We start from the raw sequence: 72,089 nt of genomic DNA on the forward strand, positions 1-72,089 counted from the left end.
ACCTGGATTGGAGTTAAATTTCACAACCCTCGTCCCGTAGGAACTACGTTTCTGGGTAACCCTTCGGTTGCCGCAGGTGGCTTGGTAACGACGGGATGCTCTGGTAACGGCATGCCGTAAAGTGGTTGAGCTCCCGATGTTTACCCCATCCCTTCAGCAGGAACAGGTGATTTATTAGCAATCATTCTTCTTGATATTTCGCTTTGGCCGTCCTCTGCTTCGGTTCTTTGGTTTGCTTAAGACGGCTTTTGAGATCTTCCTCGTGTAACTGCTGATCGTGAGTTTATTGGTACATCGCTTGGTTTATGCATACCTTCGGCTTTTGTTATCCTGCGGTCACAGAAAAAACGACAATATCTGCTACTTGGGTGCCTTCGTTAAAAGTAGCAATTAATGCTCTGACACAGAAGATAGCTAAGCAGCTTTTTCAGAAAAAGAACTGAAATGACGTTTTGAAAGACGGGTATTAAATTTTAAGACACCCTTGGGAGAAACAACCTTAAACGTTGAAAACCAATTAGAAAAGGGGTGTCAGATCTCCCAAAAAACAAGGTTATTAAATGTTTAGAAGATTTTTTTTCCTTAAAATCTCACTAAGATTCCTCTGTCAGTCAGAGGTTCTCTAAAAGATGCTTTGTTGGAAAATGTTGTTTTAGTACAAAACAAAGGTTTTAACGTTTTGTGAGTACGTTTTTGTGAAATTTTTTGTAGATCTGTTAGATTGCTGGTCTTTGGAGGTTATGAACTCGAAAGATCTTGCAATAATAATGAACCTATCACTAAAAAGTGAGATTCATCGCTTGTTGAACTCAGATCTCTTCGTTAAAGAAGATGTGCAAGTAAAATAAATTACGAAATATAAAGAACCCAAGCTGGTGAGCAAAACTTTTCTAGCGCCAAACTGTGACTACTCGTTTTCCCGTAGTCTACGTAATGTATACAACTCAGAGAATCAGATTCTAAGTAGTATCGATACCTCTGTTGAACTGATAATGCTAAGTAGTAAAAGATATCCAATATCACAATAATAACGAAGAGCACAAAATAAAATGTAAAAGCTTCTAAGTTATCATGAGACACAAGAGATTACGTGGTTCGACTTTTGTCTACATCCACGGGGTAAAGAGTGATTGTTTTGTATTAAGTTATGGTGGTTATAAAGATCTTAAATGCTTACCAAAGTAATATAGAGAACTCAAGTTGAAGTAAATACTTAAGTTCTAAACATTAAAGAGGTATAAGCTTAAGACTAGATCTTCTCTCCTAGATATTAAATGCCTTTAGTTTGTTGGTGAGGCTTGGTATTTATAGCCCCTTCTGCTCCAGGTATATCTTTGCTGCCTCTGGGTCCATCGTTCGTTGATATACCTTTCGTACAAATGGTACCTTCGTTCACCGTATGCTTTATCCAGTCGAACCCTGCCACCTCAGCTGACCCACGTTCCTTTGGGAACTTCCCAACCATAGTATAGGTTGTACCTTTGTTCGCCGCCAGCCTTTGCCAATCGGGTTCTGCCACATCGTCTCTCTCCACGTGCCTTGACTATGCGTGTAGATAAGAGACTTGTGCATTTAATGTTGATTAGATATGTCATCTACCTTTGTCCCTTCGCCAGCTTCCTCCTTGTAGACTAGGCTTTTACTCTTCTCATATCTGCCGTCGAGGCATCCTTTCTTGGGATGAGATAAAGTAGATCTGCGAAGGTATCCTCCGTCACTTTTATTTCTCTGCGTAGCGAGGGCTATACAGTTATCTTGTATATGGCCACTAAGATCGTGACACGTGCTCCGCAGAATATTGGTATTCACAGCTAGTGTCTGTAGCGGCTTAATACAGCGTGTGTTCAATTTGGACTAGGTCCCGGGATTTTTCTGCATTTGCGGTTTCCTCGTTAACAAAATTCTGGTGTTTGTGTTATTTCTTTTCCGAATTATATTTTGTTATATAATTTAAATATCACAGGTTGTGCGTTAAGATCAATCAATTAGAATATCCAACCTTTGGTTGTTGATTTACATTGATTGACACTTGAACATTGGTCTTTGGTACCGTTCAAGTTATTTCACATAATAATCAGGCTCACGGATTTCTATCTGTTCGATTTGATGATTACATTGTGAAATAGAGATATTAGAACTCTTTGATATACTTTTTTAAGATTGAGTCTAGTTGATTCTCTTGAAAGTCTATTGGAGTTAGTCCATACATATTGCTAATCGAAATATTGGGTGTGGTTGTTATACCTCGCTTTTTCAATTGGTGTCAGAGCAGGCAAACACGTTCAAGACCTTACAAGTCTGTGTTTGTAGCGATCTGACTCAATGGACAAGAGTACTATCTCTGATAAACGCGTCACCAGAAACAAAAGTTTTGTCTCTGATAAACGCGTCAAATATAGACGAACCTTGTGTTCAAACTAGACATACAAGCTCCGACATGTGTTAATTACCCTTCAAAAGAGTCTATCTCTCTTAATGAACGGGAAACAGCTGAAGAGAGTGATTTGATTCTAAATCTTCTTAGAATCCAAGCTGATAGATTTAATCGGTTGAAATATCATGTCGATGTTCTCCTTGGTGTAGTAAGGGACTGCAATTTCAAAGAAAATACTGAAGATCACTCTTCACGTATATCTCTTGAGGCAAGCCTCAAGAAGGGTGCTTTGGATATTGAACATCGCTTGAGTAAACTCTCTATTCAAGGATGCTCTAAGCAGTCCAATATACCAACTACTTCTGCTACATATGAAAATGTTCCAACTCCAGAAGTAAAATCTGAATCCCCTTCATTCCGAAAAGATGTGTTAGTCTCCTCTAATCAAGGATGTTCTACATCACATGGAAGGAAGAAATCTCCTAACGAGATTGTTAAGACTGTACTATCTAATCACTCATCTGATCAGAAAGTGTGTCTCTTTTGTGAGGCAAAAGGTTTTGTTAAACAAAACGAAATCTCTAGGTTTAATAAAAATTCCTTTGTTCAACTTAAACACACCTTAAATTTAATTCTCAAAGGTGTAACTGACGTTCGTATGTCTAAACCTACTGGTTTTCGTACTTACCCTGTGTATGATACCAGGAAAGTCAGTTCAATGAGTTCCTCAAATGTTCAGAAGCAGAACATATATCTTAACAAAAACCGTCTGAGAAAAGATCAGGAGTTTTCCTTATTCAAAAAGGGAGATAATGATTCAGTTGATGTGAACAAAGTCTCAAAAGAAAAGTGCAAAGATGATGATAACCTAAAGAAGTTATGTAAAAGTTGTAAAGAAACTGTCAACATGTTGTCAACATTATCCAGGCAAAATTCTTCAGGTAAAAATCGATTCTATGAGTCATGTTTTGGTAACAATAAATTTTATGACAACTTTTCACATCATAACGGTTTTTCTCCAAAGTCTCGAGGGAAGAAAGATAATCAAAAATAATTTTTATTTAATGAGCTAAAGGCTCATACTTGTGTTAATTAATCACAAGGTTGAAATCTCACTCACAAAATCCTGGTTGAGTGAAAATTGATGAGGTATACTTATTGACGAAGTGTTTCTGTTCATCTAGCTAATCTCTTATAGTTCTTAGATGGATTGACAGTTATCACTTCTAAATGAATATTGTCTGATTATTCCTTCTTTGTCTAGTAATTTTATTTTCGCCTTTGGCCTTCTAAAGCTAATATGTATGGACCCTCTCAAGCAACAAGGTATTGTGAAAACCTTCTTTAAATACCCTTTTGGGATTTTGAGGACCCTCCTTCTTACGGGTACATGTACGGTTTTGGGGCTCTCTCACAAACCTATCTTGTAAACCCTAAGTCATTCCGAACTTGCTTATATACCCTTCATATTAAGTTGAATTATCTCACTCTAGGCTTCCTATTATCAATTGCTTCTTCTTCTTGCTCTTGGGATTTACCTGAAGACTTCGTTGATAATGCGGTATATTTCAAATTCGATGAAAAGAAGGGAACCTTTGTTGAAGTTGAAGGATCTTTTCCTCAATCTCCTGATTCCTACTCAGATATTGAGGAGGTTGAAGAGATTTTGGCTGAAGTAGTTCTTGACTTCCTCAAAAACTTTGAGGATGCAAAGCAACAACTTGTTGATTCAATGAAGTGACTTGATATGGTAAGAATTGAGTTGAAAAAGGTACATTCTGACCTTGTTCTCATGAAAACTCATGTTAAAGAACTTCTCAATGATAATATCCACTCCGGAGATGTTGTGGATGTTATTAATCACAAGCTCAAAGATCTCAAGACTCATGAGGATAGTGAACCGGCTATTTGACTTCAGTTCGTGTTCGGTTTTGGCATAGGAGTTTGTTTTTGCTTTAGATTGTTGATTCTATTTTTTTTATTTGCCTAGTAAATCTTCTATTTTCTTGTTTTGTTTAGAAGAATAACTAGAGTTTGGAATAACCATTATTGTGATTACACATAGCTATGTCCAACGTTTTCATCTTCATGTTTTAGGTTTATTTGTTTAAACTCTAAAATTGTTTGGAAGATAATTTTTGCAGTATTAATCTTTATGGTTTTATATATTTCAATTTGTTATGGGATATGTGTGTTTGCGTCCGTGAACTATGATTGTCCCATACCTTGTCAAAAGTTAAGTCTTTCATATGTCGATATGCATGTATTGATAAAAGAATGAATGAACTTTTGACAATACAAAAGTTAAGCCTATTATGTCATTTTTGATGGAGGATAGGTTAAAATCTTTTGTTTACAAGGATTATGTCTATTGTATGTCATTGTGCGAATAGTGATGGAAAATAGAATGAATCCTTGTGTATTCCGCAGTATTGATCTTCCCTGATCCATATTTTATGTATATACTGCGAGGCTCCGTAAGTTCTCTTATGTCGATCATGAACAATTAAATTCATCACCTTTTTGTGGTTAATTTGGTTGTATATTTCCGATTAGATTAATTACGGGTTTTCTTGTGATAAATCTAGTTGAGTATTTTTGGATTCAAATTCATATTCGTATGTGATTTGTTATGTCCAAAGAAATCCTTATTTTCTTTTGAAATTAAGGTCGCTCTTGTTGTTCTTTCGGGAATGACATTTTATGGGGGAGAGTTCTTGATTGAACTTGTGCTTAATTGCCAAATCCTTGTGGGGAGTGCGGCTGTGGAATATTATAGGGGTTATCTTTTATCTTTATAAACTCCTTGATGAAAGCATTTAGCTTCGGCTATATGATTGCATCTAAATAAGTTGATATGTGTTTTCTTTTGGTCATGAAATGTCTCTTTTAGAAATTTCATTAGGATCCCGTTTTCGTACCTTTGCCAATTTTATTGAAAAAATTGGGGAGAATTATTATGTAGTTCACACTACAAACACATATGGTTTTCGGATCATTATGTAAGGGGGAGTGGTTTCCATGTGAGATGGAGTATTGACTAAGGGGGAGTGATATATATCACCATAGTATTATTGTCGAAGTTGTGATACAATTGAAATCTGATGATGTATAATAATACTATGACACTGTATAACATTGATTGACAATTCTTTTTTCTCATTGTTATAGCTACGGATTTTCAACAACGATGATGCAAAACTTACAACCTTTGGGATCATTGGAATACTTGGAAGTGACGAAGATTTCGAGTAATGTTGAAGATTAGGCATGTGGAATAGGAGCTACAAAATTTTATTTATTTATTTTTGTATTCCATATATATTGATAGTTTTGTCACTAAATTTGACAAAGGGGGAGATTGTTAGAGCACTGCTCGGTCGAACTCGCATGCGTTTCTATCTCAAGCATGTTTGTCAATGTTAGTGATCAAAACTATAAGTCTTGATTTCTAGTCTACTATAACTAAGTCTCGGACTAGGATAGAAAGTGTAGTTGAGCTCAAGAACTCCATGGCAATCATCATACAAGACGAAGAACTACTCAAGGAACTGGTGGAACTTCTGTTAGAGCATCGCTCGGTCGACCTCGCATGCGTTGCTATATCAAGCATGTTTTTCCATGTTAGTGATCAAAACTATGAGTCTTGATTTCTAATCTACTATAGCTAAGTCTCGGACTAGGATAGAAAAGTGTAGTTGAGCTCAAGGACTTCATGGAGATTCATCATACAATGACGAAGATCTACTCAAGGAACCGTGGAACTTCATCAACAAAAAGATATGTGGAGACTTGAACTTATCTATCACTCAAAAGTCTATCTATTTTATCTCCTACTTCTTATGAGACAAAAAGTCGTATGCTATATAGACTGGATCATACACATTTGACATTTCGAGCTGAGTATTCACTACTTATCTTTTTCTCGAAATCGTGTGTTGGTAAAGCGTTTCTCTTTGATCAAGTTTATCTTGATCTAGTGACGAATGTCATGAAAAGTTTCAATTACTTTGAGAATTTCTCTGACGTGAAACGGTCTGTGAATAACGGCTATATAACGTCCTCTGAGAATGTCTCAATGATTGGAATGAGAGTTTAGATTACATAAACATGTATTCCTTAATCTGAAGTTTTCGAACTTTGTTGATTGAGAGAAACCGGAGTAATTGGCTTTGCCAAGTTCGCGAACTCAGTGACGGAAGTTCTCTTGCCGAGAATTTCTGCTGGGATTTTCCAAAAACTCGTTTGCATGTTTAGTCCGCGAACTCAGTCCGCGAACCTAGTCTGCGAACTGGCGGAAGTCTCTTTGCCGAGATTTTCTGCTGAGTTTGGAAAACTCTGTCGGTTGCCTTAAGTCCGCGAACTTGTTTGTGAGCTTAAATGGTTATGCTCTAAAGATGTGCTCTGAACATGAAACTTAAATTACTAAGGAATTCTTTATGCAAACCGTGGCTATAAAGTTCATGAGCCGATTCATCGAATCGAATCATCTTTGTTTCAATTGTGTCTTGTGTAGTTACATAAGATCTCATAACAATTGAACAACTCTCTAACTAGTTCATTTGAGTCAATTGAACTAGTTATGGTGAAGAAGAACTAGGTTAATATGAATTGCTCATATGGTTAACCTTTTGGGTTACTATGTTGAACCAACATACACGTACACGTTTGGGCATGGTTTTCACAAACCCAGTAAACGTCTACCCAAATGTGTGTGACAAGATAAGTTTTCGATCTAACGGTTGAGAAATATTAGCTTGAATCTAAATCAGGTTTTCATCAAACGGTGAATATGGATTGCTTTGTAACTAAGGCAAAACCCTGATTTGAAGGATATATAAAGGAGACATATAGCATTGTGCAAAACTAATCCCCACGCGTCTGTGTGATACTAGTGCGCTCGCTAGAGTCGATTCTCCTTTAACCTTTGGTTTTCTTCTCTAAAACCAGGTTAACAACTTAAAGACTTCATTGGGATTGTGAAGCCATACCGATACTACTTTTATCGTAGTTGTGTGATCTGATCTTGCATCTTCAATCGTACGAGTACAATCTTTGATTGGCTTGAGATCGTGAGAGTTCTTCGATAGGCAAGATAAAGAAGTCACAAACATCTTCGTCTCACTGTTTGTGATTCCCCGACAAACCGCTTGTGTAGTCAAGAAGGATTGTTGAGAGGTGATTGATTAATCTAGGTTGTTCTTCGGGAATATTAGACCGGATTATCAATTGGTTCCTGTTCACCTTGATTTTATATCTTAAGACGGAACAAAACCTAGGGTCTTTCTGTGGGAGACAGATTTTATCCTTTGATAGACTTTTTTGTGTGAGACAAATTTGTTTATTATCAAGTCTGCGAATTTGGGTTGCAGCAACTCTTAGTTGTGGGTAAGATCAGCTAAAGGAATCAAGTGCGCAGTATCCGGCTGGGATCAGAGGCGTAGGAGTACAACTGTACCTTGAATTAGTGGGAGACTGATTGGGGTTCAATTATAGTTCAGTGTGAAGTTAGCTTGTAATAGGCTAGTGTCTTTAGCGGCTTAATACAGTGTCTATTCAATCTGGACTAGGTCCCGGGTTTTTTCTGCATTTGCGGTTTCCTCGTTAACAAAACTTCTGGTGTCTGTGTTATTTCTTTTCCGCATTATATTTTATATGATTGAAATAATACAGGTTGTGCGTTAAAAATCATCAATTGGAAATCCAACTTTGGTTGTTGATTGATATTGATTGATCCTTGGATATTTTTCATTAGTACCGTCCAAGTTATTCCTTGTGTTTGATTAAAGACTCGCTATTGTTTTAGCTTGAGTAAATCAAAACAAGTGAGAGATATTGACTCCTTGAGATACTTTAATCTAGATTGAGTCTGACTGTCTAGTTGATTCTCTAGCAAAGTATTTCAAAGTTTTTCCATACAGATTGCTAATCGAATTATTGGGTGGTGTTGTTAGACCCCCGTTTTTTCAACTTCATTGACTAAAACGTATGTGGAGACTTGAACTTATCTATCACTCAAAAGTCTATCTACTCTATCTCCTATCTTGAGACAAAAGTCATTTTGCTATATAGACTTTGATTATACATATTTCCTATTTCGAGCCGAGTTTATCTCGCCTATCTATTTCTCGAAATATGTGTTGGTAAGATTTCGCTTTAGCCAAGTTCATCTTTACCTAGTGACGAAAGTAATGTTATGTTTCAATCACTTTGAAAATGGCTTTGACGAAAAATGGTTTGTGAATAACAACTATATAACGTCCTCTAAGAATGTTTCAATGATTGAAATGAGAGTTTAGATTATATAACCAATGATGGATATAGGCATTGTGTGGAAACACATATATGTATAAGTCCTTATTCCTTGAACCAAAGTATGCGTACTTTGTTGATCAAGAAAACCGGAACAAGAGCTGTGAACTCAGTTTGCGAACTCAGTCTGTGAACCCAGTCCAGCGAACTGGCGGAGGTTCTCATCCCGAGAATATCTGCTGGAGTTTGTGAACTCCTTCCGGGAACTTAAGTCCGCGAACTAAGTCCGCGTACTTAAATTGGTTATATCTAAAGACGATTTTTTGTGAACTTATATTTATATTAACTAAGGAATGCAATTTGCAAACCTTGACTATAAAGTTCATGAATCGATTCGAGTGTATCAAATCGTTTTTGCTTCAATTGTGTCTTGTATACTTCTGTAAGATTTATACAATTGAACAACTCTCTAACTAGTTCATTTGAGACATTTGAACTAGTTATGGTGAAGAAGAATATGGTTTATATGAAAGTGCTCATATAGCTAACCATTTGGTTAACTATTGTTGAACCAACAAATGTACATGTTTGGGTACAGTTACACAAACCTAAAATCGTGCATTTCATTTGTGTGTAACAAGCTAAGTTTTCGATCCAACGATTTAAAGATATTAGATTGAATATAATCAGGTTTTCATCTAACGGTGAATATTGAATGTTTTGTTACTAAGCTAACGTTGATTGCAAACCCTGATTTGAAAGACTATATAAGGGAGAACTCTAACAACTGGGAAACCTAATCCCCACACCTCCTGTGTGATACTAGTTGTATTATCTAGAGTCGATTCTCCTTTAACCTTAGGTTTCTTCTCGAGACCCTGTAGGTTAACGACTTGAAGACTTCATTTGGATTGTGAAGCCAGACCGATACTACTTTATTGTAGTTGTGTGATCTGATCTTGATGATTCAATCGTGTTGAATACATTCGTAACGATTGGATTGAGATTAATATCTCCGATAGGCAAGATATAAAAGTAGTCACAAACATCTTCGTCTCATCGTTTGTGATTCCACAGATCTTCTTTCGCCGCGTCGATTAAGATTATTGTGAGGTGATTGATAATACTGAGTTGTTCTTCGGGAATATAAGTCTGGTTTATCAATTGGTTACTGTTCACCTTGATTTATCAAAAGACGGAACAAAACTTGTAGGTATTTATGTGGGAGACAAATTTATCTATTATCGTAGACTTTTCTATGTGATACAGATTTGTTTATTAAAGTCTTTGACTTTGGGTGGTAGCAACTCTTAGTTGTGGGTGAGATCAGCTAAGGGAATCAAGTGCGCAGTATCCTGCTGGCATCAGAGACGTAAGGAGCGCAACTGTACCTTGGATCAGTGTGAGATTGATTGGTGTTCAACTAAAGTCCATACGAAGTTAGTTTGTAGTAGGCTAGTGTCTGTAGCGGCTTAATACAATGTGTGTTCAATCTGGAGTAGGTCCCGGGGTTTTTCTGCATTTGCATTTTCCTCTTAACAAAATTCTGGTGTCTGTGTTATTTCTTTTCCGCATTATATTTTGTTATATAATTGAAATATCACAGTTTGTGCGTGAAGATCAATCAATAAGAATATCTAACCTTTGGTTGTTGATTTACATTGATTGACACTTAAACATTGGTCTTTGGTACCGTTCAAGTTATTTCACATAATAATCAGGCTCACGGATTTCTATCTGTTCGATTTGCTGATTACATTGTGAAATAGAGATATTAGAACTCTTTGATATACTTTATTAAGATTGAGTCTAGTTGATTCTCTTGAAAGTCTATTGGAATTAGTCCATACAGATTGCTAATCGAAATATTGGGTGTGGTTGTTATACCCCTGCTTTTTCAATATAAGCATGTAAGAAGTTTCCGTTGAATTACAAAAAAGAATATGCACCAGCGTATTTACCGGTATGAGCTTTATGATCCAAACGTTTAGCCTAAGAACAATGGTTAAGTTATCCATGAGACAAGAATCAATTATGGAGTGCAATAAATGTTAAAAACTAAATCAGTTTGTGACCTGTTCAAACCAGTTTATGCAGAAACTATAGGCTCGTAGTTCAAGAAATATAAGTTTGCGAACTGTCCGAATCAGTTCGTGTACTCAAGTTACAAAAACTGACCAAAACCTCTTAAAATCAACCAATTATCCTACTAACCTAATCAGTTCGTGTACTTGAGGATTGAAAAGTGTACAAGAATATCTCAAAATCAAATAGTTCGCCAACTGATCAGATATGTTCGTGTGCGTGAGCTAATATGAGATTTATTCATCAAGTATACTATCAATAAGCTCAAAATTCGTTTACTGACCAATCAGTTCATGAACATGAATATAACTTGATGTCCTTTATGAACTTCTTACACAATTAAAATATGTTGAACAATTCTCAACATATTATTCAATAAGTTTTTTAGAATTTCAATTGCTTGAAATATAATTTCATATTTCTCAATTACTAGTCTGACCTCAAAATTTCTTCTTTACAGTTATCATCATAATATTTAAGTCATACGACATTCTCTTAGTAGATAAAATGGTAAAAAAATATATGAGTAAATAGGATAATCAGTCTTTACATACCTAATTTTTTGATGAAGTTTTCATAGATATCTCTGTTGTTCTCGGGTCTTCAATCTTCAAGGCCAATTGGTGAATTATGATACTTAATTACGTGCTTTATTCCTAGTCCGAGACTTAGTAGGCTATAAATTAAGAGTTTTGATTAATTAAATTTAAAATCAAAATTTACATACAAAAACTTGCGAGTTTGACCAAGTTTGATGCCTAACAGTACCCGCAGCTGAAGAGTCAATGTTGATCCTGAAAACCATTTTTTTTGTACACATTGTAGCAGTGTTTAAGATACATTTATCACTCATGTGTCCGAAGCTTTTGCGGTGAGAGCAAGAGGTGAGTTTTCATGGATAATCAACCTCACATCGTACTTTTTATCATCGGTTTTAAACGGTAGCTTAGCCGGATATGTGCAATTAACTTCACTATCCACATAAACCCTGCCAATTATCATTCTAGTTTAGTTGGAATATCACGGCGTGCTACATTTACCTATAAGATTTGAGAAAAACTAGTTGCATTCCAAAGATGTAATAAGACGTCTTTGAGAATCATCCAAACATGTGCATAACTAATTAATCCACTATGTCATGAAAAATCGATAAATATGAACAACTTTAACTACAGATTAGGCCAAATTCGTATCTTCCGGTTTTAACTACAATAAGAAGGTTATTTATTTCTTACTTGCCGATTTGGGTAGTTTTAGTTAAAAACCTTTCACTTGGGTACAACAATACTAGTTATCAAATAATGAGAGTTTTAATGATGTCATAGAGTATAATTGGGGTGTAGGATTAAAAAGACCAAACAAGTATTTCACGGCAGTGAGGAGCGAGGATCAGGACCTCGTTTCAGTGGAGCGAGGATCTGAACCTCGCTGAAACCAGTAAAGCGAAGATCTGATTCTCCCTTTTCACTTTTTTCTGGTGAGGATATCTAAATCCTCTCCAACGTCCCCTGCTTTCGATTAGAGAGAAACAAGATAAGAGATTAAACCATGATTTTCTGTCTCAATCATCCCATTCTCCTAAAGAGTGCATTCCTTTTTTCCTCTTTGATGACATTTTGTTACGAAAAGCTAGAAAACACAATTGGCCCTCTTGTTTTATAACTGCTAGGCTAACATTCTCTCAACTTTTTCAATCTTTTTCCAGATCCTCTAATAAACTTAACTGCCTCTCGTATCCTAGAAATTGATTCATTATACAAATCCATACCATCTTTAACGACTAAGGCAAGGATATGTGGTGCACATCTAATATGCATGTGCTCTCCTCCTAAAATTGCTGCCTTCCAACCCACAACTCTCTTGGACAAATAAGCAACTGTTTCATTGTTAGAATTAATATTATCAACAGTCATAGTGAATACCCTTTCAACCCCCCACTGTAAAAGACAAGATGCAACTGTTTTACCCAATTCCAGGCCAGTATGATCCGTAACTGGACAGAAATTCAATATCTTCTTCTGTAACACCCAATTTTCATCAATATAATGCCCTGTCAACACCATGTATATCATGTTTGTAACTGAACTCCACGTATTAGTGGTGAGACTGAACCGTCTGCCATACTTTTTAAACTCAGCCTTCAAACTGTGGTATTCACTCAAATACATCTTCATGCAGTCTCTAGCTTCAGTATAACGAGAAGGAACTTCAAACCTAAGTTCTAGTTGATGAAAAAATTCTTGGAAGCCTTCCCGTTGTACAATAATAAAAGGTGATTCACATTTGATGATCATTCTGGTAAGGGATTTTCTGCATGCATCTTGGTCAAACGAGTGAGTCATAACATAATGAGTCTCACCATTATCACTTACTTGAAATGTCAATTGTTGCTGTCCAGGTGGAGTAAATTGATGACACTTTCTTTTCTTTATATGGTTGTTCATGTTTGTTGTTCCATAAGTGTTAGAACCCCCATGAGAACCTCTGCTTACAATGCTTTCACTCAACTTTAGGTGGATTAAGATCAAGACGCTTAGAAAAATATTTCCAGCAATCTGATTCCTTCTTACCAAAAGCTTTAGGAGGCTTTGAAACTTCAACCTGAAATGGTGTAGCTGTCACTATAGTTGTATATAACCTTAGGTTTCTTCTCATGGTTGAAGTATTTCTCATATTTTTCTTCTAAGTGAAAACCATGAAAACAGCCTGTTGAAATTTTATATCCATGAATAGAGCCTGTTTAAACTGTCTGAGACCATGGTGTAGTGTTAAGTGTTCTCGTATTACATGTGAAGTGGGAGGGGGTTTATATTTGGATGTCCCTAGTATAAAGAATAACGTGAAGTTCAATTTTGGACTTTAATCAATAAATAAACAAGAATGGCAAATGGGATCAATTTGTAACTATTGAATGATACCATTTTGTTGTTAGACACTCTCTGGAATTTCTTTGAATGTAGGTGAAGATATAGGTCAAATTGAACGAATTAATCATTTGAATATAACTATATTATGAAACCGACATATTAATCTCTGTTGGTTCAAAATGTTTGGACTTTCTTTGAATTAATAAATGGATTGTCTACTATGGGTCAGGCATAGTGCCATGTAGTACTCGTGATTTGTGAATAAAAATATGATGTGGTTGGAGTTTCTCAGGGGTTTTGTAAATCATGCTTCCCAAGTACATTGTTTTCAGATCATGCTTGTAGTTTGAGTTTCTCAGGGATTGTGTAAATTGTAAATCTTAACCTGGAACTAGGCTTCTGTGTTTCTATTTTATTGGTTCCCATATTTTATGTCTTGTGAGGAATTCTTGTGTGAGAAGTAGGATATGAAAACACCCATGATATCTTTGTGTGACTTCTTCCATTTTTCTGTTCATGTTATTTTTCAGCTCGATGCTGTGATTATAGCAGAGATGAAAGCTGCTAGAGAATTGATTCATGAGAAGAAGAAAAAGGCCATGGAAGAATTATTAAAGCAAGTTGATACCTGGATCATGAATGTTGAGCAACAAGTAAGTAATCTACAAACAAACCATATTGCAATAATTTGGAGTTGTCAAAAATGTAAATTCCGGACTTCGTTTTTAGTTGCTATAAACATCACTTACGTTTGACATTTTCAATTTGTATCTTGGCTTAGTTGAACGACATTGAGCTTACAAGCAACCAAAAGGCCCTCTTGGTGAGATCGCTTTGGATGACGTTCAGAAGTGAAGAAAGGGTCCCTCTCTCAACCTTAGGTTTCTTCTCGAGACCCTGTAGGTTAATGACTTGAAGACTTCATTGGGACTGTGAAGCCAGACCGATACTACTTTATTGTAGTTGTGTGATCTGATCTTGATGATTCAATCGTGTTGAATACATTCGTAACGATTGGATTGAGATTAATATCTCCGATAGGCAAGATATAAAAGTAGTCACAAACATCTTCGTCTCATCGTTTGTGATTCCACAGATCTGCTTTCGTCGCGTCAATTAAGATTATTGTGAGGTTATTGATAATACTGAGTTGTTCTTCGGGAATATAAGTCTGGTTTATTAATTGGTTCCTGTTCACCTTGATTTATCAAAAGACGGAACAAAACTTGTAGGTATTTCTGTGGGAGACAAATTTATCTATTATCGTACTTTTCTGTGTGATACAGATTTGTTTATTAAAGTCTTTGACTTTGGGTGGTAGCAACTCTTAGTTGTGGGTGAGATCATCTAAGGGAATCAAGTGCGTAGTATCCTGCTGGGATCAGAGACGTAAGAAGCGCAACTGTACCTTGGATCAGTGTGAGATTGATTGATGTTCAACTAAAGTCCAGACGAAGTTAGTTTGTAGTAGGCTAGTGTCTGTAGCGGCTTAATACAATGTGTGTTCAATCTGGAGTATGTCCCGGGGTTTTTCTACATTTGCATTTTCCTCTTAACAAAATTCCGGTGTCTGTGTTATTTCTTTTCCGCATTATATTTTGTTATATAATTGAAATATCACAGTTTGTGCGTTAAGATCAATCAATAAGAATATCTAACCTTTGGTTGTTGATTTACATTGATTGACACTTAAACATTGGTCTTTGGTACCGTTCAAGTTATTTCACATAATAATCAGGCTCACGGATTTCTATCTGTTCGATTTGCTGATTACATTGTGAAATAGAGATATTAGAACTCTTTGATATACTTTGCTAAGATTGAGTCTAGTTGATTCTCTTGAAAGTCTATTGGAATTAGTCCATACAGATTGCTAATCGAAATATTGGGTGTGGTTGTTATACCCCCGCTTTTTCAATATAAGCATGTAAGAAGTTTCCGTTGAATTACAAAAAAGAATATGCACCAGCGTATTTACCGGTATGAGCTTTATGCTCCAAACTTTTAGCCTAAGAACAATGGTTAAGTTATCCATGAGACAAGAATCAATTATGGAGTGCAATAAATGTTAAAGACTAAATCAGTTCGTGAACTGTCCAAACCAGTTTATGCAGAAACTATAGGCTCGTAGTTCAAGAAATATAAGTTTGCGAACTGTCCAAATCAGTTCGTGTACTCAAGTTACAAAAACTGACCAAAACCTCTTAAAATCAACCAATTATCCTACTAACCTAATCAGTCCGTGTACTTGAGGATTGAAAAGTGTACAAGAATATCTCAAAATAAACTAGTTCGCCAACTGACCAGATATGTTCGTGTGCGTGAGCTAATATGAGATTTATTCATCAAGTATACTATCAATAAGCTCAAAATTCGCTTACTGACCAATCAGTTCATGAACATGAATATAACTTGAAGTCCTTTATGAACTTCTTACACAATTAAAATATGTTGAACAATTCTCAACATATTATTCAATAAGTTTTTTAGAATTTCAATTGCTTGAAATATAATTTGATATTTCTCAATTACTAGTCTGACCTCAAAATTTCTTCTTTACAGTTATCATCATAATATTTAAGTCATACGACATTCTCTTAGTAGATAAAATGGTAAAAAAATATATGAGTAAATAGGATAATCAGTCTTTACATACCTAATTTGTTGATGAAGTTTTCATAGATATCTCTGTTGTTCTCGGGTCTTCAATCTTCAAGGACAATTGGTGAATTATGATACTTAATTACGTGCTTTATTCCTAGTCCGAGACTTAGTAGGCTATAAATTAAGAGTTTTGATTATTTAAATCTAAAATCAAAATTTACATACAAAAACTTGCGAGTTTGACCAAGTTTGATGCCTAACAGTACCCGCAGCTGAAGAGTCAATGTTGATCCTGAAAACCATTTTTTTTGTACACATTGTAGCAGTGTTTAAGCTACATTTATCACTCATGTGTCCGAAGCTTTTGCGGTGAGAGCAAGAGGTGAGTTTTCATGGATAATCAACCTCACATCGTACTTTTTATCATCGGTTTGAAACTGTAGCTTAGCCGGATATGTGCAATTAACTTCACTATCCACATAAACCCTGCCAATTATCATTCTAGTTTAGTTGGAATATCACGGCGTGCTACATTTACCTAAAAGATTTGAGAAAAACTAGTTGCATTCCAAAGATGTAATAAGACGTCTTTGAGAATCATCCAAACATGTGCATAACTAATTAATCCACTATTTTATGAACAATCGATAAATATGAACAACTTTAACTACAGATTAGGCCAAATTCATATCTTCCGGTTTTAACTACAATAAGAAGGTTATTTATTTTTTACTTGCCGATTTGGGTAGTTTTAGTTAAAAACCTTTCACTTGGGTACAACAATACTAGTTATCAAATAATGAGAGTTTTAATTATGTCATAGAGTATAATTGGGGTGTAGGATTAAAAAGGCCAAACAAGTATTTCACGGCAGTGAGGAGCGAGGATCAGGACCTCGTTTCAGTGGAGCGAGGATCTGAACCTCGCTGAAACCAGTAAAGCGAAGATCTGATTCTCCCTTTTCACTTTTTTCTGGTGAGGATACCTAAATCCTCTCCAACGTCCCCTGCTTTCGATTAGAGAGAAACAAGATAAGAGATTAAACCATGGTTTTGTGTCTCAATCATCCCATTCTCCTAAAGAGTGCATTCCTTTTTTCCTCTTTGATGACATTTTGTTACGAAAAGCTAGAAAACACAATTGGCCCTCTTGTTTATAACTGCTAGGCTAACATTCTCTCAACTTTTTCAATCTTTCTCCAGATCCTCTAATAAACTTAACTGCCTCTCGTATCCTAGAAATTGATTCACTATACAAATCCATACCATATTTAACGACTAAGGCAAGGATATGTGGTGCACATCTAAGATGCATGTGCTCTCCTCCTAAAATTGCTTCCTTCCAACCCACAACTCTCTTGGACAAATAAGCAACTGTTTCATTGTTAGAATTAATATTATCAACAGTCATAGTGAATACCCTTTCAACCCCCCACTGTAAAAGACAAGATGCAACTGTTTTACCCAATTCCAGGCCAGTATGATCCGTAACTGGACAGAAATTCAATATCTTCTTCTGTAACACCCAATTTTCATCAATATAATGCCCTGTCAACACCATGTATCTCATGTTTGTAACTGAACTCCACGTATTAGTGGTGAGACTGAACCGTCTGCCATACTTTTTAAATTCAGCCTTCAAACTGTGGTATTCACTCAAATACATCTTCATGCAGTCTCTAGCTTCAGTATAACGAGAAAGAACTTCAAACCTAGGTTCTAGTTGATGAAAAAAATTCTTGGAAGCCTTCCCGTTGTACAATAATAAAAGGTGATTCACATTTGATGATCATTCTGGTAAGGGATTTTCTGCATGCATCTTGGTCAAACGAGTGAGTCACAACATAATGAGTCTCACCATCATCACTTACTTGAAAGGTCAATTGTTGCTGTCCAGGTGGAGTAAATTGATGACACTTTCTTTTATTTATATGGTTGTTCATTTTTTTTGTTCCATAAGTGTTAGAACCCCCATGAGAACCTCTGCTTACAATGCTTGCACTCAACTTTAGGTGGATTAAGATCAAGATGCTTAGAAAAATATTTCCAACAATCTGATTCCTTCTTACCAGAAGCTTTAGGAGGCTTTGACCTGAAATGGTGTAGCTGTCACTATAGTTGTAGCTATGCTCTCGACGGTTGCAGGGGTAGCTGTACCAATACTATCATCAGGAATGTTAACATGAATAGAAGGTTCCTCAGTACTTGAAGCCATCTACAAAAAAATTGAACACATTAGCAAGGACAACACATTCTAACTCCAAACAAATATAAACAACTACCAATTTATTCTAATTACTTCAGACTAATTGTTGTTACAAGAAAACAAATTCATTTTGTGTTATCCCATTCAAAACGCTAAATAATACAGATTTCAGGTCATCTAGAGAAAAAAATGGTGAGAAAATTAAGATCCTTTCCAAATATTTAGGTAAGCTAGTTCAAGTCGTTGTTACAGCAAAAGGTAAAATAGGAGCACAGTAAGCTGTTGGATTCACTCGAGCTTTCTACAAACGAACCCATGCCATTACAGTTCCTTAATTAGTAATGTCTATGGTGCATTTCTTACACTCCTTCTCACTCCTTTTAGAGATGGTTTATCATATGATTTGACTATTATTAGTTCATATTGATAAGAAATCCAAACCAGCAAATAACTAAAGGATACATCACATTCTCTCATTGGGATAAGGCCAGGTGACTAACAAAATGTAGAGCTAAAACAAAACATTTTCATGAAGTTGGATAGATGATATAAAGACAGAATATCAGTACTATTACACACAAAGACAATGCCAAAAAGCATGTAGAATCACACAAATGTTATTTGTAATTCAAAATTATAACTGACAAATATTACCTGTTTACTGAAGTGGGGGTTTCTTCTTTTTCTCCTATGCTTGTTCAGTGAGTTTTTTTATGAAAGTAACTTAGAACAACAAAAAAAATAAACTAAATCAGGAAAAGATAAACCAAGTCAAAATCCCTAAATTAGAACAATAAAAAATAAAATGAAAATTCCTAATTCTGGATCAGAAACTTACGTTTTACCAGAGTTGCTGGACCAAAATCAAAATCCCAATTTGAATCCTTAGAATAAGCGTTGTAGCATTAATCTTTGGCAGAAACTTACTAAATCTGTCGATGAATAAACTTGTTTGCTTTGAACAGAAACTTACCGACACTACAAAATTAAAATCTGTATTTGAATTCTACAAATATTTGGGTTTTTGATTTGGTTTATCATCGGTGTAGGAATCATGGAAGAGAGACAGAAGGGTTCATCATCGATTTAGGAATCATGGAAGAGAGACAAAAGGGTTATCATCGATTTAGGTTTCTGAGTTTCTCTAGGATAAAAATGTTTATATATAAAACTCAAACTTTCAATATTATCCTTAGTAACTAGTACGACCGTTGCCACGGTGGGAGGGCCGATCGAAGAAGAATCTGATGATGGGGTTTGTCTGTGACTACTTTCGTCCCGTTTCAGAAAAGGTGATACTTTCACCCCGTTTCGGAAAAAGTGATACTTTCGTCCCGTTTCAGAAAAAGTATCACTTTTCTGAAACGGGCGAAAGTATCACTTTTTCCGAAACGGAGCGAAAGTATCACTTTTCCCGAAACGGAGCGAAAGTATCACTTTTCCTGAAACATGATGTGAAAGTATCACTTTTTCTGAAACGGAAAATTAGTCGATCCATAAACCAAAATATGGTTGCATGATGTGTTATGCATCCTTTGTGGTGGTTTGAATTTTCGAGAATTGTGCCTAAAATGAAAGTATCATTTTTCTTGAAACGGATGGAGTACATCGTTCTATTAGTTGCAATGGAAAATTATTTGATGCATAAACCAAAATTTTGCTACATAAAATATTACGTATCATTTGTGGTGGTTTGTATAATGGATATACATTTATTTTCTAAAATTGTGCCTAAAATGATAAATATCTCCGAATTTTTCGTAAAAACTCTAAATTTGATATTGTTGTTTGTACTCATTGTGTAGATTTTTTTATAACCTTTCCAACGAGATAAAATTTGTAAAATTCCAAGGCACGGATTTTTAGATATGTTATATTAAAGTTTGCTTTCCAATTATACCCCTGAAAAGATAGGATACATAAGGAGTTATAGTAATTGGACTAAAAGGAAGGGACATTTTTGGTTTTTCGTCCCTAACCATTTCCAATCTTTTTGTGTCAATTGATGACTTAGATTTTACAAAAAAGTGGCCATATACAGTAAAACTTTCTTAAAATAATACTCGTTAAAATAATAATCTCTCTAAAATAATAAAATTCTTTAGTCTCAATTAGGCTTGCACATGTTAAATTTCTTCTCGCTAAAATAATAAAATAATAATTTTTTTCGGTCCTAAAGCTATTATTTTAAAGAAGTTTTACTGTAAAGGTCCTCCCTCGCTTCGCTCGGTCGGCCCAATTATATTAAATACCCTTACTATCCTACGGTGCGGTTTCATCCGCGGATTTACAAAACCAACCGCAACCAAACCGCTAAACCTTGCGGATTTGAAAGCTCAACCGTGACCGGTCATAGACTCTTACGGATTGGTTTTTACCCGCAATTTTGCGGACAGTTGTGGGTGAAATCCGCAGTTTCGATTTATCAGTACACCCCTATCTAACATGCTTAAAAAAAAAAAAAAAAAAAAAAAAAAAAAGCAAGCCTAACATGAATTTGTGGATGGGCTAAGCATACTTTTTCCTTCAATTACAAGGGTGCAGATGACATTTTACAAGTTTTAGGGGGTACAGCACACCTTTGCCACCCCCTGCTTCGTTTTCTTGACAGATGAATATGGAGAAGTCCCTGGTAGCATTATTGTTTTTCGAATTGATTTCAACGCCCGAATTGACTTGGTGGAGATTTCGTTGACGCTCATCAATCTCGTTAATTCGCTTCAGGTTTGTGTTTCCATTCTCTCTGCTCGCCCAAAACTCTTTCTAGGGCAACAACAATTGAATTGATCGTTGATAGATTTTAAATTGGGAAAACATTTAATAAGATATTAGGTGTTGGTGATTTGATTGATAAGTTAATCTGATTGTTATTCAGGCAGTTTCTGAAACCAATCAGACTAAATCAGGTTGCTGTAGTTTCCGAAATTACCTTCAGCAGCTGTGGATTACTGCCAAGGAGTTTTTCATAGAGATTTGAAGGTAACAAGATTTTGGCTATTCAGCACTGCGTTTATTTTAAGTTTTGGTTATTACTTTGAATCTTCAATTGTTTACTTAATGAAAATTTGCTGTTAGATGCTAGTGGGTATCTTGAAGTCTCGTATTTTGGATTAAGTGCTCTGCCTCAGCAACTTCAAGTGAGTGTCAAACTAAAGGGGAATTGGAAGGATGGGGAATATATTCGTGAAAAAACCGAAAATTACAGATGTTGATAGAGCGATTCTATCTTTAAAAACACAGCGAAGAAAGCTTGGGCAGTATCAACAACAGGTTTTTACTCAGTTTCAGTTATTTTTTGTTTATGCTTTGTTTGATTATAAATTTTGCTGAAACTACGGGTCAGTCATAGTTCCATGTAGTGCTCGTGAATAAAAACATGATGTGTGTGTTTCTGTTTTTTTTCCCCCACTTAAGAGTACATTGTTTGAAATTCGTGATGTAGTTGGAGTTTTCATAGGTTGTTTAAGCTGTAAACCGTAACCTGGAACTAGGCTTATGGACTCTGGAACCAGGATATGGAAACTCCAATGATATCTTTGTGTGACTTCTTCCATCTTTCTGCTTCATGTTATTTCTTTAGCTTGAAGCTGTGATCGAAGCTGAGATGAAAGCTGCTAGAGAATTGATTCGTGAGAAGAAGAAAGACAGGGCCTTACTTGCGTTAAAGAAGAAAAAGACCCAGGAAGAATTATTAAAGCAAGTGGATACCTGGCTCATGAATGTTGAGCAACAAGTAAGTAATTCGTTAACAAAATATATTGCAATATTGCAGAGTTGTCAAAAATGTAAAATCTGGACTTCGTTTTTAAGTTGCTGTATCTTAGATTGGAGTAATATTTTGCTATAAGCAATACATTTGACCTTTTCAATTTGGATCTTGGATTAGTTGAATGATATTGAGCTTACAAGCAAGCAAAAGGCTGTCTTTGAAAGCTTGAAAGCAGGTAATAATGCTATCAAAGCTATACAAGGTGAGATCAATTTGGACGATGTTCAGAAGTTGATGGATGACACTGCTGAAGCGCACGCATACCAAGATGTGAGTTTTATAACGCTAGAATACTTTAAAACAATTATGTATTGCCCAATCTGAAGATGAATGCAATTCCACTCGCACCTTTTTTCCTTTCTCTGCAGGAAATTAATGCGATACTCGGGGAGAAGTTATCTGCTGAAGATGAAGAAGATGTTTTGGCAGAGTTTGATAACTTGGAAACAGAGGTATGTATATTAACTACTGAAAGTTTTAGCTTCACAAGCTTTATTGTTCTTTTACATGTCAGGATCTGATTAGGTGCTGTAACCTGAGTTGTAAAAGTCGTAAGGCGGGTGTCAGGCGGCTGAGTAGCGCCAAGCGCCTGGAGAGACTAGTCGTCGACTAGTCGGGGATTAGTTGGGAAAAAATTAATGCATACATAATATTACCAAGAGATGGAGGGCTAAATAAACCATGTACTAAATAGATATATCATTCAATAATCCTTAAGATTTGCTACTTAGACTCAGTACTACTCAATACTTCTGTTACTCACCGCTCTTAAGTTTCTAAATACCTAAAACAACAACACAACAACAAAACTGTCATAAGTTACGAATTAAAAACTAACACTTAAACAGTCTTATTAGCTTTAGAGTTCGATATCTTCTTCTCGTTCATTGCCATAGTCCACTGTCTCTTCAGCATCACCAACAATTATCCCATCTAATTCAACATCAGCAGCGTTTCTCTTGTGTTGGTAGCAGCCATTTTTTAAAAACTCTAAAGAAGAGAGATGAAGAAGAAGAAGAATAGAGAGAAGACGGGGAGAAGAAGAAGTGCAGCTGAAATTGGAGAAAGAGAAGGACCAGGGAAGATATGATAAACCCTAAGGTTAACTTGGGCTAATTTTCTTAGTGGGCTAATTCAAAAAATCGGTAAAAGTCGGCGCCTATTAATCAAAATATCGGTCAAAATCGGCGCCTAGGCGGTCAAACGCTTAATTCAAAAAATCGGTAAAAAATTAGCCGGCCTTCGGCCGTCAAGCGCCTAGGCTTCGCCTAGTCGCGCCGAGGCGCTGCCTTTTATAACTCAGGCTGTAACCCATTGGTAAGTGACTCTTTGTTGTCTGCTAGCCTAGACCTAATATACCAACAGTTAGGGTTCCTGTACTGGTAGTTATTGTCAACATACGCATTCGCTTCTTGTTAGTTGAAATGATGTTACCGAGCCAGCCTTTTGACAAGACTTGTTTCTTCAAAGTTTAGATGGGATCTAGTTCTGTTATATGCCTAAGCTAGCCTTTTCTAACATTGCATCTGTATTCAGTTTGTGCACTTGATTATAATAATCTGTCTCTGTCACTCAGGATCTACTTTCATCTCTATTTTTGTTTTTCCTATTCTGCAGTTGAAACCTAGAACCTTAATTTTCTTCTAACCTCTTTAAAATAATTTGTTTTCAGCTCGGACTTCAAGATATGCCAGAAGTTCCTGGTCCTTCAGCGACATCTGTGGAGAAACTTAGCGACGATGAGGACCTGGCGCTCCCAGATGTGCCCAAAAAGACCCCTGTCGTGGTTGCAGATGGGGAAGAAGAGGCTTCAGGCAGAGTGTCTACTCGAAGAAAAGGTCTCTCTCTCTCTCTCTCTCTAACACACACACACCCCCGTGCGCGCGCACACAGATACATGTTAGTTGCAAATCGAGAAATTTGACTTTCTGATCTTTAATGCAGTATTGGAGGAACCATTGGCTGCTTAATCAGCACAGACCCAGAGGTGGTTATTGCTGTATAGTAGCTACGAGTATGTGTCTGAAACAGGAGGATGTTTTGTGCTCAGTGAACCATCTCAGCCCCTTCACATTATAATATGCTACATTCTGTGTCCAAAGATTCGAGGCATTTATCCTTCGATAACATATACACCATCTAATTTTAAACCGTGCAATTGTAGATTGAAACTGTGAAACTTGTTACTTATTCATCTTGAACAATATTTGTGTTTTTGTATATTCTTGCCATATAATGCAAAATGCAACGTATGAGTGGATATTCTCTAACATTCAGTTCATATATTGAGAGAAGGTAACCAGGTGACGTATCATCGTAAGATTTGAAACACAGCTTTTGATCTTTTTTCTCCCCTAGTGTCTGAAAAGCTTCCGATCTTAGACCAGGGATACTGTTGAGCTTCTCATTGTAACAGTTGAACGCCTATTTTGGAATGTCTTTCCTAGAATATTATTCAACCTACTGCTAGTTCTTGTTACACCAACTTCACTAGGAGCAACTTTGATGGTATCTAAACTCTCCAGTAGAGAAACTAGGGTTAGCTTCAGGTAGACTCTGCAGAGAAGACCTCTCCAACTTCAAGATCTTTCTGAAATACTAGGACCGGCAGAAAGGGGTGTTTCTGGCATAGATCCCGTTAAATTTTCCTTCAAACTATCACTTCGTTTCTCTGACATGAACTCGTGCATCTTCAAAACCGTTTGTTCCTTTCTTCCTTTAGCACCCTACTTGACAACCCCAACCTTGGACTTTAGCCAACTTTATGTCTTGTCAGGCCTTTTCGGTCGGATGTTATGTCTTCAACGAAATCCAAGTGCTAATCGCCCCTTTTAGCTTTAGCCTATCGACATCTGGACAATGGCATTGAGGTTTCCGTTAACCCCAAATTAACATCCCCCCCCCCCCCCCCCCCCCCTTTTTTTTTTATTTCTCAAACTAAATTTCAGCAACTTCTGTATCATTTCATATCCACCTTATCAAACAGTGAGTTGAGTCTTGCCTTTTATCATTTCAAACTAGTCTGTCTTTCCTTTCTAGATCAAGAAACAAACTCCCAAGTCCCACCTTGCAGTAGTCTAGTTTATTTGGTAAAAGAAGTCTTCATTTTCGGCCTGCTTTTCGTCTAGTTTATTTGATAAAAAGTTATATCTTTATTTTCCAATGTTGCTAATGGGGGGTTCATTGCCCACATTTCCCTCAACCACTCCACGATCCAATGGATTATGTAATCTTCACGGGCTGTGATTTTCCACTGTAACTGCGAACTAGCACTCAAAACAATCATTTCTTGATAGATAATTTAAATTTTGGGGCAGACATAGGTCTTAATTTTCAACACTCAGCGACATCTGTATCTAACAGTGGGTCAATATGTCTGTACTTTCTGCACAAAACAACAGTGAATGCAACTCGTGAAACCACGTACACAAAAAAGAAAAGGTTGGGAGAGAAAGCGCGTTGATGATATGAAGTCTAGTCTATCTTCCTTCCCTCTATAAAAGGAAACATGCAGAGACCGTATGGAATAAGCAGATAGATCAAAGTGAGTAGAAGAAGATCTAAAGATATGGAAGGTGTTGCAAGAAAAGCTAGTAACAAATGGTTGTTGCGGAAGACTCGGAAGAGCAAAAGGAAAAGGAAGAAAAAAATGGTTAACCTGATGATCTTGTTTGTTGGTATGGGAGGATTCCGAAATGTAATCAGGTAACTTAAAGTTTCATCAGGTGTTTTCTATATCTTCAACTTTTCTTCTTCAAAATAATAGTTTTTTGATTTATAATAAACATTTTCTGTACTGCACTTTTTTTTTTTAATAATAAGCTAGGATCTAAACCTTCTCGTATGATTTGGGTATACAAATTCTTTTCACTTAAATTTTAACTTATTTTTTGTTTGTTTTTGAGAAATCTAAGATACATATGTTTTTGTTTTTTAAGTGATCTCCTGATTTCAGTATTTTTATTTTTTGTAGCTAACCTCAATGTGTATTAATTCATTTCTAGTCATCTTGTATTATCTTCAGCACAATCTAATATATGTATTCTTTGTTTTTCGTGAAGGTGTTGCAAGATGACCATGGGTGTTGCCAGATCGATGGAGAGTCTTGCAAGATCGATCGAGAGTCTCGCAAGATCGACCATAGGTGTTGCCAGATCGATGGAGAGTCTTGCAAGATCGATCGGGAGCCTCGCAAGATCGACCATGGGTGTTGCCAGATCGATGGAGAGTCTTGCAAGATCGATCGAGAGTCTCGTAAGATCGACCATAGGTGTTGCAAGATCGATCGGGAGTCTCGCAGGATCGACCATGGGTGTTGCCAGATCGACGGAGAGTCGTGCAAGATCGATCGAGAGTCTGGCAAGATCGATTGAGAGTTTATGGTTTGGGAATGCTCATGCATGTTTAGCGCACAGCGTGGAGATGTGATCAGGTCTAATGAGGCACGATTTAGGAGGCACATAATAACAACAGAACTCAAAACAATCAATATACTGAAGCAGAACTCGAGAAAAATGAAGCATTTTCCTTGAAACAATAAAAAAGAGTAATGGAAATGGTTGTTTGATTCATAGATGTTGTAATATGACAAGAAATGGATGACAGGGTCATATGTAAGCCCCAGTGGCGTTTGAATCATGTATTTGCTTTTCTTTAAACAGCAAAAAGGTAATGAAAATCACTGGTGGAAATTGAAAAGCCAGAAGTTAGTCTGGCGATATAAATTCAAACTGACTTCTAAAAGTGAAAAAGATTAGTTTTTTGTGAACAAAACATGCTTCTGACTTCTGCTTATGGTATCCAAACGCCTCCCGTTCGATCATTTTAGTGTGTTGTTGACATCCAATCCTTGCAAGACTCATATTCATATCGACTTGCAGAAAATACACCAAAAACCTAATCTGGAAAATGAAGCCTCTACCCACCAAGATAAAGGAAGGCTAGCACGACCCAAAAACAGATGTTTGCGATATTGATAGTTAAGAAACTCTAGACAAACACAAAAAAGAATTTATTTGAGAAAATGGTGCAGTGACTGTGAAAGCTGATTGCTCATTGTCCATCTGCTGGCATTCTTTCTCTGGTTGAGTGGTCGGTCGGTTTAATAGTCGCGTTTCTCTTTTTGTATCTTTACCGTACGTGCCATGATTTCTCATGAATGGTGCTAGTAATAATTTTGTATGGTAGCTGGTCTTATGCGAATGCACAATAGATCAATAACGTTCTACTTTAGTCAGACTTATTTTTGTTTACCTTCATTTTCCAATTAACCTTTTGTAAATATTGGTAATTGACCTGTTTGACTTGACTTTTCTAAAATGTGATTCGCTACTTCATATCATGACTGTCTCTAGTACGAACGGCGAAACCACTCGCACCTTTTTTTCCTTGCTCTGCAGGAGGCTAATGCGATACTGGGGGAGAAGTTATCAGCTGAAGATGAAGAAAATGCCTTGTCAGAGTTTGAGGACTTGGAAAACAGAAGTATATGGACAGTATCGCTTTATTTTGTTCCTCTTATCCTAGAACCTTAATTTATTGGTTGATCATGCAGACTGCGAGAAATGAGTAGGTATATCAAATTTGTTGGTTGATCATGCAAACTAGTCCTCTATCTTCCTCTATAAATTGATCCAAATAGTAAAAGAAGATACTCTGCATGAAATGATTGTATTTATGTTTCTTTATCTTCTTTTGGTTCCTTAGCTTATCCAAATAGTAAAAGAAGATCAAGAGACATAAAGACATGGAAGTTGTTGGAAGAAAAGTTAGTGTTAAGCTTAAGTTATTTGGGTTGTTGTTGAAGACTCAAAAGACGAAAAAAAAAAAAGAAAAAAAGTAAGAAAAGAGATGGTTTACGTAATGATTTTAGTAATCGGTATGAGGGGACTTGAAAATGTTAACAGGTAATATAGATTGTCGAGTACTATTGTTTAACCATAACTTATCAAGTAATTTTTCATCATCTTCTCCTTCTTTCTTTTTCGAAATACTTAGTACTACAACGATTCCCTCCATGGAATCAGTAGTACTTTTCCATCAGCACTCTATCCTACACTTGTTGTTGTTGATAGATTACGGAAATGGAAAGATGATAATAACCAGAATTCGTTTGGATTTTGTAGCTATGGTATATGGACTCCTTCAATGCAATTTCCGGCGGAGCACTGCAGCATGCAACAAATGCTAAAGTTCACGAGTATTTTTAGAAATGCCATCTTAAATCAATTTGGTGCCGAAGCTTTGAAGGAAAAACTTGTCACCAAGATCGAAAGGATGTCTCGGGAGTCTCCGGAATCGCGGTGCAGTCAACCCTCTATTAAACTCAAACCTTCTATCTACTTAAATTTTATTTTTCAGAGAGAATTATTCATCTAATATTATGCAGTACATATATGAATAATTTCTAACTTTTGAGAGCAAGAGATTTTGTAAGAGAGAATCATGTTTGCATTTGTTCAGTTGTTTTTTTTACTATTACCCAAGTAAATATTTGAAACACATTAGTGGATACCAAATGCAACGCATTTTTCTTTTTTTTTTTGTCTGCCAAATGATTGTAATATTCTGGTTTATGTTGTGAAAACAAATGATCAAGAACATAGAAAATGGTTGTCTTGCCTGGGCACTGACTACTAACCAGTGGGTTCTGCCTTTATCCATTAAGTTGGGTGCTCCAGCAAATTTGTTTTTATTATACATTGGTTGCAGCTCCTTGGCCTTAATTCACATACAAAAATGAAAAGCTTGGTTCAGAGAGAGAGAGAGATGATTGAAACTAGTAGACTGTGTACTATGGAGAGTATGAAATGAGTAGAAGATAGATCAAAGTAATTAGTTGATGCTGAAGACTCAGAAGATCATAAAGACATGGAAGAAGGTGTTGGAAGCAGAAAAATTAGTAAGAAATCAAAGTTGTTTGGGTTGATGATGAAGACTCAGAAGACCGAAAGGAAAAAGAAGAACAAAAAATGGTTGATCAGCTACTCATCTTAATCAGTTGGTAAAATTCAACAGGTAAGCTAGGTTTTCAAGAACTCTCTTCAGCACAGTCTTCTAATTAGGCCACGTTGCTGGGTTGACATAAACAAGTAGGGATTGGACCTTAGTCTGTCCCACTGGAGAAAGCCTAACATCGCAATCTCGATGTAGTGGAAAACACCAACTCTAAAATGATCGCCGGTAGAAGCTAAACCTGCTATTACACACCCAACTTTAAACGTTGTTGTGAGATCTTAGGTTTATGAGTTTTGCATGAATGATGATGCTAGAAAGATTATTTGCGTCAATTAATGAGGTAATCGAGCTATTAGATTGCATATAGAAGTAGGGATTGAACCACTTAAGTTTGTTTTTATACAATTTTAGAGCAGCGAAAAAAATATGTAAATTGCCAATCTGTTGAGGGATTAATCTAATCAATTGATTTTTAGAAAGGTGAATGTGGGTGAGTTTTGAAAGATTACCAATTTTGGAGGGAATGAATCTGAAGAGTCTGTTTTGCCTCAATTCAAGACTAACAAAGTTAGAGAAAGTTGAAATTATGGATAGAATTTCTATTCCAACATGGGAGTAGAGTAGAAGTTTGGTTAATAAGGTTTGATTTCCATTTCAGAAGAGCATCTATTTCTACAAGTGGTCTAAATAGAGAATATAACAACTTGGCACCTCAAGAAAATATCTGCCTCACAGTCTTCTATTGAGGGTGCGGTTTGGTACTCACGGAGAGCAGAACTCAACATGAGTTGAAGACCAAGTTTGGAAGAAGGAGAAACCTTGGAATGTTTGGATGAAGGTTTCTTGGCCAAAGGTGCCGAATGTTATGACTTATGGCTATTGAACAAGAAGAATGATAAGCATGACATGAAAGAGCAAGATGAAACGCCAGTCATGCGGATTATTAGCCGGTATGAAGAATGATGGTGTTTTAACTTGCATCGATTACTATCTCAACATTTAAGACGCAAAAGCTTCAACATTAAAAATGCTCGTGGATTTTTGGGAATCGTTTCTTTAAGTATTCGCTCACAAGAGCACCTTAGTTTCGTTGAAGTAATTAGGGGAAGAAGATACGAAGATAATGGAGGTGATTGAAATTAAGGAGATAGAAAGCCATGATCTGCCTTTCAACCAGCTGTAGGAGGATGGACCCTGGATACTTGCTTATGAATTGGTCAGGTAATTTTCCTTGAACTTTAAAGCTGGTTGGTAGGTAGCATTTTTGTGAATCAAAATGCTTTTTGACATTGTTTTAGTGAGTACGATGCCGTGACCACTGTTATTCTGTCTTTATATCATCTTTTCAACTTTTGGGTGTATATTTTACTTACTTATTTTAACTTTAGCTATGTTTCGCTAGGGACTTCACCTTATCTGAATGGGAGAGTATGATGTATGCTTTAGTTACTTTTTTCGTTTAGACATGGTAGTGGAATAAGTAAATGCGGGTACAATTGCGTCATATGTAAGCCACAGTGGCATACATTCTGTTATTTTAACTTATTTTTATAGTTAAAAATTGCAACCTAACAATATTGTTCTCTAACAATGCTTATGTTCTAAAGTCCCGTAACAATGCTTTTAATATGCTGCTTTAATTAGCCATACAACTACGAGTCAATGATGTTGAAAGTTACCTGGCAATGTAGAATGTATGCGTATATTGGCTTAGTTTTGATTCAGTGACCTGTGTTGGTATTTTAGGTATGCCATGTAGAATGTTTGGTAGTATATGTCTATTCGATTCCTGCTAGTATTGGAGTTTGTTTAGACCCCCTTGAGACTTCCTCACCTTTTAAAAAGACATAAGATTAGATCTTGTTGTATTGATCCTGTGGTTAGTAAGCTCACAGCTCATCCATGCTGTTATCTTATAGAAGAAACTTTGTTGTTTTATACAGGATGGAAGATCAAGAAAATTGGGAGTGCGGTCAGCACTCTAATTCCTCAGGTACTAGTAAAACATTTTCATTTTTCTTATTGCAGATAACATCAAAGCATTATATTTAGATCTACTTTTTGTTAATACTATACAGAGAGCTAACATGTCTTTCTAAGCAGCTTCTGTTCCGAATGCAAAAACGTTCGAGGTGATACTAGTCTTGCATTTTTTATGGGAGAGACGGAAACTAAGCAAGAACTCAATTGGGATGATGATGGACCTAATGCAGATAATCAAACTTGATATTCTTATGCCGTTGGGGTGTTGCTAAAGCAATCTCGGCGGCTCAACTGGACAGACCGTTGGGATAAGCTATCTCAGGATGACAAGGGACGGCAGTGGGCCATTAAGGTAAATTGGGGTTATCTCATTTTTTATGGATTCGATTTGCATGTAGATGTAGGGATCTTTGCTTTATTTAGATGGATGGGTATGTTTTTAGTTTCGATTTATCCTTTAAATTCTCTATTTGAAAGCAGATTGAATTCTAGTTTTATGGTAAGAAGACCGCTGTATTTAATCTTTTTTGGATATATCTGCCTTGTTACTTTGAGACATATTCGATTGCCATTATTAGAACTGATTTCTAGACTTGTAATGTGCTAAGAAATGGATAACAGGAACCAGTGGCGTTCAACTTGTTATTTATAGTCAAGAGTTGCAACCTCACAATAGCTCTCTAACAATGCGTATGTTATACAGTCCTGTAAGCATGCTTTGAATAAGCTCCTTTAATTTAGCCATATGGATGCAAGTCATTATATAGAAAGTTACCTGGCAATGGCATCTATCGAACTTCTTGAGACTCCCTCACCTTTTAAAACACATCAGGTTAGGTTTTGATGCATTGATCTAGTGGTCAGCATGCTCACTGCTCACCTATCTTAACAATGATGTTATCTTATAAAAGAAACTTTGTTATTTTATGCCGGATGGAAGTCAAGGAAAGAGAGTGAGCAAGATCAACACTCTATTGTTATATACAGTAGCGGGTAGCCACGGCTAAGGCCTTCCTATTAGAGTTTACAAGAGCTTTGATTGATTTAGTTGTTGAAGTTTGGACTACAGAGGCTTCACGGGATACAAAACTTCCATGGTTTGGCTTCATATCAGCCATTACTTGTCCAACTTTGGTCACCTGTGCAGTGGGTTCAGTTTTCATTTCGTAGTTCGACTCAGAAAGAGCCCTGCGAACGAAAGCTTGAGAAATATGCATTTTTCTTTTTTCTCCTTTAGGAATTTTCGAATTTATGTGTTTGTAAAAGAGGAAGAATTTACAAATGATGAAGAATAGAGAAAATTGAGGAATCGCCATTTCTTTAATTTTTTTTGGTTGTTTTGTGTTCCATATGATTTGATTGTGTGACTTATGCAACTGAATGACAAATTTATTGTTTTATCTATTTCAGGATTTGCTCCTACTTGATGAACATTATAAAAAAACTACCTTGTCTATTGCCTGTGGAATATTTAGGAACAAGAAAGCTAAATGGAAAAGACATAACTATATATACCCCACTTTACAAAAAAGCGTCTTGCAGATAAACCCAATGAGTTAACCGACAGGGAGTGGAAGGATCTTGTGAAATTTTGGATTACTTAAGAGCATCTAAATTCATAACTCTGGTATGTTCACCCAGCAATTTTGTTTATTTCATTCACGTGTAATTAATTCGTAAGGTACCTTCTAATAGAAATACCAGTAGAAGCCACCAGAAAGCCAAGCACCCCAATGCAAAGCTGAAACAGTACGTACATACATATGTAGATGTTTACTGTCACTTTTCATTCCTCTAATGGTAGGATCATGGATTATCTGGAAGGAGCGGTGTAACTGTATAAAGGAAGAACAGTTAACCCAATCTCTGCAGCTTCTAGAATTAAGTTTCATCTACATAATTTGCTTATTTCTGCACAGTTAGATAATATCTCCTGACATGTCTATCATTTCAGGTTCAGAAATCTCTACCTGGAAACCACCTATAATAGATGTCAGTAAAATCAATGTGGATGCTTTGTTTATCATAATACTAACCAACTTGGTTATACGAAACTATGCAAGTGATTGCAAAGGGATCAAAGGGTAGGTATGAAGAAGGGTTTGAGCAGGATTCACATAGAAGCAGATGCAGAGCTGGTCGTGAGGACCATTAACGAGTCTTCTTCTCTAGTTAGATGGGAGAATAATTTTCTAATTAAACAGTTGCTTCATTTTTCGTTCTGGGAAGTTTCTTATGTTAGTAGAGCAATGGTGTTGCGGATTGAATATCTAAAGTTGTTGGAAGAGATAAAAAAAACGTTTTAGAACTTATAGATGCAGGACACTTCATTTGTACCAGTATCAATATCATAGCTGTAACTCTGGTCCTTCACTTTTCAAGCAACTGAACATCCTCATGTCCCCTTGACTGGTGCTTTTGAACTCTCAAAGTTATTACTGGTGCTTTTTGACTCAGACTTCCCAGATGAGCTTTAAAGATTATTTTGTAAAAAACTGTCTTCATTTTCTGCAGTTACCTTGGCTGCTCCACATTAAGTGATTGTAAAATTCTAGTTCATGTTGTGAAACTATTGTATAAGAATATGGAAAATTTGCATCAAAAAAATAGAAAAAAAGAACAAGAATATGGAAAATGGTTGTCTTCCTGGTGGGTATATTGTTGGGTTGTCACTCATTTTCAGTCAGATTTTGATTTTTCGAACTCATATAGGTCCAACTTTTCAGAACTCGGCAACTTCTGTAGCATTTCATAATATTCATATCCACCTTATCAAACAGTGACTGCCCTTATCCGCTAGGTAGATGGTAAATACAAAACAGTAAACCCTAAATCCCCAGCCCTAACCCTATGTATAAAAAGAAAAAGCTTGAGAGAGAGAGTGTTTTTGATTCAAGGGAATGCAGTGTATGAAATGAGCAGATATATCAAGAAACATACAGTCTGGGTATGAAGTGAGCAGATAGATCTGGAAACGTACTCTCTTTGTAAAAGATATGGAAGGTGTTCCGAGAAAAATTAGTCACAAATCAAAGTTGTTTTGGTTGTTGACTCGGGTAATACGGAAGAAGAAGAAGAAGGGCAACAAGAATAAGGAAGGAAGAAAGGGCGTAGTTGTTTATGGGCTGATCTTGACATTCGGTACGAGCGGAATCGGAAATGGGGTTTTGAAGATACTTGTACTCCTGTTTGTGCACCTTTAGAAGCTCTTTTTTGGCCCCCTCCCGGCCTCTTGTCATGGAGAGCTTGCAGGACTTGAGAAATAAGATGCATCTAAAACGTAAGTTCAATTCTTACACTGTTGTTCATACTCTGTCTAGCCCTCGTAAAACTAAAACTTTAAAAGAAATGAGTATCGGTTCTTATGTAACAAAGAACAATGACATACAGCTCTGATTGGTTATTATGCTTGTGAACAACTTAAAATGCATGTAAATTGAAACTAAGCGACTGAATTAGAGATTTATACTCATAACTGATTATTTATTTGCTTTTCTTAAACAATAAAAGGGGTTATGGAAATGGTTGTTGATTTCTAGATTTGTAATGTGATTAGAAATGGATGACAGGGTCATATGTAAGCCACGATTGGGTTCAATTTGTTATTTATAGTTAAGAGCTGCAACCTCACAATAGTCTCTAACAATGCATATTTATAAAGTCCTGTAACAATGTTTTGAATAAGCTTCTTTAGTTTAGCCATACTATATGTCATTAATGTACCTGGCAATGACATCTATCAAACTTCTTAATAAGTTAATTTGCTACTGTCTGGCTACAAGTAGATGTGCAAATGTGTTGGACATGACTATTTGGATAACCATATGCATATATTTGCTTAGTTTTTAGATTTAATGACTGATATTTACAGTTTATGTTAGTATATGTTTATTCAATTCCTGGAGTATTGGAGTTTGTTTAGACCCTTTGAGACCCTCACCTTTTAAAAGGTGTCAGATTAGGTTTTGTTGAATCAATCTAGTGGTCAGTTAGCTCGCTGCTCACCTGCCCATTACTCTCCGTCTTCGGTAACCTGAGCAGTAGCTTCAGTTTTCATTTTGTCTTTAATCTCAGAAAGAGCCTTGTGAACGAAGCTTAGGAAATATGCATTTTTCTTTTCTCTACTTTAGGGTTTTTCCATTTCTTCTTTTTGTAAAAAGAGGAAGAATTTACAAATGATGAAGAATAGAGAAAACGAAGAATAACCATTTCTTTCTATTATTTTTGGTTGTTTTATGTTTCATATGATTTGATTGTGTGACTTATGCAACTGAGTGACAAGTTTATTGTTTTATCTATTTCTGGAATTAATCGTACTAGATGAAGGTTATAAAAAAGCTTCCTTGTCTATTGCCAGTGGGATATTCAGGAATAAGAAAATGAACGGGAAGCATATACACCACAAGGTACAAATGAAAAGTGTCTTGCAGATAAACCCAATGCGTTAACTGACAAGGAGGGGGAGAATCTTGTAAAATTTTGGATCACTGGAGAGCATCAAGTAAATTCGCAACTCTATTATGTTCATGGTTGAAGAATAGCCATTTCTTTATGTTATTTTTGGTTGTTTAGTGTTCCATATGATTTGACTGTGCAACTGAATGAAAAGTTTACGTGTTATCTATTTCAGGATTTGCTCGGACTAGATGAACGTTATAAAAAAGCTACTCTATTGCCCGTGGGATATTTAAGAACAAGAAATCTAAATGAAAAAGACATTTCACGATATAAACCCCAAGATACGAATGAAAAGTGTCTTGCAGATAAACCCAGTGCGTTACCCGACATGGAGTGGGAGGATCCTGTGAAATTTTGGATTACTGAAGAGCATCAGGTAAATTCACAACCCTGTTATGTTCACCCAGTAATTTTATTCCTTATATTCATGTCTAACTAATTTTGACTTGTGTATTCTTAAGGTACTTTTCGGTAGCAATATCAAGAGTAGCCACCAAAAATCCAAGCACACAATGGGTAGGAGAAACTTCCCACGATGCAAGGCTGATACAGTACGTACATACATCTGTTGGTGTTTATCCTGCAACTTGGAAGTTACTTGGTTTTTGATTTGACTGTTCATGGTTGAAGTATTTCTCATATTTGTCCGTGTAAAACATTATAAAACCATGTCAAGGATGGGAATACCATATGCTATTAGGCATTGGATAGTGCTACACCATATTTTACGGCTGCAGGCCTGCAAAAATTTATGCGACTTCTTTCTTTCACAATTCACATAAACTTGCATATATGAAACTGCCTACTCAATCTTACTGCTAAGTGCTAACCATGAAAACAGCCTGTTGAAATTTTGTATCCATGAATAGAGCCTGTTTAAACTGTCTGAGACCATGGGGTAGTGTTAAGTGTGTTCGTATTACATGTGAAGTTGGAGGGGGTTTATATTTGGATGTCCCTTGTATAAAGAATAAAACGAAGTTCAATTTTGGATTTCAATCAATACATAAACAAGAATGGCATTATTAAAATGGGATCAATTTGTAACTATTGAATGATACCAGTTTGTTTTAGACACTCTCTGGAATTTCTTTGAATGTAGGTGAAGATATAGGTCAAACTGACGAATTAATCACTTATATAACTATATTGTGAAACTGACATATTAATCTCTGTTGGTTCAAAATGTTTGGATTTTCTTTGAATTAATAGATGGATTGTCTACTATGGGTCAGGCATAGTTTCCTAAGTACATTGTTTGAAGATTGATGGAGCTAAAAAGGTTCCCGTATGCCACCACCAATGCCAAGTGTTGAAGATCACAACATCGGCTTCTTTCCATATATCACCATTGATAATGGTGTCGATCTTTAAAACCCGTTCCGAGTTTTCAACAACTCAATCAACAAGGTATACATTTTTATTATAAAGTATAGAAATTTTATAGTCCTGCCAATATTCAACCAAAATGTCTTAGTTTCTTATCATAATTTACTGAAGTTCACCAGAAATAGGCCTACGCCGTCTACCTAGTTTTCTAGAACACGGTCATATTAATTTATTAGGTTTAGACTCAACCCAACATTGAGCTTAAATGAATAGAAAATCTAACCGTAAAATTGCGGGAGACCGTATTTCGCACTAAGTGCCCAGTATATTTTGCATTCGGGATAGCTGCATGAATCATACAAATCAAAGATTGCCACCGGTTATTACTGATCGAGTCACCAACAGACATGATCTTTTTACCCGTGTATCTCCTCAAGAAGTCCAAGGCATCAAACCTGTATGGTTAAAAACAACTTGAAGTTCTAAAATTAAAATGCTAAATATTGTAATATCATCCATGCTAGAAAATAAATCTACTTCATCCTTACAGAAGAGAATAGGGAAGTTTAATTACTTAGGTGCATCGCATCCGCTTGGGCTCCATCTATACTTGAGATAATATTTGTCAGGTCGACCATTAGCTACACAATGGAAACCGTGATTTATGAATGGACATTTAGAGGAATCGTAAAGAGGATAGGATTCATCATAAACTCAACTCCGTTGTAGTTACAAAAGTTGGAGATAATCTTAATTCCTCTTTCTTGGCCTTTTAGTTTAACCTTTTTTTTTAAAAAAAATAATATTGACGGAGCTAGTAGACATGGAAATATGGTACTCAATATGTTTATGATGCTCTTCATAAGTAATAAATATTCTGTAACAATAACCAACCAGCCTTTATAGTGATTGGTGGTAAATATCACGTTCTTGCTTTGCTTCCACGCGAACGCTGAATTCACGGTGTACTCCTCATAGCTACCTAGTTCCTACTAAAGTTCCACTCTCCCATCTATTAATTGGTCCGCGTGACTCGTTCATGATACCAAAGCTCGTTACTTTTGATGAAAAGTGATTTGCGTTGAACCCATCCATGCATGTGAAATCAAAACTCATGATGACCACGTAAATGTGAACGAGTCCAACCTATGCTCTCTTAGTGGAGTTACTGACTCATCTCCAGGACAATCACGCGGCTCTCAATAATATATCAATTTCATTATTCCAATATATTTTAGGCCAAGTGAAAATGATTAATGAAGTATTCTCAAATGATGAGTCAGGTATCAATTTATCAATTTCATTATTCCAATAATATATCAAATTTCATTATTCCAATAAATAATATATGATGAGTCAGGTATCAAATAATATATCAATAAATTTTAGGGCAAGTGAAAATGGTTATTGAAGTATTCTCAAATGATGAGTCAGGTATCAATTTATCAATTTCATTATTCCAATAATATATCAATTTCATTATTCCAATAAATAATATATGATGAGTCGGGTATCAAATAATATATCAATAAATTTTCGGCCAAGTGAAAATGATTATAATATATCAATTTCATTATTCCAATAAATTTGGGCCAAGTGAAAATGATTATCGAGAGCCGCGTGATTGACCTGGAGATGAGTCAGTAACTCCACTAAGAGAGCATAGGTAGGACTCGTTCATATTTACTTGGTCAGTAACTCCACTAAGAGAGCATAGGAAGGACTCGTTCATATGTACTTGGTCATCATGGGTTTGGATTTCACATGCATGAATGGGTTCAGCTCAAATCACTTTTCATCAAAAGTAACGAGCTTTGGTATCATGAACGAGTCACGCGGACCAATTAATAGATGGAGAGTGGAACTTTAGTACGAACTAGGTAGCTATGAGGAGTGCACTGTGAATTCAGCGTTCGCGTGGAAGCAAAGCAAGAACGTGATATTTACCACCAATCACTATAAAGGCTGGTTGGTTATTGTTACAAAATATTTATCACTCACGACGAGCATCATAAACATATCGAGTACCATATTTCCATGTCTACTAGCTCCATCAATATTATTTAAAAAAAAAAGGTTAAACTAAAAGGCCAAGAAAGAGGAAATTCCAGGGGTTGTGTAAATCATGCTTCCCAAGTACATTGTTTGAAGATCATGCTTGTAGTTAAAGTTTCTCAGGGATTGTGTAAATTGTAAATCTTAACCTGGAACTAGGCTTTTGTGTTTCTATTTTATTGGTTCCCATCTTTTCTAGTTATAAAACAGTCTTGTGAGGAATTCTCGTGTGAGAAGTAGGATATGAGAACACCCATGATATCTTTGTGTGACTTCTTCCATTTTTCTGTTCATGTTACTTTTCAGCTCGATGCTGTGATTATAGAGCACAACATTTTGCTATAAACTTTATGTTTGACATTTTCAATTTGCTGGCTTAGTTGAACGACATTGAGCTTACAAGCAACCAAAAGGCCATCTTTGATAGCTTGAAAGCAGTAAATAACGCTATGAAAGCTGTACTAGGTGAGATCAATTTGGATGATGTTCAGAAGTGAAGAAAAGGTCCCTCTCTCATTTGCTTTGCAAACTGAGAAATCTGATTACGATGCAGTATTGGAGGAACATTTACCTGCTGAATTAATGTATGTTTATGCCATTTAATGCAAAATGGATCACTGTAGAAGTGCCTGGATATTTTCTGACATTTCATGTATTAAGAGAAGGTGATAACCAGTCGGGGTACATTTCACTATATGATTTGAAACAGTTTTTTGTTTGCCACTAGTGGTATACAATCTAAATTCGTAGTGTCTTCATGTATAATAGTCTAAAGCATACATGAGAGTATTACTACTAATATTTTCAATGAAAATGAAATTGTAAATCTTGTGTATTTCATTGCTTGATTTAATATATTAACCTTTTGCACCAAAAAAAAATAAATATACACATTGCTCTGAGATTTCCAATGTTAACGCTCAAAACTCATTTCTTAATCCAATTTCGAGACCAGGTTCTACTTTTCAGAACTCAGTAATCTGTCTCACATTTCATATCCCGGCCAGCTTGTCGAAAAGTGAGGCATGACAGTCCTGCGGCCCACACTATGCCACATGGAGATTGTAAGAATCAGCATTTTGCAAGCCTGGACTTTTGAAAATGAAACCAAATCTGAAGGTGATTAGGGTCTGAATCAGCATCATTTATGATTGAAATTAGAGGTTTCCAAATGAAATCGGCATATAAAGCCTAAAATGTGCAGGGAATGAATATTTAGTGGGTTTCAGAAATTATTACCATCTAGTCAGCCCCTAGAGTGATTCAGATCCTAAAGAAAACTGGCATCCCTTATAACAGCAGCAGCAGGAGGTAGCGTAAAAACCAAAACGACTGATGTTTAACACCAAATCATATCCCATCCCAAGTGACTGCCCTAGCTATATAAATTCATTCTCTGCAAACCCATTTCCTCCATTCACCCGAAAGCGGAGAGAATCAGAGAAACCCTGAAAAAGAATGAGGAATGGTGGCACCATTTCTTTTTTATCAACAGCAACACTAGCAGCATCACCAGTCCGATCTCCAAGATTGCATTCATCACCAATACCATTTCTGTTTGGAGGATTAGCAGCTATGTTTTGTTTAATAGCATTCGCTCTTTTGATCCTCGCTTGTTCTACTTGGAAATTATCTATGTTTTTATGTCATGATAATAACTGTGAAGGATCCACACATCGTGGTGGTGGTGGTGGTGGTGATAAATCAGCGGAAGAAGAAAGCGTTAAAGTAGTGTACGAAGGGCAGATCGGTGTGATCATGGCTGGTGATGTTAAACCTACTTATTTAGCTGTACCTAGATCATTAGGTGAAAAACCAAAGGAAGACGAAGAAGAAAGTGATGTCATTAGGGTGGAATCATCAGCGTGATATGATTTTTTTTTTCCTGTTGTAGAACGGGTTTACTTTTCGTCTTCTACGAATTCATAGTGAATTTTTTTAATATTACTGTATTATTGTTTTTTTTTAATTTGAGCAAAGTGTTTTTGGAAGAAATTTGAAGAGGCCATTAACACAGGAGTTTAGAGGTGGAAGGTCTCTGTATTTAGACATCTACTAGTGATACATACATTCCTATAAAATAGGAGGAGGAGTTTTATTGTGTTGGACTCAATTGATAGGCGCCAGATCATTTTAGCGTGCTGGTGCGGACCTTACTCAGCCAACTTTTGCAGCCATATGAGATGCCAGCCAGGTGAATGCCACATTTAGGCCCGGCCCTCTACAAAGCTCCAACACATGGGACCTAGTAGCTGACACGAGTTTTCACTCCAACATTTGCCAACGCATCATGGCTTTTCGTAGATAAATTTAAGGGTAACTAGATTTGTGCCCGTGCTATGCATCGGGCGTAGTTTTTCTTTTAATTTGGTGTGCATGGGGCGAAGCCCCGCCCGTGGAGATGCATTTTTGATTTGATGTACAATTTCTCCTACGATAAACTGAATAGATCGATACTGTATGAATTAAATTACTTGACCACATGATACGCCAGGCAACTTTTCATACCCCACCTTATCCTCCAGCCATGATAAAGATACACTTCTATTAGCCTTTCTTCGAATTCTGCACGATAAGTCGTTCCCGTGTAAGTCGTTCCCGCGTTCATCATGCGCCATATCAATCGATATAACCTGCGTTATAGTATGGCCAATTAATCAGTTGTACGGTTTAGATAGAATCATAAACTCATGCCTTCAAGTGCTGCTCGATGGCTTACATTGAACAATATTGTAAGAAAGGAGTAGAAACGTCACAAACAACGATAATGCTTTAACGAACTAATATACCTTTGGCATGTTCAATTCTACTCTTGGCGAGTAGAAGACTACAATGAGAACGGGAAAAAAAGGGCAGCATATTCCTAGCATGTCATGAGGTAGTACTCCAAAATTATCTTTTAATGTAGAGTAAACATCAAAAAGTGCAATTTCTTAAGTTTACTCTTGTTTCTTACGGGCATGAAAAAACTTGAACATCTCCACAGTCATACCATCCGGTGGGGTGATCGGCATCTTGCCTTTTGAATCGTATGCCCGCTTCACCATTGATTCGTCAATGCAACCAAAATATTAGGACACATCGACTACCATGATCTTCATAGACGAATGTAGTTTTCACTTTCAGAAGACAAAAGATTGATGACTCAAAATAAAAATCATCATGTTGAATGAAAAGGGTGCGAAAGAATGATGTACCGTTCCAGCTGCTACAACTTCTCCATGGAGCCATGCGTAAAAGTGGATGGTTATGATTGCGTTAACCGATAAAGCTCTAATTACTTCTAAGCAACTCATGAGATTCGGAGAAAACTATAAGTATTTATCTATTTAGCCAAAGCCAATAGTGTTGGATGCCTTTCTTAATAACATAAGCCTAAGTAGGTGCAGTACCAAATGATGGTTCATAATTTACATCCAGCCACATGACACAGGTTAACCGTAAAAGAATAAACTGACCAACCCACAAAAGTAGCAGCATCGATTTCAGTCAAGCATTCCATGAGCATCACTTTTAGAGTTAAATAATGCTTTCATGCATGGTTGTCTGCATTATAGTGATAATATACTCAGTTTCAGTCAAGCAACCTATTTATGAGTATGCAATGTAAATTGACCGTAATCAGCACAAAAAAGAACTGTAATGTCACCGGCACCTTTGCTCCTTGTGCCTGCAGACATAAAAATAGAAAAGAAAAAACATGATCAGACGAAGAGATTACAGAACATGAGAGAAGAAGAGCATATATTTCTTTTCTCCAGGGTTATTATTTTGATGCACAAATTCAATACTGATGAGATAAATGAACGGTAAAAGTTACAGGAAGAGTATTCTTTCATTAGGTTTAGGTTTAGATGGAATTCAAAGTTCCCTGTGGTATATGTAATACCTTAAGGTAGAGCCTTTATCAACATTATATCTCCTTTTTCGGCTAGATTTAGTTTCCTAAGAGCATCCACAGTGGGCGAGTATAACCAAATTTATGGGATGAGATCCTAACACAGTGGGACGGAGTAAAGATCAAATTTGGACCAAAGATCAAATTCCAGACCAAATATGGTCGCGACCAAATCCCAAATTCTAATATAGTCGGGCGTAAACTTAAAGTACGCTTGATGCTGGGCGTAAATTTAAAGTACGCTTGTTAACGGGCGGAGATTTAAATTACGCCCGATGAAATTTTAATTAAATAAAAAAAAAAAAGGAATGAGGCGGACTTTTAAAGTCCGCCTGTTAAAATTTGCAAAGAATGGGGCGGACTTTTAAAGTCCGCCTGATGGAATTTTAATGGGGCGGACTTTTAAAGTCCGCCTGACGAAATTTTAATCATTTACCGTTGCGTCACACCACGGACTAAACCCAAATTTTGGTCTTTTTTTTTTATCTTTGATCTTTGGTTTTGATCGCACCACTGCAGTTGCTCTAACGTAGTCAGGCTTTTGAATTCCAAATTGAGACGTCCTGCATTGTCACGTTAGGAATGGAGCCAAGAAATTCCAAATTGAGACGTCTCCACGGCTTGTATTCCAAACTGAATTCTTTTTTTTTAACCTATTCTTTTTAAACCAATCACAGGTTACCAAATGTCCTCACCAGAATATTCGTTTCACAAAACTCGAAATAGGCTTGTTTCGGCCAATAAGAAGCGAGAGTTGCCTTACCGTTCAATGTGGGAGCTTTATTTGTCTAGACCTTTAAATCTTTAGATATACCGAAGTTTTACACTTCGCTGTCTACTGTGCTCTAATAGCAGGGGGCCCATGCTAAACTCCAGGGGTGCGGGGCCCACTATCTCTATTAGTGCTTTCCGGTTTTGGTTGAGTTGGCTTGAACTTGATAGAATGACACTGTTCCGGATTCTACTAAAGGTTTTGAAACGTGCTTAGTTTGACAGGGTGGTGCCTCGGGACAATCAGCATAGCCTTGAATTGTAAAACAAAAGCTAGGAGTCTAAAATCTAGAAACACATTCTAGATTAGATAAGAAATGACATGTTCGCAAAAAACTTAGAAATATTATCTAGTATGTATTTGGTGATCACACGATTCTAGTATTCGAGATTGAAAAATCATCAACCAAGTAGGCAATAAAACATGGGGCTTTTTTCTCAGTTTACCCTGGTCTACAGTAAAGGTTCTTATGCGCTGCCTCGCAAAATGTAAAACAAAAACCAAAAAACTAGCAGGAACCCCAAACATGTTTGTACTGTATATGAATTCGGAAGCGTCACTAAACGCTCAAGGGATACAAAATTCCGGCAATTAAAAGGTATCCTATTCCGAATCCAAAAAGGTTTCATACACAGTTACAACTTACAACTGCATCCGTTATTTAAGTATACGGCCTCTCAGACTCTCAGTTTCCTAATTGGTTTTCCTTGGTATGCTATATATATTTTCTGGCTTATAAGAAGAATCTGAAATACCACTACACTACCAGAAGTTTTTCCTTGTAGACTCAAGTCAACAACGTTAACAAAGCTTCTTACTACAGGTCCGTATTCTATCGATATTTCATAATGCTTCTCTTTCTGTGTTGATATCAATGATTGTGCTTTGTTAATTTTACAGAATCTTGATCCAGTGAGAATTTAAGTGGACAACAATTCTCTTATTTTTCACAAAGATAATCTTAGAATTTTGATTGTGTCACGTAGCGAGAGTTTGAGTTAGCATGTTATAAGGTGCAATGACTATATTTTCACTAATTTTTTTGTATGCTTTTAGATGGATGTGGATAGTGAAAACATTAATTATATTACTGACAATGAGGATGAGGACGCTGAGGATTCCGAATTAAGCAGCGCTGAAGAAGATGAGGACAAGGAGGATTCTGAATCAAGCAGCACTGAAAACTATGCGGCTTATGAGGATGGTACTGATGATGGATACATAGACGATGAGATATACACTGTTACCACTTTAAATATTATGTTTTAGTAAGCGTCTGAAATTTCTCTTTTTTTAACCATGCCAACAGCAATATATCAGTATTTCAATGAAATCAAAGCAAGGATTTTGAGAATTTGGGATGCGAAAAACGTATACACAGGGGAGATATGGAGTTTGGACTTGATTCTGACAGACGAACACGTAAGTATTTGTTCTCTTTAAGGTAGATTTCTAAGAAGAGCTTTTGATAAATTTTGTAATAGAGGAGCTGATTAAGCAAATAATATTATTTTATCAAATTTCAGGGGGAGCTGATTCACGCGACCATTAATAATTACATCAAGGAGAAATTTATTCCAAAACTGAAGGAAGGAGATGTTTACTATATAAGCAATTTCAGTAGATATCAAGTCGGCGATGATAAGAGCTACCTGCCAGTTAAAAATAAAAAACAAGATGAAATTCCATGAATATACGGAAGTACAAAAAGTTGAAGGCAACACGTCTGATTTCCCAGGACATAAATTCGAATGCTTCCTTGAACTCGAAGATATTCCAGAGTATGAAGATATTTATCTGATAGGTAGTGTAAAACTCTAAAAGACAACACACTGTTGATATCATGAAAAATGTTTATAAATAGAATCGAAGAACTAAAATAATGTCATTTTCTTTTTCTTTTTTGCAGCTGTGATTGGGAGAGTAATATCTATTTCGGCAAAGGAACCAGTAACCAAGCGAAACGGAAGCGATGGAGCAATAACTAATATATACATAGAGAATTTAAGGTAGCAGCATATTCTTTGCTTTACATCAAATACTGTGCTCAAGTAATCAAAATTTATAGGGAAAATTGGGAAAATGCCCCAATATGGGGTGCAATGTTGGAAATCTGCCCCAACATTTAAAAGTTCGGAGAAATGCCCCATTCTGTCAAAAACTCAGTTAAGTCACATGTGTGAGCCCACACACGCGAATAAAAAGACAAATACGTCCTTCAAAATTCACGGTTAAGGGTTCAAAATCCAGGATTGAGGGTTTAGGGTTCATGTTTAAGGTTCTGGTGGTGGAAGCGGCGGTGTTAATAGTAGTTCTGGTGGTGATGGTGGCTTTACGCATGTGACTTAACTGGGTTGGATGTCAAAGTTAACGAAATGGGGCATTTTTCCAACTATTTTTAACGTTGGGGCAGATTTCCAACATTGCATCTCATATTGAGGCACAAAAATGAGAATAGAGCTCTGGGATGAGATACCCGATCAACTAGATATCAATACAAATGGGCAGACCAACAACTTACAAGTCATCATAATAACATCAACATATGTAAACCACTTTCGAGGTAAAAAGCCATAGTCAACGTACAGGCTTGTTATCATTTTTGAAGAGGAGCATAGTAAATTTTTATTGATTTTGACAGGTGAACTGCATCTTAGGAGCACACCAGCCACAAAATTATACATCAACTTGGATATACCCAAAGTGGAAGCATATAAGAACGAGTAAGTAAACATATCACATAATACCTACATTTAATACAGAAATTTTGATTGATTACTAAATGAAGAAACATAAAATAATTCAGGAGCAACGTTCCGGAGGAAAGAGAAAATTATACAACCAAGGTGAAAAAGGTAAAGAGCAAAATTTTGAACTGATTTATGTTATAGCCAATACAAAACAATGTTGATAGCGAATAACTAGATTATAATATGATTTAGGAATTGGAAGATGAAAACAGTGATCCTGAAATAAGCTCGGATGAAGATGCAGAGATAGCAAAAGTGGAAATGGAAAGAAAGGTTAAACTAGAGATGAAAGAGCCAACTGAAAGAGAAGACAAATTCAAACGTCGACGCAAGCAGTATTGATGGAGTGAATTTAGGTTTTGCATGATAGATTAAGAACATAAAGTGTAGTTTCTCGTGCCAATGCACAGGTTCCTGAATCAATAACTTTGAGCTAGTCTACGGTAAAATTGGGCCCTCTTTTTCTTATGCGTAGATGCTGATTCGTGATGCCTCGAGGTAGTCATAACATTTAGCCTCGAAGGGAAACCAAAAACAAACGAACTTGGAACTCCAACTTAAAAGGAAAAAAAAATTCGGAAGCGTTACTACTTCTCAAGGGATACAAATTCCGGATACGCTGCAATTAAAAGCTATCCTAATCTGAATCCAAAAAGATTTCAAAGAATTACCAACTTTATACTATTTTAAGAATTATTACATATATAACGACGTGTAATGTTACAACTGCATCCGTTATTTCAAGTATCATTATAATATCTAAACTGAAACGGCCTCTCAGTTTCCTAATTGGTTTCAGTTGAGTAATATATATACTTTGCCTAAGAAGAATCTGACATACAACAGTACCAGAAGTTCATCTTCGCAGAGCCTTAACAACGTTAACGAAGCTTCTTACAGGTTTGTATCTTCATTCATTTTTTCTTATAGATAATGCTTCTCTTTGTCTCCATTGATATCTGTGATTGTGCTTAATTTGTTCGAATGAATCTCTTAAGGGAAAACAAAGTACTCCAAGAATAAAATAACAATTCATGTCCTTAGTTTCCGATGATTAAGGTAGCGTTAGTTGTTGACGTGGGAAGTGGTTCCGATATGCATCTGATTAAGAGTGTGTTAGTGGTAAGGTGTGGTGTTTCATGTATATCATCTAAAGCCTATCGAGATCAGTACGAACGGTTAAGATTAGATATAACGTTCTGTCATATCCAAGAAAAATATACCGCAAAAGATTTGATGGAGAAAATTCAAGGTCTCTCTTCTTGTTTAAGAACTTGTTTTACGTCAGTAAAATCTTCGGATGATTTGGTGAAGTATTTTTTCACTAATTTGTTTGTATCCTTTTTAGATGGACGTGAATAGTAAAAACCTTAATAACATTACTGACAATGAGAATGAGGACGATGAGGATACCGGAATATGCGGCGTTGACGAATATGGGTACTATGGTTATGATGGTGGATACATAAACTACTATGATCAGATATACGGTGCTGGTAAGATTTTTAATTTTATGCGTAAATTAGCATCAGTTTGTAAAAAATTAGGATTTACGGCAAGGGAAAAAACCTATTATTGCTTGTAACACGTCTGACATTTCTGCAATCGTCGGTTTTATCATGCCAGCAACAATGTATCACTTGTTAGACATATAGCAACCGTGACTTATACGTATATATATCCTACTAATTGAATATCTAGGAAATCTGTGTAATCTAGGAAATCTTTGTATATCCTATATTCTGTGTATCCTTTGTAATCTTGATAATATAAATACATAACTCTTCTTTGTGTTTCTCATTCATTGAGAACACGTTAAACCTTGGTTCCAACTTGGTATCACCTTGGTTAATCCAAGGGCCTGTTTTTCCATCTTTTCTTTTTTGATCATCTTTTTTAATCACTATCTTTTTCGGTCATCATGACACCAAACCCGACTACAACTACTAAAACCACTATTTCTGTTGATGATTCCTCATCTTGGACTGATATTCCTTTTGCTAGACTTCATGGAGCCATCTCGGAAAAACTTAATGGCAACAACTTTCTCCTGTGGAAAGCTCAGTTCTTACCCTACTTGCAAGGTTATGGTCTTGACGGTTTTGTTAATGGTTCCATCAAGTGCCCACCTGCTCAAACTGATAACTCTTCTACAAACCCTAAGTTTCTCTCTTGGACTCGCACCGACAAGCTTCTCCTTGGATGAATTTTATCATCACTGAAATCTCCTATTTTGGCTAAGGTCAAATCCTGTCAGACATCTTCTCAGGTTTGGACTAAACTTGAGGAATTTTTTGCCTCTAAAACTGATGCTACGCTTGTTCACTTAAAGTCTTCTCTTCAAACCATTACCAAAGGTAACTTATCTATGGCCGACTACATCCAATTCGTTCGCAACATCGTTGATTCTCTTGCGGCTAGTGGTCATGAGATTTCTAGTACTGAGTTTTGCCATTATGTTCTCAAAGGACTTGATTCAGCCTATGAGAGTATTGTCAGTTCTCTGATTACAACTATGAGTTTGATTACTACTGATCAGTTTGAATCCATACTTTTGTCTTATGATCTTCGTGTTAACGCTCAAAACAAACTGCTTTCTGCACCACATGAGGCGAATATTGTGCGTACCCATCGTCCCAGTGATGTGCCTCTCACGAAGAACGGCACGCCAACTATTATCTGTCAGATCTGCTTACAACCCTATCATGATGGACGGAACTGTTGGAAGCGTTACGATCAGAACTATTATCCTCCTTGCCGCCCACCACCAAAGAACGACTCCACAAGAGGTGGTAAAAGTCACTCCTCATCGGCTGGACATCGTGATGCATATACTGCTACCCACACTCCTATCAACATTCATGATTGGCTTCCTGACAGTGGTTCCACAAATCACATGACAAATAATCTGGGTAATCTTCAAACTCATTATGAGTATACAGGTCCTGATCAGATTAAGACTGCTAGTGGTGCAAATCTCTCTATTTCTCATACCGGTAATGTTGTTCTACAAACACCTACTCGTAAGTTTGTATTGTCTAATGTACTACATGTTCCGCATTTGTCCCACAATCTGCTCTCGGTATCTCAATTCTGTCGTGACAATGATGTGGTTTTTGAATTTTGTGATGATTTTTACTTTGTTAAGGATCGACTTACGAGGGAGGTAGCACTTCGGGGTCAGCTTCGTGATGGTTTTACACTTTTCAGCATGTTTCTCCTAAATCTCTCGTTGGTGAACGTGCTTCCATTCAAACCTGGCATCAAAGTTTGGGTCATCCAATGCTCCATACCGTTCAATCAGTTGTTCGTCATCATTGTCTTCCAGTTTCCAATTCTAAGTTTTCGTTTTGTTCTTCTTGTTTAGAGAATAAGAGTCATAAATTTCCTTTTCAATCCAGTACTATGGTTTATGATCATCCTTTAGATTTGATTGTGTCAGATGTTTGGGGACCTGCCCCTATTTTATCCAATGAAGGTTATCGTTATTATATCTTGTTTGTTGATGCTTTTAGTCGATACACTTGGATATTCCCTATGCATGCTAAATCTGATGCGTTGCAAATTTTCATTACATTCTCTAAACATGTCGAAAATATCTTCAACACTAAGATCAAAGTTTTTCAGTCTGATAATGGTGGTGAATATCAAAAATTTACTAAAGTTTTACAAGCTAATGGCATTCATCATTGTTTCTCTTGCCCTCACATTTCCGCGCAAAATGGTTTAGTAGAACGTCGACATCGTCATGTTGTTGAAAGTGGCCTCACTCTCCTGTCTCTAGCGTCTGTTCCATTATCTTTTTGGTATGATGCTTTCTTTACAGCTACTTTTATTATGAACCGAGTATCTTCTACTCCAACTGGTTTAAAATCTCCCTATGAACTTCTGTTTAATCGTGCACCTGACTACCTCTCATTGCACACCTTTGGCTGTCTTTGCTTTCCACATCTTAGACCCTATGGTAGAACAAAATTGGATTCTCGTTCCTCTCCTTGTGTTTTTCTTGGTTACAGCGATCATCGCAAAGGGTATAAGTGCCTTCATTTACCTACTACTCGTATTTAATGGTCTCGTGATGTTGTCTTTGTTGAAGACAAGTTTCCCTTTGTTGCTGCCCCTGATAAGCTACCTCCGTCACCGTCGCCCTTACAGGTATTTTCTTCACCATCTTCCTCCTCTATTTTTCCTACAGTACTGTCTCAGTTGGACTCTACTGCTAATATGTGGCTTAATGGAACTGAGTTACCTAGAGGATCAACTCCAGCTGCGACTAATACGTCCGCTCAGCAACATCTACTGTTACTGTTCCAGAACCTGACACTGTCGTTGCTCAGCAAACGTCACTGCAAGTTCCCGCATCAGCACCTCAGTTACAGGCTGACGCTACCATTTCTGCACTACCACAGACACCGATCAGTCCTCAGTCTGTTGCTTCCATTCTACCTGACGCTGCCTCTCCTGTTCAGTCCCCAGTTGCGACTGCACGAACTGTTACACCTGCCATTCAGTTTACTATCCCTGTTACGCCTGCAACAACTGATTCCCATACAGTACATGTTACGCCTTCAGCTTCACCTGATGGTGCTGGCACTCAACATAACTCGTCGTCGCCGGCAGCTGTACCGCTTTCTCATACTGTTTCTGTCAATAGTCCACTGCAGCCACCTGTTACTAATTCTCACCCAATGGTAACACGAGGAAAAGATGGTATTTTCAAGAATAAAGTTCTCCTCGCTTCTGCGCACACTAAGCTCACTGATGACTTGTTTGAACCCACTTGTTATTCCCAGGCAAAGACTGATCCCAAATGGATTCCTCCGATGGACTTAGAAATTGATGCACTTCGGAAGAATGAGACTTGGTCCATGGTTCCACCTCCTCCGAATCAGAACATTATTGGTTGCAAATGGGTGTATCGTGTTAAGAGGAAACCTGATGGCATTATCGAACGTCGCAAAGCTCGGTTAGTTGCCAAGGGGTTTAATCAACAAGAAGGTATTGATTACGGTGAGACCTTTAGTCTGGTTATTAAACCGTGTACTATTCGTATTATATTGACGTTGGCTTTGTCTTATCATTGGTCTATTCGCCAACTTGATGTTCAAAATGCCTTTCTTAATGGCATGCTACATGAAGAGGTTTACATGAAACAACCCCCTGGCTATAAACATCCTCAGTTTCCTGATTATGTTTGCAAGCTCCATCGATCCATTTATGGCCTCTAACAGGCTCCTCGTGCATGGTATACTCGTCTCAGCTCTTTTCTTCAAAAACTTGGTTTTGTTACTTCGGTCTCTGATACCTCTTTGTTCATTCGTTGTTCCGCTGAGAGTGTGATATTTCTTTTGGTATATGTTGATGATATCATTTTAACGGGGTCTTCTATGGAGTGTATTCAATCTCTTATGCATACTCTTCATAACGAATTTTCTCTTAAGGATCTAGGCTCGCTGTCATACTTTCTTGGCATAGAAGTCACACAACCCTCTAATGGATTGTTTCTTTCGCAACGCCGCTACATTGAGGATCTTCTTGTTCGTGCCAATATGCAAGGAGCTAAACCAGTAACCACTCCCTTCAGCACGTCCACTGATTTGCATCCGGTTGATAGTCCCTTGCTGTCTGATGTTACTATGTACAGGAGTTTGGTTGGTGGTCTTCAGTATCTCTCTATGACAAGACCGGATACTGCCTTTGCAGTTAATAAGGTATGTCTGTTTATGCATAAATCCACGGAATCTCATTTGATTCTCGTTAAACGTATCCTTCGCTACTTGCAACATACATCTACCTTTGGTATTTTTCTGCGTCTCGAACGAGATTTGCAGCTTAGTTTCTCAGTATATACTGATGCTGATTGGGCGGGTGACCATCTTGATCGTCGTTCTACAAGTGGATATTGTGTTTATCTTGGTTCCAATCTTATTTCTTGGAGTTCTCGTAAACAGCATACAGTTTCCAGATCCAGTACTGAATCTGAGTATCGTGGTTTAGCTATTGCAACGGCTGAATTAATGTGGGTTGAATCTCTTCTTCGTGAACTAAAGCTTCTATTCATTTTCCTCCCACTCTTTGGTGTGACAATTTGGGAGCTACTTATCTCACAATGAATCCGATATTTCATGGTCGAACGAAACATATAGAAATTGATTATCATTTTTTCCGTGAGAGAGTTCAGGGAGGACAACTTATTGTTCGTTTTGTTTCATCTACGGATCAAATTGCAGATATCTTTACTAAAGCTACTCCAAAGGATCATTTTTGCAGACTACGCTTTAAGCTCAATGTCATTGACAACCCGCTTAGATCGAGGGGGGGTGTTAGACATATAGCAACCGTGACTGAATAAGTCATGATGTTTTGTATCTTTCCTATTATACATATATATATCCTACTAATTGAATATCTAGGAAATCTGTGTAATTTAGGAAATCTTTGTATATCCTATATTCTGTGTATCCTTTGTAATCTTGATAATATAAATACATAACTCTTCTTTGTGTTTCTCATTCATTGAGAACACGTTAAACCTTAGTTCCAACTTCACTGTTTCAGTGAGATTAATAACAATAACAATAAGATCAAAGCAAGAGTTCTGAGAGTCTGGATTGCGAAAGAAGTAAGAACAGGGGACGTACTGAGTTTGGACCTGGTTCTAATAGATCAAAAGGTAAGTGTTGTATCTTAAGTTTGGAATTTCCGTGAAGTGAAATTATTACATTAGGATCCAAACATTCTCAACTTTCGCCCGTCTTTGTATATTTCCCTGAGTATTTTCTTCGTTGTCCGCATCATAAAATCTGTTTTGGCCCCTTCACGAAATATTATTGGTACCAATGACATAATATGTTCTATGAAATTTCAGAAAAATCTGCATCATGCTACCATTGATAACTATTTCATGTACGAATATATTCCAAAGCTCAAGGAAGACGAAGTTTGTCTTATAAGCAATTTCCGTATACAAAAAGTTGACAAGAAGGAGTGTCACCGGCCTGTTTCAAATGATAACAAGATGGTATTACAGCCTATACACAAGTAAGAAAAGTTGATGGCAACACGTCTGATTTCCCAGGACATAAATTCGAGTTTGTTGATTTCGAAGATATTCCCTCTAGATATGGAGATAAGGTTCTAGGAGGTAATGTAAAGCCTTCAAAGACAACAAAACGTTGATTTCCATTTAAACATGATCTATATTTTTAACTAAAATACGTCTTCCTTTTTTTGCAGATGTGATCGGAAAACTAATACTACCTATTACTGAAAAGAGACCAAAAGACAAGAAAATAACCGAGCTTTTTATAGAGGACATGAGGTATATTCTTTGCTTTACTTCAAGTATTTTGCTCAAATAAGAACAGTAGCATATAACTTGCAAGGGTTGAATTTTTACAGCGGAAGGAAAATGAGAATATGTCTCTGGGAGGAGATAGCGGATCAACTAAATATCAATGCAATTGGGCGGAGTGTGAAACCACAAGTGATTGTAGCAACATCAACAGAAGTAAAGGACTTTCTAGGTAAAACTTCAAACTGAGTACAAGAATTATTTTTAAGAATAAATAAACGTATCAAGAATGGATTTTCGCACTGTGAACTTAGACTTGTTAAAATTCAACAGATACACCCTATCTTAGCTCCACACAAGCGACAAAATTATACGTCAATTCGGATATACCTGAAGTTGAAGTATACAAGAACAGGTAAGTACACATCCCATATATTAAATTATAATATACAAATTTTGTTTTGATTAAATAGACAAAGAAAAATAAAATTATTTCAGGCGTTACCAAAGCACCAACGTAGTTGTCGTCAAGATGCCCGACACATCCGAAGATGATTTTTCTGCTGAGAAAAGAATAACCATACGGCAACTGGTTGGTTCGGTACAAGATGATTCGAATGAGGTAAAACCTTAAGTGAAAATGTCAAATATATCTAAATTTGTACAGGCCTAAGTATACTTGTATCAATATATCAAACAGAATAAGGAATGCGAAGCAACAATCAAAGGATTAGTTCCATTCTCTGAGTGGTATTACGATGGTTGCATAAGGTGCAAGAGGAAGGTTTGTGATCATGGTGATGAAAAAAAAAACCAATGTAAGTTTATTTTTTTAAATCAAACAAATAATTATTATATGCAAAATTCATAGATCTATATGTGTAATAACCTGTAAAATAATAATAATAATACAGGTTCCGTCTGAAGCTAGAGGTCGAGGACCAAACAGGACGTACAACAACCTTTGTGGCATTTAGTCCACAAGCTGAGGAGTTGCTGGTTGATAATATTCTTCAAACATATAATCGTTTAATAGAGGTACTTAACGTAAACATTGCTATTACTTTAAATTATATTGGACCTATATATCTTATTAAAACTAATATACTCACTCCGTTCTTTTTTAATAGGCTAGTTTCTATCAATACATGTTCCAAAAAAATAGGCTGGTTTCTTAATTGGGAAAGTCAAATGTTACTTTATTTTTCTGTGACCACTTTTCTCTTAACTTTTTTTGATGACAAGTGTCATGTGGACCACTTTCAATGATTAATTCTCTTAACTTCCTTAATTTTTTCTAAAAACAAAAAAAGCCTATTAAAAAAGAACGGAGGGAGTAATACTTTTCTAAATAATTGCAGGAGGAAGACATGATCTCGTAGAAAAACAATTTCCCCAATTGTGCGGAAAAAAGTATATATTCACGCTAAAAATTATTGGATTCATTTTGAGACGCAAATTGGAGAGTTTCACGATAGTAAGAATGCAACGAAGTGACGTTCGAAGGGCTACGAAACGCTGTTTAACCAATGTGAAAAACGTAATTAGCAAAGTTTTGAACTAATATATTTACATTACAGCCGGTCTAAAACGATGTTGATAGCGATTAATTAGATTTTAATATTCTTTAGGAACTCGGAGATAAAGACAGTGATCATGAAGTAACGTCGGATGAAGAAGATGCAGAGATAACGGAAGCGGAAATGGGAAGCAAGATTAAATTAGAGATGGAAGAGTCGGCTGAAAGAGAAGACAAATTCAAACGTCTGCGAGGACGGTATTGATAGAGCAAAATTTAGGATTTGTACGGTAGATTAAAATTTTTATTTTGAAGCAAATTTATCGATTGAATTTAGGTGATCGAATGCAGTGTTGGGTTGAAATGAGAGTTCACGACATAAAGTGTAGTTCTGACCAAGCATGTCATTGTCAACAACCTCGCAATGTGAACAAATGAAATATCAGATTACTTGTTGGTTTTGCCAAAACTCTAGGGGAAGTAAAAATAGCCTCCCAGTATACGTACGTGTCCATTGTCGGAAACTAAATGCACTCAGTAAACTCAAGCAGTTCGGAAGTTCAAAATGAAACGTAACATAAATTAAATTTTTCAAATGCTAGTTGAAAATAAACTGACCAATTTACCAGATCTTGATCGTCAGAGATTTAGATTAGGATGGTCTCCGACACTCTTTTAACTGTTAGAAGAAGGCAGTGGAGGTACCTGCATGTACAAATGGAGCGAATTACGACAGTTTAAAATTTAAAATTACGGTACAGGGCTAGAATTTTATTCGAAGTAAACTGCTTAAACGTAGCTCGGTAGTATACGTCCGAGATGTATAAAATAGAGAATAATTTGTGAAGAAGTCATATGACTATCTCATTATTATATTGGAAGTTGGAACAATTAGACGCTCTCTTCAAATGTAAAAATCACTCGGAACCATCAGTAGCAGTCTACCTAAAACTACACGATGTATCTAATGGGCTGAGAAAGGCTTGGCCTTGTTCTACAAAATCCCCAAGCCTAACTAAAATCCGGATACTAATCCAACATCTAATTTCTGAGTTTTGATACACATCCTAATCTGAATCCAAAAAATATTTGGAAATACAACTTTATTCTGTTTTAAGAATTATCAGGGGATTGAACTTCATATGCATATATACATCTAAAACAGAATGGCCTCTCAGTTTCCTAATATACACATATAATTTTTTGAGCTATAAGAATCTGATTAACCTCCTCAACAGCGTTAACAAAGAGTTTTACAGGTTTGTATCTTCTACGGGAGAAGTATGAATAGCTCTTCTTTTTATTAGAATTTGCGATATTAGATTTTGTTTGTTAGATTAGGTGGTTTTTTGGCTAGAGTTTAAGGGAGAAAAAAAGTGTCATATGTTTGTTAGATTTCATGCCCTTAATTAAGGTAGTGTTAAACGTGTTGGGTTGCTGATGGGAAGTGGTTCTATTAACTATATTAAGTTATGAATCTTACAGGTTTGAAGAAAACAGTGAGGGCTCTTTGTATCAAAGTACGGTTTAGACAAAATCCAGGTAACACACCACAAATACCACTTCTTCTGTACTTATAATAACACACTTCGGAAATTCCTCTTTCGTAGATATAATCATGCCAACAGCAGACAAGTATTGTATTAATAAGATCAAACCAAGAACAGCAATGTATCATCGTTTCGGTGAGATTAATGAGATCAAAGCAAGAAATGAGATCAAAGTACGAATTCTGAGAACTTGGGATGCGAAACACGTATATACGAGGAGGACACTGAGTTGGGACTTGATCCTAATCGATGAAAATGTAAGTATTCAGTTTTAACGCACTTCTAAACAAAAATATTTTTTGTTAAAGTTACCTTGTTGTTATACTATGATAAACATATCACATACTTATATTTTATGAAATTTCAGAAAAATCTGCTTCATGCTACCATTGATAATGATACCAAGGACAAATATATTGGAAAACTAAAGGATGGAGAAGTTTATCTTATAAGCAATTTCCATATATATCAACTCAAGGAGAAAGAGGAGCATTACCGACCAGTTTTAAACGATAACAAGATGAGATTCAAACACTGTACACAAGTACGAAAAATTGATGGCGACACGTTTGATTTCCCAGGACATAAATTCGATTTCCTTGAACTCGAAAATGTTCGCTCTTTATTTGGAAATCTTGTTTATCTTATAGGTAATGCAAAATCGTAAAAGACAACAACAAACCTTTGATAAACAGAAGAACAAAAATAATACTCCGTATCATTTTTTTTTGTTGCAGATGTGGTCGGGAAATTAATATCTATTTCAGAAAAGGAATGAGTAACCAAGAAAGACACATATAACAACATATTATACCTAGGAACTGTGACTAATATAGTTACAGAGAACATGAGGTACATTTTATGCTTTACTTCTAACTTTTTGCTCAAGTTACAAGAAAAAAAATGTATATATAAGAACCGTAGTTTTGCAGAGGAAAGCAAATGAGAATAGAACTCTGGGATGAGATAGCCGATCAACTAAAAGATATCAACGCAATTGGGCAAACAGAAGAATTGCAAGTCATTGTGATAACATCAACAAAAACAAGCTTCTTTGAAGGTAAACTTCAGAACCGACAGTGCATGCACAACTTGTCTTATGACTTAGGAGTAGAGACATCTGTAGAAGAAAATTACTGCTCCCTCGTTCCCTAAAAATATAGGGATATTTTACCAATTTTCGAACAAGCCTTTTTCGTTTTCGAAGGAGAACAAAAATATGTCTACTTATTCCATCAAATATGTATGTTTTTAAGACGTTTCAACCGGTAAAAGTGAATACCATCTTAGGTCCACAACAGCAACAAAGTTATACATCAACTTGGATATACCTGAAGTGGAAATATACAAGAACGAGTAAGTAATTAAGCGTACCATATATTTCGTAAGTTCAAATAAAATTCAGTTTGTATATAATAGACTTTATATTATCCTCTTGCCTTATTTACCTTTAGGAGATTATCTCCATTTACTTGGGTTGTAAACACAAAAGATATTATATGGTTTTATATATATTCTAGCCAAGAGGAACATTTCTCCTCAAGGAAATTATCATCAAATCCAAGATGGTATCAGAGCCTTTACGATCCTATTTTCTCTAAACCATTAAAATCAATGGCGACGGAACAACTGAAGCTCATAGACATTGCTGAGGCATATAGTTCTATGCATCTACAGCAACCCGATGATGCTTTCTACATGGATACCGGTGCTACCTCGCATCTCACTGCTGATTCAGGTACTTTACATAACGTTACCAATTCTAGTACTGTACGGTCTATCTTAGTTGGCAATGGAAATAGCATTCCAGTTACTGCTAGTGGTACCAAGATCATAAACCTCCCTTCTCGCACCCTTCAACTCAAAAATACTCTTGTTGTTCCCGATATTATCAAAAACTTAGTTTTTGTTCGTAAGTTCACCACTGATAATCGTGTGTCTGTTGAGTTTGATCCATCTGATTTTTTTGTTAAAGATCTGAGTTCGAGGAGGATTATCCTTCGGTGCAATAGTTCCGGGGAGCTATACCCTATCACCAACTCTGTCGTGCCACCTACAAAATCCTCCCAGCCTTCTCCCATTTCCCTTGCTGCTTTTTCGCCAGATATTTGGCATAGCCGCCTTGGCCACCCTGGAAAGGCAATTTTAGATGTCTTACGCAAAAATAATTTTATTCATTGTAATAAGAATAATTCTTCCCAACTTTGTCATTCATGTCAAGTTAGTAAACATGTTCGATTGCCATTTTATGAATCTAATTCCATTACTTTTGCACCCTTTGATATCATACATAGCGATTTATGGACCATTCCATTACATATCGATACCGGTTTTCGATATTATCTTATATTACTTGATGATTTTACCAACTATCTATGGGTCTACCCTTTGAAATTTAAGTCCCAAGTTTATAGCAAATTTTTGGAATTTCGTTCTTTCGTTCAAACTCAATTTGAACGACAAATAAAATGTTTTCAATGTGACATGGGTCGTGAATTTGACAACTCTTCCTTCCATACTTTTTCTCGTAATAATGGTCTTGTTTTTCGTTTCTCTTGCCCCCAAACTTCATCCCAAAATGGAAAGGCCGAACGTATGATACGTCGTATCAATGATATCACCCGTACCCTTATGTCTCACGCTTCCGTTCCTCCAAAATATTGGGTCTACTCTCTCCATATGGCTGTCTATCTACATAATCTTCTACCCACCAAAGTCCTTAATTTTCACTCAACCATGTCTATTCTTTATCAACGATAACCAACGTATGAACATCTACGTACTTTTGGTTGCCTTTGCTATCCAAATCTCTCGTCCACAACTCCTCACAAACTCTCCCCTCGTTCCACTAGGTGTGTCTTTCTTGGTTTTCCTCCCAACCACCGTGGATACGCTGCCTTGATCTTGCCACAAACAAGATTATTATCTCTCGTCATGTAACTTTCGATGAAAATGTATTTCCCTTCACAAATCTCACTACAAATACCTCTTCTACTGTCGAGTCTCCCCCAAATCTCCTTCATCTTCCTATAACCTCTCTTACCCAGTCTTCCACTATCCCACCCACTACTTCAGGACCCTATACCCCTCCTCACCGTCGGTCCAACTTCCCATCTGCTGCGTCTATTCCACTTCCAACCTCCTAGCCTACGTCAGTTCCACTTCCTCCACATGTATGTACGTCAGTTCCACCAGCTCCTATGTATGCACACCCACCTTCCCCTAATAGACCCCTCTACCTACGTCAGTCCAATATCTTCTCTAAGTCAGTTTCTCCGGGTCCTCTCTGCACTAATTCCACAGCTGCAGACTCCACCATCTCCACTGCCCCTACTACTACAGATCGTAACTCCACTACCGTCCCTACTACTGTCCTTCCCACTACAAACTCTCCATCCTCGCCACCTACTACTGTCCTTCCCACTACAACATACCCCCCCCCCCCCCCACACACACACACACTACATCTCCTTCTCGTCCTGTTACTCGAGCCTCCCGTGGTATTTACCGACCGATCCACCGGCTCAATCTCCATGTTCAAACTTTACGGCATATCTCTCTAATTCCTCGCTCTCACTTGTATGCTCTTAGGGATATAAATTGGAATGCCACCATGAAAGATGAGTACAATGCTATGTTGAAAACTAATACGTGGGATGTACCACGACCTCGTGATGCTCATGTTATTCGTTCCATGTGGCTTTTTAGTCACAAATATAATGCTGATGGATCTTTGCAGCGACACAAGGCTCGTCTTGTTGCTAATGGCAAATCTCAGCAGGTTGGGGTTGATTGTTTTGAAACGTTTAGTCCGGTTGTCAAATCTGCTACTATTCGTACTGTTCTTACTATTGCTACTTCGCGTTCTTGGCCAATCCATCAGCTAGATGTTAAGAATGCTTTTCTCCATGGTGATCTGACCGAGACAGTTAATATGCATCAGCCTCCAGAATTTGTTGATCCTGATCACCCTGATTACGTATGTCGACTACGCAGATCGTTATATGGTCTCAATGATGAGTGCTAAAAAGTGCATATTTTTATATATTTTTCTTGGCATGTAACTCATCTTTTGTGCATTAATTCTACATTTTATCCCATATTCTGTATTTTCATTGTTTTCAAGAATAAATATTTTTCTTACTTAATCTTGCATTTTTAGGTAATAAATGAAGTTCGGATGAGTCGCGGAGCGAAAAGAGCAGAAAAGTAGTGAAAAGCCGGGAAGAATTACGCAAGGAAGCCGCAAAGAATGGAGCACACGTCCAAAAAGCTAGGAATGGGCTCAAGAAGGAAGAATTTTTCTTAAAGAAGATATGGGCTTGGCATACCCAAGGCCCAAAACCCTTACCCAAACCCATTTTCTATATCCATAACCGCCTCCATTCTCAGCCGTTAGATGGGACTACATCGAAATCCTACGGTCGCTCCTTCGTAGATCATCAAAATCTGAAGTCTCTGCAAAACACCACAACGCTTAAATTCCAAGCCTTCAGATTAGATTGTAGTTGAATCCAACGATCGCTTCTATGTCTGTGCATCAAAATTAGATACTCCCGATCTACACTACAATACCTAACTCCACCAAGTGCCTTCCGTTTCGTTGTATCCCTTCATCCGACGGTCGCTCATCGCTTGCCTCCGAATCGCCGTCAGATCTACCTACCATCTTCTCATCCTACGACGCAGATCGCATAACATCTTCCCTCGCTGAAACCGCTCAACACCATAACATCCGAGCCATATACCCCTAGCCAAACGCCCCCTAACCCTAACTCTATCGACTTCTTCTTTCTTCTCCATCTCTTCTTCCTTCCCCCGTCTGCAGAACCCGTACCACCACCATCACCCTGCAACAACCATCTCTACCACCTAAACACCACTCCTTCACACCGTACACCACCACCAACTCCACTATAATCATTCCCCCCATCTTCTAGCCATCTATCCTACCAATTTCTTTTCTTTTCTTTCTCAGAAAACCCTAGGAAAGAAATTGGTACAATAGCTAGGGCTAGAGAAGAAATCAGAGGCATGGAGAGGAGCAGGAGACTAAGGAGAAGAATGGGTCGAAGTCAGTAGCGTGTAATCGCATCAATTTGGGTAAGAATTTACCAAACCCTAGTTCTGTCAATTTGGGGGTTTTTACATAAATCCTAATTAGGTTGAGATAGAGCATGGAGAAGATAAAGTGGGTGATATAGGGTAGGTAATTGAACCTAACTGTGATTTTCTGTCACATTAGGTAGAACCCTAATGTCTACTGTTTTTGGAATTTTTGGGTGAAAAGGGTGTAAACCCTAATTATGTAATTGGGTATAAAAGGGGATATTGGGTGAGTGTTGAAATATCTCTGGACTAGCCAGTGTATCCCCATGAGGGCTGGACTAGCCAGTTCCTCTTGGGTAGATTTTTTCTTCCCTGTTTTGTATTTGTAGATTTAATTTTAATTTTCATAATTCCAAATTCAGTTTTAGTTTATCTTGTTTCAATTCATGTTTTGCTATCCATGTTTTGCTATCCATGTTTCTCCATTTGATGTAATGTTCATGTGTTTAATTCCTTTCCCTGTTTTAATGTCCTGTTGATGTTGTTGTTAATGTGATGTTTTGGGAGAACTGGATTAGCCAGTCTCTCCAATTTTTGTGTTGTTCCTGTTAATCATGTGTTGTTCCATCTGTTCTCTCATGTTCTCATTAGCTGAGGCTCAGATGAAGCTTTAGTGGACTGTTAGGTAGTGGAATGCTAGGTTAGAGCCTTAGTGCAGTGTGTTGATTGAGCAATGGGAAGAGATTGATGCTCATAGTGCCTGTGATTGATTGTTCTGTCAAAAGACAGTCAATGCTAGGGGCAAACTAGTGAGCAAATTAGTTTTCCTCCCATTCTAGATGTATGCATAGGATTTTCAACTCAACCTAGGATCACATTGTTTGGCTAGGACACAAGGGTGGATTCAAAGCCTTAGCTTAACCCACATTTTGTTTTCACAGTCACTTGCAACTTAACTGTTTTGTTACTTCTTCTCCTCCCTGCCCTTGGATAACAGCCTTGGTTTATTTGGTTTTGTTTCTTGTTAACTGCCACTGTTACCATTTGTTTCATTGCTGCTCCCTTGCCTTAGGCTAACTGCCTTTGTGCCTCATTGCCACTGATTTTTGCTTCTTTCCCATGATCATTGTTAGTTTGCTTCACTGCCATTGTTAATCCCTTAGTTATTGTTCCCTATTCTTCCCTGTTCCTCATCTCTGTATGTGTTCTCTTTTATTCTCTTTCTTTTGCTATCTTTTGCTCTTCTAGTTTCTCTGTTTTGCTCCCCATTAGTCCATTGAAGCTCACTGTGGCCTAAGTGCATTGATCATTAAGAGCCCAGCTCACAGTTCACTTTCCAAGCTAAGGCCTGTCACTGTCAAGCCCAAATCAATCCAAAAGCCCACTGAGCCCAAAACCATTTCATTGTTACAAAAACCCACTAAGCCCAAAGCACAATTAGAAGCCCAATAGCAATTTAGAGCCCAAATAGCTAGAAACTCCAAACACCCCCAGTCTCTGTGGATCGACCCGTACTTGCACGAGCTACAACTGACGACTGTGCACTTGCGGTATTACTGTAGGCCCGCGTTTTTATTGCGCTTCATATTTTACACACATCTCCGGGCCCACCACTCAAGCAGGCTCCTCGGGCGTGGTTTCAGAGATTTGCCAAGTTTATCACAGGTTGTGGTTTCCGTGGTAGTGTATGTGATCCCTCACTTTTTGTTTATCAATCAGGATCCGAAATGGCATACTTACTTTTATATGTTGATGACATTATTTTGACCGCCTCTACTGATGCTCTCCTATGTCGCTTCATTGATTTGATGAAGAGAGAGTTTGCTATGTCTAACCTTGGTCCACTACATCATTTTCTGGGCATCACTGTTACTCGTTCATCCTCAGGATTATTTTTGTCTCAATCATTATATGCACAAGACATCATCGTGCGTGCCTCCATGACAAAATGTAATCCAGTGACTACTCCGGTCAACACAAATTCCAAGCTCAGTGCCACCTCTGGCCCGATACTTTCGGATCCCACTCTATACAGAAGCCTAGTGGGTGCTCTTTAGTACCTCACTTTTACTCGGCCAAATATTTCATACGCAGCTCAGCAGGTATGTCTATTTATGCATGATCCCCGTGAGCCTCACATGCATTCCCTCAAGCGAATCCTTCGCTATCTTCAGGGCACCATCAACCACGGACTATTTCTCTCGGTCTCCTCTATCTCTGGCTTAACAGCATAATCTGATGCTGACTGGGCGGGTTGTCCCGATTCTCGACGAACGACATCTGGGTTTTGTGTCTTTCTTGGTGACAATCTCATCTCCTGGTCCTCCAAGCGTCAAGGCACAGTCTCTCGATCCAGTGCTGAAGCTGAATACCGGGGAGTAGCAAATGCGGTTGCTGAAAAAAGATGGCTTCGCAATCTTCTTTTAGAGCTCCGACTACCTCTACGACGTGCTACTATTGTTTACTGTGACAATGTAAGTGTGATATATATGTCTGGAGATCCTGTTCAACATCAACGCACCAAACATGTGGAGATTGATATACATTTTGTTCGTGAACGAGTTCGTATTGGTGCCATTCAAGTCTTACATGTTCCCTCTGAGAACCAATATGCTGACATCTTTACCAAGGGGCTTCCTCGACAGCTATTTGTTCGTTTTCGTTCTAGTCTTAGCGTTTGTTCCTCCCCCGCTCAGACTAAGGGGATGTAATAGACTTTATATTATCCTCTTGCTTTATTTACCTTTAGGAGATTATCTCCATTTACTTGGGTTGTAAACACAAAAGATATTATATGGTTTTATATATATTCTAGCCAAGAGGAATATTTCTCCTCAAGGAAATTATCATCAAATCCAAGAGTTCACTAATGAAGAAAAATAAAATAATTCAGGCATGACCGAAGCGCAAACGTAGCAACTGTGGAGGTACCGGATACTAAAAGATCAACGGTGTCTCAAGCGATTGATTCGCAAGAAGATGATTCGTATGAGGTAAAACCTCGAGTAAAAAATATTATTCCATGAATATTTAAATACATTTTAAACTTAGAACAAAAAAATATATTTGTATATGAATATCAAACAGAATGAGGATTTTATATGTGAAGTAACGATCAAAGGATTGGTTCCGGACTCAGAGTGGTATTACAATGGTTGCAAAAAGTGCTACAAGAAGATCGAAAATTGTCTAAAAAGCTGCAATGGTGATGGAAAAACGGAACCAAGGTAAGTGTCAAACAGTTCACCAGTTTATCATAGGCGAACTTCATAAAAGAATAATCAACAATGTGTAAAAAACAATGGGTTATAAAGTGCAATGATTGCAATAACATACTGAACATCAAACATGAGCAATAAACTTTTAGAAATTCAGCATATAATATATTAGTATATGTATAGTTGGAACAGGCAGACAATATATACCTAGAATGGAAGAAAAAGAAGTATAAGGGAAGGTGGATGGAAAAGATGGAAAGATGATTTACGGAACTGGAATTAGACAAACCTTTGAAAGCTTCTGAAATAGGCATGCCTCTTTTAACTCCAGCTCGGTAGTGTTCTGAATCTTACTGTTGATAGGTTGGTCATCTTTCAGATTCTTTGCATGTGTTGATTCTGCTAGCCGCTCTTCTGCCCTTAGTCACCAGATACGTGAAACTCCTCAGTGAGATTCGCGTATCTGCGCTCCTCAGCAAGATTCGCGAGGGGAGCGCGCTCCTAACCACTGAGATACTCCCTCCAAACTACTGAGAAACTCGCTCCTAATGAGGGAGGAGCTTTTCCATAAATACCAGTAGAATTTCCAATTTTAAACACAATTTCCAAAATTATGTTTTTTGATTTTAATACCAAAATTTGACTTATGTTTACCGATTTCGAGTGTTCTATTATTATTTTTTTTCAGATCTAGAAATTCTAAAGACACCTAAAACTATATATATGACGTCCGATACTCTTCAATACCTAAAAAAACCAAAGAAAACCTCTATCTCTTATTCTTTTCTATCTCCGTTATAGACTTAGAAGAGGTAGATGAAGAACTAGAAGAACCAAAGTCAACTCCTATATGGGATTATGTCACAAAAATTGATAAGGCTGATGGTGGTAAAGGAGGAGGTGGATCACAAAAGTGGGTTTGTAATTTCGGATGTAAAGCAGTACCAAGAGACAGAAAAAGTGAATGATTGAGAGAGACACACTTAAGGGAACTAGAAAATAGTCATTTTATTAAATTTTCTATATTTTTTTTGTTTATTTATTATGAAAGTAAAATTTATTTACGCTCCCGACTCACTCCTCAAATTTCATTTTCTAAAATTTTTACGAATCTCGCTTCCGTTCCCGACCTCGCATCCGCTCCTGGTGATTAAGCTTCTGCCATTACATGAACTCATCATTCCCTTTACACTTGTCAATATTGCGGCTAGAAGGATTTGAAGAATCGAAACCCACTTCAATCTTGCAACTAACATTAGCATTGGTAAGTCTTTGTCATAGTGTGCTGAGTAAGGGTTAACCAAATAGTCTACTTGTAATAGTTACTATAGTGTGTTTCTCACATTTTTGTTAGTAGTTAGTTGTCCGTATGATGAAGGACACGTGTCTCCCATCCATTGGAGTAGGAGTAGGGTTAATTGTTGTAAGAGAAACTCATTTTATCTATCAGAAAATTAATGAAACAAAAACTATTTGGCTGCGCTAATGGGCATAGATCTTCTGCTTGTCTAGTTGTTGTGTTATCACAATAATTGGTCGGTTCGCGAGTTATAATCCCAGAGGTGTCACCATCCTTGCACAAAAAAACCCATCAAAACAAAAGTAACACAAAAACCCCATCAAAACAAAATTAACACAAAAATCCCAAATTTAAATGTTGGTTTCATCAAATTTTATTTTGGTTTCATCAAATTTTATGATGAAAACCAAAATAAAATTTGATGAAATCAACATTTAAATTTGGGGTTTTTGTACCAATTTTTAAAAATTTGGGGTTTTTGTATCAATTTTGTTTACGATGGAGTTTTAATGAATCCTAACATTTGAGTGGGGTTTTCGTACCACAAGTTTGGTCACCTTGGGTTTTTATGACTAGTTTTGATAATTGGCATAAGAACCGTTCGAAATCCACCAATTTTTTTTTTACCATGACTTTAAAGGAGGTTCGGGAAGATGTACTACAATTAAAAGCTTCACAATCAAATCTCCAATCTGATTTTTTCGATACCTTATCATCTGAATTAACTACTAAGTTCGATTATCTTGCCACAAATCTCAATATCACCTTACAGGAAAAACCTTACAACAATCAGCAACAACCAAATCCTGAAGCTGCAAACTTTTGATATGGATGATCAGGGTTTTAATCATCAAGCTCAACCTGGTTTCTCTCATCACCATCATCGGATTCCAAAGCTCAATTTTCCAAGGTTTGATGGAGATAATCATAGAGGTTGGATACAGAAACGTGAGAGATACTTTCAGCTAAATGACATTGAAGAACACATGAAAGTAGACATTGAAGCCATCTATCTTGAGGGTAAGGCTGAAAAATGGTTTTTAAATTTTCAAGTTAATCGACCTAGAATTACATGGCATGATTTGTGTTTGAGCATTGCTCGGTCGAACTCACAAGTGTTGCTATCTCAAGCTTGTTGTCAAAACTATATCTTGATTTCTAGTATACAATTAGTTAAGTCTCAGTATAGGATAAAGGTAGTTGAGAAATAAACCAGTCATCATTTGCGTTCTACCGTTTGAGGGCGAAGTTCAACCGAAGCTTTTGGAGAACTTCATCAACAAAAGGTAAGTGAAGACTGAACCACCTATTTCTCAAGTTATATTCACTTTTCTATCCTTGAGACATTTGTCTCATAACCAATTAAACTATCTTGCATAGACAAGAATTTCGAGTCGATAACTAATTATTTAGTTTACGAATTTCTCGAAATATAATGACTAAGATTATTCAATATTTGTCCACACTTGATCAATTTCGGTGGAGAACAATTTATTATTTGGAACCAAATCATGATTCAAGTTTATCATTCGAGAATAACCTGGGATAGTGATATGTGTCATTGATGTTATTCATGAATGTTTCTAATTGATATAGAGAAATATAGAACTATTATATTCGGAATACAAGACAGTGTTATCAGTCTTACAAACTGAGATAACTGTTATATGTCTGAAGCCATATTACATGTAATCGTACACGTAGCGGAGTAGCTATATATATCGACTTACAGATTTGTATGATATGCATATTTGTACGCACATCATGGGAAAATCTGTCTGTTTCGTGATCTGGAAAGGTACGTATATTCGTATACAAACCATTTTGGAACTGTGATAAGGGAACCGGGTTTAAGTATCCAAACCGGTACGCGAACCAATACAATTCTATGTTCTTGACCCAATTTAGTACCCAAATCGGTACGCAAACTGAAAAGGTTGCGTGAACTCCGAAACAGGTAAAGTCTTAAGGTTTCCAAACCGGTCCGCAAACTGAAAAGTTTTGTCAACTCCGGAAATCTGTTTTGCACCTAAGTTTGCAACCCGATACGTGAATTGAAAAAGTTCTGTCAACTCAGGAATTCGGTTTTGCTCGTAAGTTTGCAAAGCGGTCCACGTACCATGACTCAGCCGATTCACGAACGACTCATGTATTTTTACTTTGTGCATTTACCAACTATGTCGATTACGATTCAATTGTGATTAAATTATTTATATGGGATAATTTGCAGTTGATCAATTCTCTAAAACACTAGACTCATTTGATCACATGATTGTGACTCAAGAATAATGTCTTTGTGTTCATGAATATGAATGTTAAGCTTTTAAGTTCAAACCGGCTAGTTTCGGCTAATCATGGTGGGCATAGTCTTTGTACACGGTTCGATTACGGTTTACCTAACCAGAGTGTATATCTTGTAATTTGAATGAGATTCAAAGTTTTCATCTAACGGTAAATATTGTTTGCTTGGTTCCGAAGCTATCTTAGCTTAAAACCTAAAGTAACTTATGCATTCATTGTTTATATAAGAGGAACTCTTGGAACTGAGATGTTTGAATCCCGACATTACTTTTTGGTGCATCCTAGTTGTATCTAGAATCGTCCTCTCCAAAAACCCTTTTAGGGTTTAGCGACTATCAAAGATTTCATTGGGATACGTGAAACCTGGTCCAATTATCTTTCATCTTGATAACTTGAGTATCCTAAACTTGTTCGATTGTTGATTTATCACTTGAACAAGATAAATAGAAATCACAAAGTTTTCTTCGTCTCAACTTTGTGATTCCACAAGTTTTATACTTTTGAGGTGAATAATAATCTAGGCTGCACTTCGGGTTGCATAAGTTCGGATTTTGAGGATAGCTAGACTTATGCCAAATTGCTATCGATTTTCATCACCTTTATCCTACGTTTGATTTGATCATCCATTTCGATCCTAATCAGGAAATCAATTATATAGGCTTAATCTGTGGGAAGCAGATTTGGTTTAAATTCTTCAATTGAGTTGAAGCAACTCTTAGTTGGTGTGATATCATCTAAGGGAATCAATTGTGCGGAGTCCTGCTGGGATTCAAGAGGCGTAAGGACCACGACTATACCTGAATCATTGGGAGACTGAGTTCGGGCTCAACTACATTCCAGAGTGAAGTTTATTGGTAGTTTGCTAGTGTCTGTAGTGTCTTAATACAGTTTAGTGTTCAATATGGACTAGGTCCCGGGGTTTTTCTGCATTTGTGGTTTCCTTATTAACAAATTTTTTGGTGTCTATGTTATTTCTTTTTTCCGCATTATATTGTTTATCTTTATAATTGAAATATCACAGGTTGTTTATTTATCAATCATAATAGATACATCCGACCTAGTTTGTTGGATAAGACTTGATCGGTCCTTGGACATTGGTCTTTGGTGTCGTCCAATAAATCTCTTTGTAACTAGGTTCACAGATTCAATTCTGTAAGCATTCTAATAATAAGAGAGAAAGAGATATAACTCTAGACACTTTCCTTGATTGGGTTTTAACTCTCAGAGTTGTGTTGAATTTGTCCATACAGATTGCTTACGAAAAAGTTGGTGGTGTATTTTGGTACCCCCAGTGTTTTCAATTTGTCCCAACATCTATGTGTTAGATTTGAAAATCCTGTAGAGGAAAATTTTGTTGGTAGTTTTAATAAATTAGTACAAAGCTCTTTTGTGGATGATTATTATGAGGACTTTGAGTCACTCAAGGGACCGACGTTACGCATGAACCCATCTCTCAGTGAAGCCTATGTTCTTATGAGTTTTCTTAGTGGGTTGAAGGATGAAACAGAAAAATATGTTTTTATGTTTCACCCCCAAACTCTTCTGATGCTTTTTCCCTGTCTAGATTAAAATAACAAAAAATTCATCTAGCAAATGCAGCCACTAAGCCATTTGCCAAATCCTTCACAAATCCTTTTAACTCACATAAACAATACTCTTCTGCACCATTGTCACCTAAACCAATTCTCACTTCACCTAAGTTTGTACCTACAACTCCCAAGTATTTTTTTCACTTATACACAAAAGCTCAACCCTCCAACTCCAATAATTAAAAGACTTTCTCAAGAGGAGGTGGACAAAAGAATAGCTCAAGGGTTGTTTTATAATTGTGATATTGTATATAAACCATGCCATTTCTGTAAAGGGAAACAAAAGATTTACATGCTTCACATGGATAATACTGAGACACAGGATACTGAGGAAGAGGAGAAATTTGTTGAAGAAGCACATGAATCTCCATTACAATATGATATTGAAATATATCACTCCATGCTCTCACATACAATGTAACTGGAGACACAATCAGAATTCCTTGTATCATCAACAAGAAAACAGTTTCTATCCTTTTTGAAACGGGTAGAACCACTAGGGGTGTACAGAATGCCTGGAAGCCTGCGGCCTGCCATGTCCCGCCTGGGTCTGAAGGAGCACATGGGCGCCCGACATCCTGTCATGGGCTTTACCGATAATTATAAGTGGCCGGATCCGGGATTTTGTTCAAATATTGGAGTCCGGCATGTTAGCCTGCCGATATCCTGTTACCCGACCTGCCTGATTGCCGATAGCTTGGAATAAAGTTTTCTACTAATGTGATGAATTTCTCAAGAACTTAAATTTCAAATTTGGACAATTTATTGGGTTATAGAAAATTTTGAATTACATTTCACAATAATAAATATGAATTGCTTGAACTATCATTTGAATGAGTTACAGATATATCATCATTCATCAAACCAAAAAAAAGCAAAACTATATACTTTTAAAAAATTTGAATTATCTCTTCTGCTCGTGGCCTTCCAGGCCCGACCTGGCCTGGCCTGTATTGTTTCACGGGTATGGACGGGCCATGGGCATTAAATTTTTGTTATTGCCCGGTCCGGCCCAGGCTGTTAAACTTAATGGGTAGTAAGGACTACAAGCCCTTTCGGCCCGGACTGTGCGATAATCGGGATTGGGCTGGCCTTCCCGGCCCTATGTACACCCCTAAGCATGACTAACTTCATTGATAGTGATTTAGCATCTTCACTTGAATGTTCCATTGCACTAACTCCACCTATGATGGTTACTGTTGCTAATGGAGAAAGAACATTAAGTTCATGTATTTGTTCTAAACTACAATGGAGCATCCAGGACACATATTTGTAGAGGATTTGAGAATTTTACCCTTGGGAGAGATAATATTTGTTCAAAACTCAGTATTTCTTTCAATACCAATAACCAATAACCAAATTCCTTTTTCCAGTAGCAAGTACCAGGTAGGGCAGAGATAATATCTCGTGAAGATATTATCTCCAAAATATGGTTAAGTTTCTACGCTGGCTCATGATGAGTGCTAAAAAGTGCATATTTCTATATATTTTTCTTGGCATTTAACTCATCTTTTGTGCATTAATTCTACATTTTATCCCATATTCTGTATTTTCATTGTTTTCAAGAATAAATATTTTTATTAATTAATTTTGTATTTTTTAGGTACTAAATAAAGATTGGATGAATTACGGAGCAAAAAGAGCAGAAAAGTGGTGGAAGCCAAGAGGAATCACACAAGGAAGCCGCGAAGAATGTTGTGCACAAGACCAAAAGGCTAGAAGTGGCTTGAAGAGGAAGAATTGTTCTTAAAGAATATATGGGCTTGGCATACCCAAGTCCCAAAACCCTCATCCAAATCCATTTCCTATATCCATACATGTTTCCCTTTCTAGCCGTCAGATTGGATCATCTCAGCATCCTACGGTCGCAGCATCGCCAGTACATCAAATTCTGAAGCTTCTGTCTAACAC

The 72,089-nt window shown here is 36.9% G+C and overlaps 3 protein-coding genes and 2 long non-coding RNA genes across 11 annotated transcripts; 4 read left to right on the forward strand and 1 right to left on the reverse strand.

The window, feature by feature from the left end:
* The first annotated feature begins 20,953 nt into the window (after nucleotides 1-20,953).
* LOC113287286 (vacuolar protein sorting-associated protein 20 homolog 2-like) lies at nucleotides 20,954-24,426 on the forward strand. 3 transcript variants are annotated; one of them, XM_026535995.1, is made up of 8 exons: nucleotides 20,954-21,111; nucleotides 21,263-21,366; nucleotides 21,463-21,657; nucleotides 21,968-22,120; nucleotides 22,274-22,426; nucleotides 22,525-22,608; nucleotides 23,829-23,994; nucleotides 24,101-24,426. In XM_026535995.1, the coding sequence occupies exons 3-8, from the start codon at nucleotides 21,556-21,558 to the stop codon at nucleotides 24,124-24,126; spliced, it is 684 nt and encodes a 227-aa protein (XP_026391780.1). In that variant the 5' UTR covers nucleotides 20,954-21,111; nucleotides 21,263-21,366; nucleotides 21,463-21,555; the 3' UTR covers nucleotides 24,127-24,426. The 3 variants fall into 3 exon arrangements, with proteins under 3 accessions (XP_026391780.1, XP_026391788.1, XP_026391782.1); XM_026536003.1 differs by having other exon boundaries at nucleotides 21,470-21,657; XM_026535997.1 differs by having other exon boundaries at nucleotides 20,979-21,111; nucleotides 21,267-21,366.
* Nucleotides 24,427-25,561: 1,135 nt separating this feature from the next.
* LOC113287304 lies at nucleotides 25,562-26,894 on the forward strand. Of its 2 annotated transcripts, XM_026536019.1 has the most exons (3): nucleotides 25,562-25,861; nucleotides 26,218-26,410; nucleotides 26,516-26,894. In XM_026536019.1, the coding sequence occupies exons 1-3, from the start codon at nucleotides 25,725-25,727 to the stop codon at nucleotides 26,582-26,584; spliced, it is 399 nt and encodes a 132-aa protein (XP_026391804.1). In that variant the 5' UTR covers nucleotides 25,562-25,724; the 3' UTR covers nucleotides 26,585-26,894. The 2 variants fall into 2 exon arrangements, with proteins under 2 accessions (XP_026391804.1, XP_026391799.1); XM_026536014.1 differs by having other exon boundaries at nucleotides 25,565-25,861; nucleotides 26,218-26,894.
* A 2,009-nt stretch (nucleotides 26,895-28,903) lies between these two features.
* LOC113287310 lies at nucleotides 28,904-39,757 on the forward strand. 4 transcript variants are annotated; one of them, XR_003329960.1, is made up of 10 exons: nucleotides 28,904-30,334; nucleotides 31,057-31,106; nucleotides 31,217-31,448; nucleotides 32,507-32,723; nucleotides 33,051-34,376; nucleotides 35,454-35,597; nucleotides 35,727-35,930; nucleotides 36,016-36,105; nucleotides 36,767-36,964; nucleotides 39,319-39,757. It is a non-coding gene; the product is annotated as an uncharacterized LOC113287310 (long non-coding RNA). The 4 variants fall into 4 exon arrangements; XR_003329958.1 differs by having other exon boundaries at nucleotides 36,790-36,964; XR_003329959.1 differs by lacking the exons at nucleotides 36,767-36,964; nucleotides 39,319-39,757 and having other exon boundaries at nucleotides 32,901-34,376; nucleotides 36,016-36,361.
* Nucleotides 37,013-37,722, reverse strand: LOC113287322. Its single transcript, XR_003329962.1, has 2 exons — nucleotides 37,458-37,722; nucleotides 37,013-37,338 (listed from the first exon to the last, which is right to left on the reverse strand). It is a non-coding gene; the product is annotated as an uncharacterized LOC113287322 (long non-coding RNA).
* Nucleotides 39,758-39,944: 187 nt separating the features above from the next.
* Nucleotides 39,945-41,331, forward strand: LOC113329125 (protein GLUTAMINE DUMPER 3-like). Its single transcript, XM_026576089.1, has one exon. The coding sequence runs from the start codon at nucleotides 40,397-40,399 to the stop codon at nucleotides 40,805-40,807; it is 411 nt and encodes a 136-aa protein (XP_026431874.1). The 5' UTR covers nucleotides 39,945-40,396; the 3' UTR covers nucleotides 40,808-41,331.
* Nucleotides 41,332-72,089: the final 30,758 nt, after the last annotated feature.

The sequence above is a fragment of the Papaver somniferum genome, chromosome 1 (assembly GCF_003573695.1).
Source record: "Papaver somniferum cultivar HN1 chromosome 1, ASM357369v1, whole genome shotgun sequence".
NCBI lineage: Eukaryota > Viridiplantae > Streptophyta > Magnoliopsida > Ranunculales > Papaveraceae > Papaver > Papaver somniferum.

Bases quoted from the DNA above. Each gene is read 5' to 3' on its own strand.
- LOC113287286 (XM_026535995.1), top strand. From the start codon at position 21,556: ATGGGGAATATATTCGTGAAAAAACCGAAAATTACAGATGTTGATAGA. The intron at 22,121-22,273 runs GTAAGTAATTCG...ATCTTGGATTAG, and splicing joins TCATGAATGTTGAGCAACAA to TTGAATGATATTGAGCTTAC. The intron at 22,609-23,828 runs GTATGTATATTA...ATTTGTTTTCAG, and splicing joins TTGATAACTTGGAAACAGAG to CTCGGACTTCAAGATATGCC.
- LOC113287304 (XM_026536014.1), top strand. From the start codon at position 25,725: ATGGAAGGTGTTGCAAGAAAAGCTAGTAACAAATGGTTGTTGCGGAAG. The intron at 25,862-26,217 runs GTAACTTAAAGT...TTTTTCGTGAAG, and splicing joins GGATTCCGAAATGTAATCAG to GTGTTGCAAGATGACCATGG.
- LOC113329125 (XM_026576089.1), top strand. From the start codon at position 40,397: ATGAGGAATGGTGGCACCATTTCTTTTTTATCAACAGCAACACTAGCA.